This window comes from Vitis vinifera, chromosome 12, assembly GCF_030704535.1.
Source record: "Vitis vinifera cultivar Pinot Noir 40024 chromosome 12, ASM3070453v1".
In the NCBI taxonomy this organism is placed as follows: Eukaryota; Viridiplantae; Streptophyta; class Magnoliopsida; order Vitales; family Vitaceae; genus Vitis; species Vitis vinifera.
In genome coordinates, this window is record NC_081816.1 from 21,542,737 (window position 1) to 21,614,825 (window position 72,089).

Genomic DNA, 72,089 nt, shown 5'->3' on the forward strand with positions numbered 1-72,089 from the left:
ATATCTGAAAGTTAGTGGGAGCAAGTTTATATTTCTGATACTGTATGTGGATGACATTTTGCTTGCTAGCAGTTATCTTGGTTTATTACGTGAAACCAAGGAATATCTCTCTAAAAACTTTCATATGGTTGATATGGGTGAGGCAAACTATGTTATTGGCATTGAGATCTTTAGGGATCGATCTCGAGGAGTGCTAGGTTTATCTCAGAAATGATATATTGATCGGGTTTTAGAGAGATTTAATATGCAGTCATGTTCAACGGGTATTGCACCTATATTGAAAGGTGACAAATTAAGTAAAATGCAGTGCCCAAGGAATAACATGGAAGGGGAGCAAATGAAGAAAATTCCTTATGCATCAGCTGTGGGGAGTTTGATGTACGCTCAAACATGTACAAGACCGGATATTAGCTTTGTTGTAGGCATGTTAGGAAGATACCAAAGTGATCCAGGATTCGAACACTGGAAAGCTGCAAAGAAGGTGATGAGGTACTTATAAGGGACAAAGGATTATATGCTCACATATAAAAGATCAGAACAATTAGAGGTTGTCGGTTACTCGGATTCTGATTATGGTGGTTGTCTCGATAGCTTAAAGTCAACTTCAGGATTTGTCTTTATGCTAGCAAATGGGGCAATCTCGTGGAAGAGGGAAAAACAATCAATTACTGCTTCATCCACGTGGAGGCCGAGTTTGTTGCTTGTTTTGAAGCTTCAAGTCATGCTTTATGGTTGCGGAATTTTATCTCAGGGCTTGGTGTTGTCGACTCTATTGCTAAACCTTTGAGAATATATTGTGATAACACCGCAACTGTTTTCTTCTCTAAGAATGACAAATTTTCTAGTGGATCAAAACACATGGATTTAAAGTATTTAGTTGTTAAAGAAAGAGTCCAGAAACAACAAGTGTCAATTGAAAATATTAGGACCACACTTATGGTTGCTGATCCATTAACTAAAGGATTACCTCCAAAGGCATATTTGGAACATGTTATGAGGATGGGTCTTTTGAGTAATCCATAATATGTATGATAATGAATGGTGGTTATGTAATTGACAATTTGCGCATTAAAATTGTTTCTGTTTATTCTTGTTTTCAATTATGGGTGCACGTTTTATTGTTTGATAAACAAGAATTGTCCTGACAAGACAAATTACAGGGGCTATTTGGCATTAAGGACTGGGTTAGTAAGGGTTATTGATGTGTGGTGCATGGAAGGAAACATGACATTATGGTCATGTGACCGCCATGACTCGCATTTATGATCTAAATTGATTCAGTATTATGGTATATGATTTTGGATGTATTGGCTAAGTTTATTGAAATCGTGATCACGTGTCAAATTTATTTTCCAGTATATATTTTATATATAAACTAAATATATTATAGTTTTCATAATCGGTTTAGTGGGCCAAATGGGAGAATGTTATTTCCACATTAAAAATTAAGTGGGTGGCCCACTAACCTAGTATTTAGCCAATTAAAAGAATAACCAATATCTTTAAACTGTTATAAAGATATTAACTGATTACTACCAAAAAGTGCTATTTTGTAGACCTAATTATAATGGTTTTAAGCACCTTTGAGTAGTAATCATATTCATTTAACCCAATTAATTCATTAAGGTCCTTAGTAATTGGTTTTAACCATTTTGTGGCAAGTTTACATGTTTTTATCAGCTTATGAATCAATTCAAGCATGCCAAATGATGGAGGAGCTACTTGGACAAGTTATGGCAAAGCTTTTGGAAGCTCAAATTCATGAAGAACCAAGCTTTGGAGCTCCATAGCCCTTTGCCAAAGTCGTTCAAAGTATGCAAGGAAGGAACAATGGAGAAGAGGAAAATAGAGGACAGCAGCTGCAGTCTTCTTTCGCACTTTTGGAGCACTTCCCGAAGTCCATTTTCTACATGCTATATACCATTTCAAAGACCAGGAAGTCAAGAATCCAACGCTTCAAACCGTGTACGATTTGGATCTGAAATGAGGAAGATATGGCTTTCAGAAGACAACTGCTCCAGGCTTGTGCGAAAATTTCGCACAACACCTTCCAAATTCGCACACCCCCTTGCGTGGTGCGAATTTTCCCCTGTTTCTGCCGACTCCACACGAGATCTTTTATTTTGGATATTTTTGTATAAATTTCCATTCTTCTCCTTGTAATCCACCAATCATAAGATTTATTAGCTAGGAAGGTTGGAAAAACTTCTCTATTTATATCTCCTTGCATCCGTTGTAACAAATATTGATATATAGATATAGAATACATATTACGTTTGACACTTAGAATATCTACAGAGCTCTCCCGTTTCTATTTTCTTAGTAGCCAAACAGCCTCTGAGGGTTTTTCCTCAAAGGATGATTGGCTAAAACTTTTAGTTTCTCAAAGTATGGATGTTATGTGATGACTTGGATGCAATCCCATGGAAATTTCTCGCACCCGGAAGGTAAGGTAGTCGTTTTTCATTAAAGGTTTATTAATGCAAAGTTTGGTTTTTATTTCCTTTGGACAACTTCCAACGGCCAATACTTGATAAGCTTTTGGATTTCTATCCATTAGTTATCTCCTACGAGCTATTGGAAGGTGAGGTTTTCAATTCCAAGTTTTGTATTAATCCGTTAGAACCAATTTCAATGGCCATTGAAAGGTGAGTTTATCACTTGGAATGACTTTGAGTTGTCAATATTTGGTAAGCTTTTGGCTTTAGACCATTAGTTATCTCTTACGAGCCATTCAAAGGAAGTCTAAGGTGAATAACCATTGATGAAATTCACTACCATCTGTTTTGCCATTTTAAAGGATTAAAACTTGATTTGCTAAATCCATACCGGTTCGGGAAGCAAGCATCACCATAGTTGCAACCCCAACGCGAGGAGCCTATCCTGAGATTTCCAATTTGCATAAGAGCCAGAGCATAGCTATCCTATCTTTGAGAAACTTGTTTTTACACCCTTTCATTTTAGTCTTTAATGTTAGCTTAGATTAGTTTAAATCTTTCTAACACATTTACATCTTCTTTTAAAGCTAACATCCATAAGAAAATCGCCTATTTTCCTAATTTGAATATCACTTGTGTTTGCGAAAACCCTTCCCAGTGAACGATCCTAGAACCACTATGCTATAGTAGCTTGGCTACTTTAGTAATAGTATTCAAGGTATAAATTTTGTTGATACGCCTTTAAAGCTAAACTACCATGAGTCGAATCAAATGGCGCCGTTGCCGGGGAAGGTGCCACAAGCACAGTGAAACAACCATTAAGGGTAACTTGTGATCTTCATCACAAGTTTGGTGAGTTTTCTTATAACTTTTTTTTTTAGTTTAGTTTTTATTTAGTTAAATTTTTTTTTTATTCTCTTTTCTTTTATTTTTGTTTTAATTTCAATTTGTGCATTCCTTGTTGGATTCGAGACCAAGAGGGAACCCTGGTACAAGTTGAAGAAAAGAGCCTTAGTTGAATATCATTTTTTTTTTATAAATGGACATTCCACATGAAGATCAAAGCTCTCATTATGATCATGAGAAGGACAAATTTGCATACTTATCCATGAGGGATCGGATTGAATTAGGGAAAAGACAAGTTCAACAAAGCCAATGGGGTAGTAAGTATGCTTTGAATGGAGATGATTCATATGAGCATACGGTAGGGGAGTGCCCTACCATTCCAACTATGAGAGACATGTACGGTTACCAAAGCTCCTACACCTCAAGTTGGAATAACCATCCCAACCTTACAACCCACCCTCAACCTCAACCATCAATGAGTACATCTTCATTGGAGCAAGCCATTTTAAAGATAACCAAAGTCATGGAGGACTTTGTAGGTGAGCAACAAAAGATCAACTCTCAGCTTAATGAAAAGATTGATAATATGGAGAGTTCAATAAATGTAAGAATGGAGGGGGTTTATAATGATCTATCACTAAGGATAGAAAAAGTTCAAGACTCCATTGAGAAGCTCACCAATCTCGACATAGCAGGGGGAAAAGGAAGCTTCCTCCTCAACCCTACCATAACCTTCAAGGAACCAATGCAAAAAGATCAAGGAAAGTGTTGAAGATCGACACTTTGGTGGGGGATTGCTATGACAACTCTATGGACCAACTTTCCATTGAAAATCATAAGGTTCAAGATGATAAGGGGTTACCTGAACCCTTTAAAGCATCCACTTCTCCAGGGAAGAGAAGAGAAACGAATTCCCTTGGACCAAATGGGAAGGATGCCAATTTTGTTTGGGATCCAGGGGGAATTCAGCATGAAGTGAGTGTGTGAGTGAGGATGAGCTAAATAATTCATCTTCTTTTTGGGGTACATGCTATCAGCTTCATTTAAATTCTATGCTTTCTTTAAATTTATGCATGTTTTAGTTTGAATTCTTAGCTTTAATTTAGTTTTAATATGTTTTTAAGATGAGTTTTGAAGTGTTCATGCAGGTATGATGCTTGCAAAAATCGAAGTTATGATGATCAACACAGGGGAAGCCAAAAATAGGGGAAAACAGGGGAGAAAAGCCAAAACAGAGCAATTCGCACCACCCCATTTTGGCAACTGTTGGGCCCATTTCGATTACTTCCTGAACTCCATTTTCTACATACTATATACCGTTTCGAAGATCGGGAAGTCAGGAATCCAACGCTTCAAACGGTGTCCAAATCGGAGTTGAAACGAAAAAGTTATGGTCATTGCAAGAAAACTGGACCGAGCTAAGCGGGAATTTCGCACACCTCAATCCAAGGTGCGAAAAATTTAATGCGGTTGATTTATTAACAAGTCAAAGTAATAGTAAAAAATAATTTTAAAATCAAATAGTTAACCAATTAATACCATAAATTTTTGGATAAAAATTGATCTATTCTATTATTTATTTATGAACATAGTTATATTATTATAATTTCTTTAACTAGAAAAATAGACTTGAAATCAAACAATATTTTTTGTTGAATTTATTTATTTTAAATAATACTATTAATCATTCTTATTTTTAAAATATTATTATTAATTTTTAATAATAAAAAATCAATTATTATTTTACAAAGATGTCAATATCCATATTTCTATAATGAAGAGGAAAATAGTATAATAAATTCATTTTAAATAATATTATTAATAATTATTATTTTTATAACATTGTTATTCTTGTTTAATAAAAAAATCAATTATATCCATATTTCCATAATAAAGGGTAAAATGGTATAATTTTTTTTTTAAAAAAAAATATAAATTTGTGATTGTAATATAATATTACCATTCCTATTTTACTAAAAACTATTTATTGTTTAAATACAAAACTAATTTTATTTTCAATAAGAATTTTATTAAATTTAATTAATATTATTTATCGAATTATGTTTAAATTTTAATTAATATTATATAAATTTAATTTACAATGTTTTTACAATTAATTTGATCATAATATAAGAAAGAATGAATTACTTTAATATAATCTATTATAAAAATGAAAAGATTTTATTAATGGTTTAGAATCTTGTCTTTGCCTTCTCATCATTTGGAAATAAATATACACAGCTTTGACCGACTTTTACAAGTGAATACTATGTCCAAATTAATGCTTCAAACTCTGGTTTATTCTATTGATAATACTACTATTGTATGTAGGCCATTTCATACATGTTCTTGATGGTGCTACTCAGTGCAATGAATCCTGGGTGTGTCTGTATTTCCACCTTAATGGGCTGGAACCAACAATTTTCCCTTTCTTCTCTGTTATCCCTGAAAGAAGTTTGAAGCATTTCATCATTTGGTCCACTGTAACTTCATTTCCACATATGTTTGGTTTATGCTGATGCTAATGTTTCTGATATTTGTGATTGCTGCCCTTGGAAGCTGTGCCACCTACCTGACAAAGAAGCGGAGTAACAGTAGTAGAACTCGGAGCTTTGATGTCGGCTGTCTGAATTTGCCCTTTTGTTCAATCTATGGATATGCACTTCTGGTGGCAGTGGCATTTTACTTCTTACTTCAGTATCTGGGTTCAAATGCTAGTCTTGTATGCTACTGGTGCCTGTGGGATATTCTGCCTTCATTTTAATTCTCAGTTCTGTAGGCATCCAACATTTTGGCTGTCTCTTTGTTTTATCTTTTGTTTTTCCCATGAAGTAGCTCAAGTCAAAAATATGAAAAGAGAGGAGAAAACAGGCACACACAGTGAAACAAGGACATCCTTGAACCCCATTACATACTGAACATGAAAAGACAATTCTGCTTGAATTCAGAAGAAACATAAGGAGCTATAGAACTAAACAAATACTTCCACTACAGAACTTGGAACTTAATCAAGTACTTAAGCTGATTACGAACATGTTGTAGGCATACAATTTAAACAAGTAACTACACCAGAACTTAGAACTTTCCAACTTGTAATCAATCTCCATAGATGGTATTAATAACCTTTATTCATATACTGAAAATTATTTCCAGCATTTTTTTGAAAAAAAAAAATAATATTAGCTTGAAAATCTTTGTGCAATAACTAAAACAAAGTATGTAAAAAAAAGGTACACTTAGTACATTTCCACCAATTGAAGTTGCACAAATTGTTGCGGCTTTGAGACCCAAAAATGAGAAAAATTTTAGAAACCAAAACAAATTTAATTTTTAGGAACTTTTGAAAAACTAGTGTTTACTTTCCAAAATAGTCAGCCCATTGTGCATTTCATAGTTTGAATACCCTAAAAAAATCACAATTGAAGGGGGATGATTTCCAGTGTAATGTTACATAATATATCATAAGTATAGGATATATATGGCATTACTCTAGATTCTCTCCATGTAGATACACCAGGTCGCCTAATCTAGAGTGTTAGCCTAAGAGCTATTCTAATTAGGTTTTGATTATTACAAAATAACGTTAAGGTTACTAATGATTTAAATCAAGTTTTTAGTTTTGATTGTGAAAATCTAAAGAAAGCTCAAGTATTCGAGGAAGAAAGTCAATACCATGATGTGTTGAAACTCTTAATAGACTTGAAGTGGCCTAGGACAATTTGTAACATGACATTGTTTTGATGTACTAGGTTTAAATTATTTTTCATGCACTTAAAAGTTTATTTTTCATTTTTCCTTAAGCTTAAAACATCTTTTTTATTTATTTTTATTTTTTTATCAAGGAAGTGGATGAATCCTTGTTTTAATTAAAAAAATTGAGCCAAATTCTTTCTAAACTTATTCTATAAGGTTTTAAGAAGATTTACACAAGTTACTAGAAGTTTCAAACCTCAAGTTGAGTCGGTTTAAGTACTTTATTGTGCAATTGGTTGAGAAGGTTAGGCACTAGTTGAATCGATTGGTAACTACCTCAACTGGTTGGGCTTGACTAGTCAAGGGTCGAATAATGGTGCTCCTTATTTTCTCTCTCTTGCAAAAGTTGGGGTGACACCAATTAAGACATAACCTCGACAAGTTGAGAACCAGCCAACGATCATTCACACCTTCGATTGAGCTTAGAAACCCTAAAAATCACATGCAAAGCACTTAATGGCTAATGAATAGTTAATCGATCAAATTGGTGTCTAATCAGTCTTGATATTTTTATGGCATTTTGGCTTCTAGAGTTAGAAACTTATAAATTGAAGGGTTTTAGAGTATTTATTTACAAGAGAACAATTGTATATATTCAATTGAAAAAAAATATTATTTCTCACATTCAAAACTCTTCTTCAAAGTATATTGATTTCCCACTTACAAATTCCCTTAGTGGACCTTCAAATCCATCCTAACTTTCCCTTGTATTATGTTAAACTTGTTCTAGGATTGTGAAAGTTAATTAGAATTTAAGAAATCAAAGTGAAAGATTGGCTTCCAATGTCTTGGAGATAGTGAAACAATACTCACTCGGTTAGAAACTTGAGGAGAGTGGATGTAGGTAGGGTACCAAACCACTATAAACTACTCTGCATATATCTTCTCTCAATCTCTTCAATTATTATTGCTTTACTCATTTTCTCATTGTTTTTGTTATTGGTTGATTAGTTGGAAAAGTTTTTAATACCCAATTCACTGTCATTCTCGTTGTATTTCAATTCCAACAAGAACAAAAATATGATTTGTTATCCATCGTGTCCATCTAACATGGCATGCAAATATATGATCTAGATGGTAGAAGATTCATGGCTAACTATTTATTATGCTAGGATGACCAAAGGTACCCAACTTCACATTACCAAATTAACAAATGTTCAGAGCAGATATTTCATTCCAATACTTATTCCCGTGTAGCACGGTAAGTTCATTAATTTAGTGCTGCGGAAACTGGGTCATGGATGCTTGTATTTCTTCTAGCGTCCGCCCCTTGGTTTCTGGAACCAATTTTGCCGTGAATAGAATAGTTGCACCGCTGAAGATCAAGAATAAGAAGAATGTTCCTGAAATGGTTTAACCAAAGTATTTATGTTTATAAACAAAAATAAACATGAACACAAGCCTTTATATATATATAGAGAAAGAGAGAGAGAGAGATAGAGAGAGGTAGAGAAAGTTTCATTCAAATATGAAGTTAAAACAATACATAGTAACCGTAGAAGAGAACCAGACAACGAATGTTACTAGGCTTCCAGCTGAGCCCTTTATGTTTATCGGATATATCTGAAATAGAAGCTCTCATCAGTAGACATATGCCATCAATACGAACCTTGGTGTAATGTTATACTTCTATTAATACAAATTTCTACTAAATGATGTAGAATTCTTGCCCAACAAAGTTCACACTACCTCTGAAATGATAAGCCATGGTAGTCCTCTCAAGCTTAATGAGTAAAATGATAAATATGCCTGATTGTAGATCAGCTGAGAACAAACAATATTTACTAATATGTAAAGGCTATAACTAACAAAAAAATAAAAAATAATCCAAAGACTGATCCTTCTAAACTAGGAATGATACAAATGAAAGTAAAACAAGAATTCAGTTTCGGCCATATAAGCCACTACCCATTGGCTAATGCAATGGGTTTCAACCATAAGAAGATTATGGAGAATAAAGAGCCCCAGACAAGGACATTCCAAATTCAATAAGCTCACAACTTATGAGACATGATACCCTCCGAGAACTCTCATCTTAATGGTTGGGCAAACCCAAATAACAAAAAAAAGAGGACAAAATTTAGATGAACATTTCTCTTTATGTTATGTTGCATTACCACTATGCCAATAAGCACCATCCTTCCACTTGTGAAGGTCATGCTTGTAAAACTCAGGTTTTTCATTAATGGTCATCTAAATAAATGAAGAAGAAAACTGGAAAGAAAGAAAACATAGAACTGTTTAAATTTGGATTTGGAAGAGACCTGTAATAAGAATGACAATCCTACAATCAAGAACCTCAAGCACATTCCACCAGCAGAAACCTGCATAAATTGATAAAATAATTGCAAACTTGCTGATCAATTAATCATGAACTTAAAAACAAATTCCTCCTCATCCTAACCATTAGAAGTGGTCTTCTTCCAGATCTATCTGCTAAGAGTCGACCAAGGACAACTGCTGGAATCTGCAGAGGAATGTTTACATTTCTTTTAAATAATGAAAAGAAAAAAAAAATGATAAAAAAAAAAGAAAGAAAGAGCATGAAGCAGATTTCCAAATCAAATTACAATTAAATAAGGGTAAAACCTGGATGATAGCAATTGCTCGTCCCGAATGTACTTGAAAAATCTGTCATAAACCCCAAAGTCATATCTCCATTCATCATTATTCTTTTTGATCCCCTATAAATAATATAAAGTGAAAATGAAGATCCTTCCTTACCAGCTGATTCAAAGATGGAACATGCATAACTAGAAATTGCACTGGACCCTACAAGTTGTTGCAGCAATATCAACCCAATCCCAACCTGAACATAATGAAATTATATGTAAAAAGAAAAAATCAGGCAAACCATGTGAAAGAAACATGCCAATGATTAATTTGTGACACTAACTATAAGTGAATGAGCATATTTCAGCTGAAACAAGTCTAGAATTCTAGCTTCTGATTGCTGTTGACAGATTTCTGCATAGTCCACAAAAAAGAAGGAAGCCATCTCATTTCTTGTTCCAAACAAATAATAATGGCAATATCAACCACACAACAAACATTCATTCATGAGCATAAGAATATAAAATGCTACTTTGATTTCAGCTGACTCTTGAGAAATATCTGTGTTCTTTCTCCTTAGCCTCTGTAAAGCAGCTTCCAACTCTTTTTCTCACCCAGTCTTTGCCTGCAGATAATTGCACAAATCATTTGGATGCTTGCCTTTTGCTTTGCATCATTCATTTAATTTACAAAATGGTGATCTGCTTAAATTTCCTCTTGCACTCAGCTTGACATGATTTTGGATAAAAATATTATCCACGAAAAGACATAGAAAATTAACTAAGATTGATTCAATTTTTTGTTTGTACTATACTCTAAAACCATGTAAATTAAGAACCTCTAAAAAATTTGAATTGGGCTCACTAGTCATCTAGGGGACTCTGGAATGAAGAATATACCAATAATATGTAATATACATGGAGCAGTTCTTGAAAACGAAATGAAAGATAATTACCTTTTAATCTACCCTTGAATTAAATAAATGCGGAGAACAGTTCCCAAGAGAAATGTCTAGAAAAGCCGTAACATAACACCAACTGTAAAGTTTAACAATATATAGTTAAACACTTCATTGGTTTTTTAGTCGAAGTCTATAATGTTTACGTTTTACCGTATGGGCTGATGCAAATCCTCCTCTAATATTCTTGGGTGTGATTTCCGATATGTATATGGGTACCTGATTTGTGCCCAGTTGGGTGTTTATCAAAACATTTATAAAATCTACAACACCTTATACTAGGGTAGCAAAGACAAAACTACTATAGTATAGTGGCTCTAGGATCGTCCACATGGATGAGTTTCTTTGTACACTTAACATTAATGAAAGAATAAATGGTGATTTCCTTTTTTCGAAAATTAGTTTTTAAATGAAAATAAGATTGATTGGAAAGGTTGATTTTAAGTTAAGCAAACATAAACAACTGAAGTTACTATAAAGAGAAAGTCTATTGGAGCTATAGGTTACTAGGATCAGGTTCCTGTTGCAAAGTGGGAAATTCTGGATCTTCTCATCGCATTAGGGACAATAACATAAAGGACGATTATCTCCCGAATCGGATTTGTATTTAGTAAATAAGTTTTGATCCAAAGGGTTCTTGAAAAATGGTAGTTGCTTCCCATTAATGGCTTCAAACACTAAAGACCCTCATCTTGAACCACCTTCCAATGGCTCGTACTTGATAACTAATGGACATCCATGGATCTAGCAATAAGCATCCATAGAATCCTAAAAGCTTACCAAGTATTGGGCATTCAAGGTGATTCTAAACTTGAAATACAAACCATTAATGATACACAACTACCTTCATTTAAAGCAAGGAAAACTCCCACCTTTGCATCCGGGTCTTTTACCTAGCTTCCATCACTCCAAGAAACGTGAAACTTAGCCACTCATCCCCTGAGAAATCATCCTCATAGGGTGTTTGGCTAGAGAGAATGTGAAGAGAAAATGAGAAGGAAACGCAGAGAAAAACTCGTCTTTCCAAAAATCTAAAACATAACATAATATCCTCTGAGAGGTTTTCCAACCCCTATTTATAGTTCCTAAACAAACCCTAATGTCTTTTATCTATTACAAAAGGAGTAAAAAGGAAAAATTACAATTCTGGAGAAAAATCTCGAAGGTCAGTGCGCATAAAGCACACACCTTGTGAAAGTTTGGCACACCTTGCCAAATTTTGGCACACCCTACCAAATTTTGGCACACCTTGCGAAATTGATGTTTTTGCCTTGCAAAATGCTTTGTTTTCCTCCATCTTACTACTGATAGCTTAGCCAACCCCTTTTCAAGTTTGGCAAGGGGTTTTGAAGTGCTCCAAAGCTTGGATTCTTCATGTGATTGATCTTCAACTTGCCTTGCCAAAGCTTGCACACAACTCTCCCTCAATCTTGACCTGTTTCAGTGGTAAAAAAGCTGCCAAAAACACTAAAACTTATCAGAAATTGGTTAGTAACATTTGCTAGGTTCTTAACATGCCAAATGGGATATAAAGGTCTAACTACTACTCAAAAGTGCTTAGTACAATTAAGTTTAAGCTTATAAAAATGCACTTTTTGAGTAGTAATTAGTACCTGTTTGATATTAGGAATGTTGAATATTGTTACAGACGAGGATGGATAAAGTAAATACACACTGCAAACTTTGGTGCAATTACCATATAAGAAATAATTCCAACTCCAAATCCATTTATCAATCTTCCCAAGTCAAGCCACCAATAGTCCTTCCAACAAGCAGTGCAATTTCATATTAGCCATCCACAAAAAATGTCTATATTAGTCGACTTGGTTTAGACAGGAAAGTATAATTAGTAAACTTTTTGATGATCCATTTATCTTATGAAAATTCAGAATGCATTACTATTCAATATGCATTGACAGGAAGCAATCAGATTCAAAGGAGAATCAAACTTTTTTTGACAGTAATCTTCAGTTTTCTATTTCAGACATCATTTAAAGTAAAAATGAGTGAAATGGAGCCTAAACATGTGACTTCAACAGATAAAATTTTGATGTAAAATATATCAGAGGATGTTCTTAATGTTCAATAAAATCATTCTTCTAGTTCACTAGATCTGACAACACCCGTCAATGTCCCTGGTTTGTTCTTAGTTGTTCAAAATGAGACTACCATTTGAAGGATAGATTATTCTTCTAAGCAATCAATTGAACGGGAAGTGAATTAGAGAAATAAAAGATAAGAAACTTTGGCGCAAATGCTATTGCAAGCCACCCTATGAAGCAGAATATATATTTCTGACAACCACATTGCTTGTTTACAAGAACAATCAAAATTAACATGAACCGAAAGGTTGGTAAGCCTTCTGGCATTGAACAATTACTTCATGTAGACCTAGAGGTGATTGAAGGGTCATAAAACCTACACCTCTCGGACCCATAAGATCAGTTGTCCTCCCACTTATTACACCACTTATTGTTGCTCCTAGTGTCAATATTGAACTAAAAACTGAGTATTGCAAAGTGAGATTAAAAAAAAAAAAAAACAAAAAATCAATAAATGTGAGAAAGTTAAACTTGATTTAAAAACTTTTTAAATGTTAGAATTAGTCTCTAAAAGTCAATCAGAATATTGTTTTTGTGTTGTTATTTTAGTTTCTATTTTTTAGTAGTCTTGGATGATTTCTATACGTTATTATTCCGAGCTTCCATTTAGTTAAATGTGAGATCTATAAATATGAAATTATGTAATATTTAAATAAGAGAGTAGTTGAAGACAATAAAGTTTTTAATTTTCCCCAATATTATCTTTCTTTTTCTAATTTTTTGTATTTCTCTTTCAACCCTATTCTCTTTCAAGATTATAACTTTATTGCTCTCATAAGCATGCTCTCTACATAAAGTTGAATGAAAAATGTGATATATTATTTGTGTGCTTGTATGTGGATGACTTGATCTTCATTGTGAACAATCTAACCATATTTAATGAGTTCAAAGAAGTAATGCCTTGTGAGATTGAGATGATCAACATTAGTTTCATGTCATACTATCTTGCCATAGAAGTGAAACAAACCAAAAATGATATTTTATTTCTCAAGAAGGTTATACCAAAGAAATTCTCAAGAAGTTTGAAATGAATGTGTAATCTGGTGAACATACCAATAGAATGTGGAGTTAAATTGTCAAGATATGAAGAAGAAAAGGAGACTCTAACACAATACAAAAGCTTAGTTTGAAACTTATGCTCTTTGACTTGTACAAGACTAGACATTCTTTTTGGAGTTGGACTTATAAGTTCTTTTTATGGAAGCATCAACAATGATTCACATGAAGATTGGCAAACAAATTTTTTGCTACATCAAAGGTACATTTGATTATGGTTTATATTTTTCACCTTTTAACAATTTTAAGCATGTTGGATATAGTGGTAGTGATTGGGGTAGAGACATGAGAAAGTTTATCTACATTGTTTTACCATATGTGAGGTAGAACTGTAATAAAAAAAATAAATGATTGATCTTTTGAGTTGAGTCATTCATGGTAAGAGTAACAAGATCTTGTAATCAAACCTATACCAACAGTTGATAGCAAGATGATTTGGCTTTCCACATATTCGATAAGTTACTTCAATACCATTATTTGAGCTAGTAGGATATTGTTGTTTATATCTTTCTTTTGGTTGAGTTGTGTTGTTATTTAACCATTTGGAATGTTGTCACTTCTTTGAGGATTATGGTTCCCATTATAGCTCCTAGGAGATGCAAATCCTCTTCCATTCGAGTTGAAATTTCCTTTGCCCCTTCAACCATTTCAACAAAGACCTCGTTGTCCAAAGAAAACTTGTGCATGCTTTAGGAACATTCTCTCCTCCTTTTAGGCATTGATCGATTTTTTATATCCTTGAAGAGCTAGCATAAAGTAGTTAAAGGAAAGATAAGATGGTTTAGTAAGTATAGCAAGTTAAAATTGTTGTAACTTTGTCCTAACCTATGAACAAATAAAAAAACTTTGTCTCAATCTAAAAATGGCATTTTTGTTGTGCCAAGATTATCATATATATTTTTGAAGTCTCTTAAATATTTTTCAAGAGACTATGATTTCTACTTAACTCTTGTACATAGAAAATGAGACTCAATCCTTTTTACTGTAAATTTATAAGTTGTTTTATTAAGAGATAATGAAGAACATCAAGGCAATGAACTAAGGGAGTGATTTGGTTTCACCATAATAGGAAATTAGTGTTCCTTAACTTGATAGATATGAAATTGGATCATTGGTGAAATGACCAAATACTAAGGTTACATTCTTTGTTTGGGAAAAAGGAAAAGGATTAAGAAGAGACATATTTTGGCTTACAAGTTTCTAGCTTTAATACCATGCAAAGTTTGGTGTATTTTGGTAATGAAAGTTTTAATTTCAATCACTTCCTATGAAACATCATACAAAAATATAAGTGAGTTATAAAAAGAAATAAAGAATATTTTTAACAAAATAATACACACACACACACTAAAATTAAGAGAATCAAATATTGTTAATATCTTATTTCTCTAGATTTTAAAAAATATTGATGGGAGTGTATTCCTACCCTTTATGTGTTTGATTTTGTGTATATCCTTGATGGAAGTGTGTTCCTACTCTTTATGTGCTCAAATTTGTGTATCTCCTTTAATATTTCCTTTAAGATATATATACTTGATTATTTCCTTTTACACATTTTTCCTCCATAGTCATTTCACCTCTGTGGGCATTTTGCCTTTGTGAGTATTTCCCTTTAAGTCAGTCTTTGCTGGCCAGACGAGAATGCTTTGCATAATAAAGCATCATTACCACTTTCAACTGTTATTACATGTCTAAAGTGCATGAGTTGGTCGAAGGGGCCTCTCCTGCCATAGTACATATTGAATTTTGGCATCAAAAAATGTTGTGGAGCCTCCTGTCTCAGAATCCAAGAAGCAAATGGTGTTGCAACTATGTTTGATCATCATTATACTACATGTTTGATCATCTCGATCAATCTATTAATCAACTGGTGATCCAAGATGTGCAAGATGGTTTGTGTAATATTGTCCCTGGGTTATTGCTTGAATATGAATTTGAGTCACTTAGTGGTGGAAGTGACTGCTTGGATATAAAATCTTGTTTAGGTGTACCGATAGTCTTGGTTGTTCTCATGTGTCTTTGATGGGTCCAGGTGGCTAGATGGAAGATTAGGGGTCCACAAATTTGATGGGAATCGACGTCTATTTTAAGGCTCTTGTCGTAGCTACCGCCTCGAGAATACTTCAATTTGCTTCTTATGTTCCTCTTGTTACTTGTCCAATTAATATTCTCTCGACTTGCAACAAGTTTTCTTCCACCATTACCAAAATATTCTTTAATTGTTCTTCTGAAATTATTATTTCAACAGGCTTTTACTTCCTGATTCCTTCACATGACACTAAGTTCTGTGTCTCTAAAAAAAGTTTAGTTCTATATTCAGTTACTTATATAGGGTTTTATAATGCATTGTTTAATGTTTTTATGGAGAATCCATAACAAAAAAAAAAAATATTTTGCACGTTTTTCATAAACTAGGTTTCGTATTACTTGTAGATGAAATTTATCTTTAGAAGACACTAAGACTCGTGTTTCGAAGAAGATGAATCCTATGGTAAAGTCCCTAGCTCAAATAGCTCGCATTATCTAATTTATGAGTTTTTGAGAGCCACTTCAATGATTACTTTTATATTATTATTATTATTATTATTATTATTATTATTATTATTATTATTTATTTTTAATAAAAATTCATTATTCCACTAATACAAAAACAAATTATGTGGTCACTATTTATGGTATTGCAATCAAAGTAATGACAACATAGGGATTAAAATTCAAAAAGGTGATTACACATCACATAAAATATCTTTATTTGGGGTATTTAGGGGATACTATTTTTATATTTATGGTGTCATTATTAAGAAGATGACACTATAAAACATTAAAAATTATAAATATAACACAAAATGCTCTTTTAAAAAGTTACAAGATTAAAGTAGAATGATTTATAAAAAGCCTTTAAGCATAAAAGCTTTTTTTGCCTCTCCACATTGCACCTTTCTTTTGATACCCTAGCACCAGCACTCCTATGGAACAAGACTGTTTAGGAAGTGCTCCAAGGGAAGCATTAGTGGTCTCTTCTCTTCTTCATATCAATAATTGTTGTTGCTTCAATCAACTACACTCTATCAAGCACCACAAACCTTCCTTGCAAGTCCATAAAGACTCAACCTTGGAAAATTTAGCACCCTGGTTTGTTTTGTTGTTGAAGATGATGTGAGGAATAAATAACATCAACTCGGTCGTGGGGTTGCCTCAATTGTTGAGGAGAGGGTAGTAAGAAAGGATTGTAAGGACACATCTAATTTATTTTCGTTTTTTGAAAAAATTTCAAATGGGGAAACCTTTAATTAGGCTATTAATTAGGTTGTGTTTGTTTGTTTGTTTTTTCTTAATTTTAAATATAACTTAAAACTAAATAATGTTTAATAGTGTTAAATATTAGATTGTTTGTTTTTGTAATATTTTATTTCTATTAAATATTAAAAAGTAAAGAAAAACCAACATATTACTTATTCTATTTAGAAAAAGTTAAATATTATAACTTTTTTTTTATTCAGCAAAAATTTTATAATAAGTTTTAAAAAAGTAGAAAAACAAACAATTTAAAGTTTGAAAACAAATTTAGTTAAGCAAAAAGCTAAAAAACTAACACTCTCTTAGTATTTTTTTTTTTTGAATTTTTTAATGCTTTTTTTATTTTTATTTTTATTTTTGTTGGTTGTTGTTGGTTTCAATAGCTAAAATGGGTTATGTGCTTTCTATAGCTTTCAAATCATATTATGTATCAAGCAGGCAGTATATTATTATTGGCCTTTTTTGTGCAAATTTTGTATTTCAATTTAGAAATTTTTTATTTTCTAAATTAGAATTTATTGTATGAAACATGTTTGGTAGATTTAAGCATGTATTGCGGATTTACTCATTCGGATTTATCAATTGTATTCCTCTAATATAGTTTCTTAAATATAATTTGATTCATTATAACTTTACAATATTTTGTTGCCATTAAGCAAATCAATCATGATAACTAGTAGCTTAGTTTAGCAGTTGTGCATTTCATAGTATGGATTCCCTCCAAACCTTTCAACTGAAGGGGGATGACTGCCAATGAAATGTTAATTAATATGTCGCAAGCATGGAATATGACATAACTCCATATCCTCTCAATGTAGAAACGCCAGCCCCAATATAGAGCATTTCATCCTCATTATAGATAAATTCCAATAAGCATCCGTCTAACTTGACATGAAAATATGTGAACCAGATGGTATAAGATCCATAACAAACTATTTATTATGCTAGGATGACCAAAAGTACCCAACTTCGCACCACCAGATTAACAAATTAATGTTCAGAGAAAATTCTTAATTCCAATACTTATGTAGCACAATAAGTTTATGTTAGTGCTGCAGAAAATGGGTCATAGATGCTTGTATTTCTTCTAGCGTTCGCCCCTTGGTTTCTGGTACGAGTTTTATGGTGAATAGAACAGTTGCAGCACTAAAGACTGAGAATATGAAGAATGTTCCTGAAATGGTTTAATGAAAATACCTGTTTTTATAAATAAAAATACACATGAACACAAGCCTATATATATACATGTAAGGAGAGACATAAGAGAGAGGTAGAGAAAGGTATCACCTGCTGAGTTCCATTCAAAGATGAAGTTAAAAACATACACAACAATAGTAGAAGAGGACCAGAGAATGAAAGTCACTAGACTTCCAGCTGAACCCTTTATGTTTACTGGATATATCTGAAATAGAAGCTCTAATTAGTAAAAATATGCAAGCAATATCAGCCGTAGTGCAATGTTATAGTTCTAAATTTCTACTAAATAATGTAGAATTCCTGTCCAACAAAGTTCTCTACCTCTGAAATGATAACCCATGGTAGTCCTCTGAAGCCTAGTGAGTACCATGCCAAATATGCCTGATTGTAGATCAGCAGAGACAAACAAAATTACCAAGGGATGATCCTCGTAACCAATGAAGGATTGAAATGAAAGTGAAAAGAATTCAGTTTCGCTCATATATTGCAACTATCCATTCGCTAATGTAATGGTGGTTTCAACTATAAGAAGATTATGGAGAATAAAGAGCCTCACATAAAGACCTTCCAAACTCTAATAAGCTCATAACTTAGACATGATACCCTCTGGACTTCCATCCTAGTGGATGGACAAACCCAAGTAAAGAAGAAAGAAAAAACAAAAACGAGGACAATTTTAGATAAACATTTATTTCTATGCTATGTTGCCTTACCACCATGCCAATAAGAACCATAATAGGAGTGAGCTCCTTCCACTTGTGAAGATCCTGCTTGTAAAATCAGGTCTTTCAGAAATGGTCATCTAAATAAATGAAGAGGAAAACTGGAAAGAAAAGAAAACATAGAAGTGTTTAAATTTGTATTTAGAAAAGACCTGTAATAAGAATGATATTCCTATAATCAAGCAACTCAAGCACATTCCAGCTGCAGAAACCTACAAACATTGGTAAAATAACTACAAACTTGCTGATCAACTAGTCACAAGCTTAAAAACAGATTCCTCCTGGTCCTTACAATTAGCAGTGGCCGTCTTCCAGATCTATCGGCTAAGAGTACACCAATAACAACTACTGGAATCTGATAAAGAATGTCTACATTTCTTTAAAGAATGAAAAAACAAAATAAAAAGAGAAAAAAAAAGGAAAAAGAAAGAAAGAGCATGAAGCAGATTTCCAAATCAAAGTACACTTGAATAAGAGTGAAACCTGGATAATAGCAGTTGCTGTTGTCCCGAATGTACTTGAAAAATCTGTCATAAACCTCAAATTCATATTTCCATTCGTCTTTGTTCCTTTTTATACCCTAATACATAATATAAAGAGACAATGAAAAGCCTTGATTACCAGCTGATTCAAATATGGAATCTGCATAACTAGGAATGGCAACGGACCCTGCAAGTTGTTGCAGCAACATCAACCCAACCCCAACCTGAACATATTGCAATTATATGTAAAATGAAAAAAAAAAAAACAAAGAATCAGGAAAACCATGAGAAAGAAACATGCCAAGTATTAATTTGAGACACTCACTACAAGTGAATGAGCATATTTCCACTGAAACAAGTCTAGAATTCTATCTTCTGAGAGTCGTTGACAGATTTCTGTATAGTCCTGAAAAAACAAGTGAAACCATCTTATTTCATGTTCAAACCAATAATAATGGCAATGTCAACAACACAACAAATTTTCATTAATGAACACAAGAATTTAAATGCTACTTTGATTTCAGCTAACTCTTGAGAAATGTCTGTGTTCTCTCCCCTGAGCCTCTGTAAAGCAACTTCCAACTCTTTCTCTCTCCCAGTCTTTGCCTGTAGACATTTACTCCAATCATTAGGTTGTCCTATTTTGTTTAGGATGCTTGATTTTTTCCTTTGCATCATTCATTTAATTTACAAAATGGTTATCGGGTGCTCTTGATGATGTGGTCGGTGTCGGAAAATATCGTCAGAAAAAAAAGTCTCCGAAAAATATCGCCGAAAAAATGTTGACGGTGATGAGGGTTTTCTGATCACGATATGGCTGATCGGAAAACTTTGGGAGATGGAAAATGTGATTGGAATGAAACACGGTCACTAAACGGATTCCCAGAATTAATTACACGGGTAAACCAGAAAGAATAAAGTTTTCTCCCTTAACTCTGATACCATGTTGAAAAAGAGAGAGAGAGAGAGAGAAAACCTTAATTCTCATTCATATTCATAACTTCTTACAATAGAGAAATATATATACAAGGTTAGGTTGAACTAACTACCATATATGTGACCTATATTAAGATAGGAAAGAAAGATTGTACACTATAAATACATTATATTCAACATAACCTATAATTCAGCTGAGAGCACTTGATATCACCAACAAGAAGATAGTTAAAGAATTTTTATTTATTTATTATTATTATTTTTTTTTTTGTGAGAGTACTTAATATCACTAAAGAAAATTTTAGCACAAAAAAATATATTATAATAATAAGATACTTACATTTTTCTTTGAATCAGACACTGATTTGTATCTCAATGCAATCAAAGTATAGATACATTATGAAGATGGTAGCTTGCTGAGTTGGTAAATTGGATTGTCCATCTACCACTGGCCACAATAAGACATTTTAATTTTAATCCGCCGATGACTTGTCAACTTCTGATCATCAGTGCCCAACTCAACACTAATGTTTACAATAGCCAACCTCTGAATTGAGTGTAGACAAACTGTCCAACATGGAATAGATCTCTCTAACCTGAGGATGGGATTTATCTCTAACAAAGAACTTGTGAACATTCCCCTCAAGTTCAATCTGACTGCAACCTGGAATTTTCTTTAGATCCCTTTGTTTCATCATCATCCTAATTCGGTGAACATCATTCCATATGCCAAAACCAGCATATATGTTAGACAGGAGCACATAAGAACTTAGATTATAAGAATCCACACTAATTAAATGCTTAGCTACTGGTTCTCCAATTGTGAAGTTTTCATGATTCCTACAAGCACTAAGCAAGGTCCTCCAAACCACATCATTTGGCTCAATGGACATTTTTTCTACAAATTTCTTGGTTTCTTCCACATGGCCTGCTTGGCCTAGGATGTCAACCATGCATACATAATGTTGGAGTTTTGGCTCCACTTTGTCAACTCTTTTCATAAGCTCAAAACACATCAGACCTTCCTTCACCAAGCCAGCATGGTTACAAGCATTTAACACTCCAATGAATGTGATATCATTTGGTTTTACAAAAAGTTTCTCCATCTCCATGAACAATTCAAAAGCCACTTCGCCCAAGCCATGAATAGCCAAACCACTAAGTATAGCATTCCAATGATCAATACTTTTATTATCTATATCCTCAAATACTGACAAAGCATTGTCAATGCTACCACACTTGGCATACGTGTCTATGAGGGCAACGCCAAGTTTTTCACTCAAAGAAAATCCATTGTCTTCTATATAGCAATGTAGTGCTACCCCTTCATCAAAGTGTCCTAATTGGGCAATTGCAGAAAGAGTGATCAACAAAGTGGCATTATCAAGAAATAACTCCTTGCTTAGCATATCATGAAAATTTTTTAATGATTCCATAAGATACCCATTTTGAACATATCTAGCCATCATTGCATTGCAAGAAATCACATCCATCTCTGGCATTTCAACAAACAAACCTCTGGCAATATCAATTTCACCTAATTTTGCATGCCCATTTACCATATTGGCTCAACTGACCACACTCTTTTTGGCATCCGATTAAACAAGTGGTGATCATTTTCCATTTTCCCACACTTGACACACCCATTAATCATAGAGTTCCAAGAAATCAAATCTTTCTTAGGCATTTCCTCAAACAACTCCCAAGCAACCTTGAGCCTTTCTTCCGATCGTGCATACTCACTGATCATTGAATTCCAAGAAATCAAAATTTTTTGTTCCATTGGCATAACATCAAACAACTCCCATGCTGATTTCACCATCCCATGCTTCACATACCCATCAATCATCGAATTAAAAGATACCGAGTCTTTCTTCATCATTCTATCAAACAGCTGGCGGACAATTCCAAGACATCCACATCGCAAATACAAACACATCAAACAATTCTGTAGAAACACATCCGACCCAATTTCCATCTTCCCCAACAACCCATGAATTTGCATTCCTTCTTTAATCAAGCCCAAGCGCGAACACGCCTTAAGCACAAGTGAAAATGAGAACTTATCTACACAAACCCCACTTTCAAGCATTAGATTAAATATAACAAAAACCTCTCTTGGGTCTTCCTTATGTGAGAAAGATTTGATTATCGCATTCCAAATAAAAGAGTTGTCTTGCTTTCGATATTTTCGGCCGAAATGCCGCGACATGAAGAGGTAGCGAGCAAATTCAACAAGGGGCTTATGGGAAGAAGATGAAAAATTTAGAAATGGGGAATTTCCTGAGACGGGGTTAGGGCAAAATGACCAGAAGTGAGAGAGAGATTCCCTACTTTTGGTTCTCGGGTCGGGTTTCTTTTGTGTTTCAGCTTTGAGAATGAGTTCAAGTTTCAAATTGTTCTATTGACATGAGAAGAATTTGCTGATGACATGAAGAAATTTAGGGGCAATTTGGGAAGAGGAAAAGTAAACAGGACATAGTACACGTTTTGGATATTATTTTACCTATTAATAGTTGAATCTCATATTTTATATATTTGGGTTTTCAAAACCATATATTTTCCACGTCACTAGCCTAATACCTAACTTTCCCGAATGTTTTTCACCCCACTCATATCAAGGCCATTGTTTCAAAGAAAATAAATGTACAAATAATTAGAGTTGCTTTTGGCGATGTTTATATTCCAACCGTTTTTCTTTGTAATAGTCTATCAAGTGCTTCACAAAAAAAAAAAAAAAAATATACTAAATGCAATTTTTCATTATTTTTCAGGTTTTTAAAAATGTTTTTTTAATCTTATCAAACACCTAATCATTTTTTATAACCATTTTTTAGATTAAAAATATTTTTTACAATCATTGTCAAACTGTTCTTTGGGTTTGACAATGTTTTTATTCAAAGAGTTTTTAATGAAAGTTTTTTTTTTTTAAGTATTTGTAATGTAATCACCTCTCAAATATTTCTCAAATAAACATTATAAGTGATTTTTCATTTTTTTTTAAGTATTTCTTAAATTTTGTTAAAAACTTTATAGTGTTTTATAACATTTCTAATACTTGAAAATTTTTATCTTTCAAGAGTTAGAAGGGTTAAAAATGTTTCCTACAATCACTGCCAAACAGGCTTTTAGAGTGCATTTGACAGTGATTGTATGAACTATTTCTCACATTTTAAATTCTTGAATGATGAAAAATTTAAAGTGTTATAAATGCTAGAAACAATTCTTTAAATCACCATCGAACGCATTCTTAGTATGTTTGATAGAGATTTTAGGAAGTCTTTTTTAGTTTAAAAAGTGTTTTTGAAAGAAAAAAAAATTAGGTGTTTGGCAAAATTTAGAAAACACCTTAATTTTTTTTTTAAAAAAAATAAACACTTTGAGTAGAAATATTGTTAAACACACTCTTAATTTGAAAAAAAAAAACTTTTTACGTTAAAAATACTTTATAAAATCACTATTAAATAGACTCCAATATACAAAATAACATAACTTAACAACAATAGTCAATAATATATAAATAGAATCAGTTTATGTGAAATTTGAAATCAAATACTTATAACTTGATTTCAATTTCCGGTTAGTTTGATTTCTACCCAATCGAGAATTGAATTACCTTGATCGGTTTTAATAAAATCGGAATTAAATATAACAATTTATTATTTATCGATCCAAATTACTACAATTTAACATTGGTTGGATATGGTTTAGTTTGGTTCCATTCATTCAATTTGGACAAAAATTGAGTTCGTATTAGTTTTACTTTTATATTTATCATGAAAGTCAATTGGTCAATATTTAAAAAATAATCTATAAGTGGGTTAGTGGGTTATAAACCATTGGAAGGTCATTGACCACTCACAAGTGGCATTGTCATAGTGGGTTGATTCGATTTCCATCCAACTAAAATATTGACTACATTGAAATCCTACCAAAATTTCATGTCATTTTCCTTTGAACCAAATAGCTCCAACAATCCTCTATCACCATTCAACCACCATCCACCGTTATAAACATGATTTCCCCTATCCTTTTTTGTCGTATTTTATTTTTTTGCCAAACAAAATTTGAATAGTTTTGCCAACTCCAAAGTTGATTTTTTTAAGCATCAAATCATTTTTTAAAACTATGTTTGTTCTTGGAAAAATTGAAAAAAAAAAATGTGAGGGTATAAAATAAAAAAGAAAAGTGGAAATAAAGAAAAAACGAAGAAAAATATAAAATAAATTTGATATCACTAAATTTTTTTTATATTAATTCAAATTTATTTTACTTATTTTAAATTTTAGGTATAAAAATAAAAATATTAAAAATGTATGATTTTTTTTTAACTAATTTTAAATATATTTGTTGTTATTTTTTAACTAATTTTATTTGAGTTTCCTTCTTAATTCTCAAATTTACAATATTTTTATCAATATTTTTATTTATTTGAATAATTATTTTTAATTGCCAAAAATATGTAATTTCTTATTGATTACATTCTCTTCCTCTCATTTGAGGTTGATGTGTCATGCGTTAGAATTTTGGTTGAAGAAATCATTGTCATGGAGCAACTTTAATTTTATCATGTGTGTCACGCATTATATGTTTTTTTTTTTTTTCATGTATGGTTGGTTTTGACTTGACAAGAATTGACACATCATCTTATGACTTGTAAATTAATATTTGTAATTATACTTGAAAAATACTTTTATTATATACAAGGATAATTATGATATTTTAAAAAAATTTAATTAACTAAAAATCTTATTTTTGTATCAGGTTCGTATTGAAAAATATTTTTATTTGGTATTTAATATCAAATTTTAAAAATAACATTGAGGATATGAAGATGAAAAAAAATACTTTGATTCATACTTATAACTTCAATATGATATGAAGTTCTTTATATAACCGTTTTGAACTCTTTCACACTTGATTTTCACTCCCCTAATCTTCCTTTTTATGTTCTCCTTAGTGATGGGTATGAAAATGCTTTCATTGAGTTGTGTGAGTAGAAAGAGGGACCACGAGGTCTCCTATTTATAGGTACATTTTCGTTCTTCCCACCAATGAAATCATTTACCAAATATTTTGAACTTTTCTTTAATTAGTAATAATAATAATAATTGAAACATGAACTTAATAAGTATTATGAATTTCAAAATGAATCTAATTTGATTTCACCAAAATTCATGAAAGAGAAAATGAATCAAAACATTTTAAGAAAATAAAACTTAATTTTTAAGGGAGAAAAAAAACGACTTAATGTGGTCATTTAGACCACTTTAGTTTCTAACTATAACAATAACCCAAAGTTTTCTTTTACTAGATTCATTCAATGGTCGTCTCGTATCACAATTACTTTAAATTTCAAAATTCTATAACTTGAATAAATAAACTACTCATATGGATCATGACGATCTTATATTACTCTTTTAATGTAATTTCAAACATGCATCACAATATTAGTAATTTTTTGTTCAAGTAACCTTTCATGAAGAATTTGGGTTAAAATAATTCTATTATGCTCACAAGCTTTATTGTCAAATACATGACAATCGTGTTTTAAACATTATTCCATCAAATTGTGCACATAATGGAAAAAGATAGAGTAGAATCATTATAAACAATAAAGAGATCACATAGTGTCTCAATTAAAAAATCATTTGACAAAATATGGAAACCCATGTTATAAACATGTTCCTTAAAGATCTTTAGTGTTAATGCTTTAATCAAAAGGTCCACAATTATCAAGTTTGTACCAATGTGTTCAATTGGCACTATCTAATTTTGTACTCTTTCTCTTATAACAAAATATTTTATGTCAATAGTCTTAATGCACTTAAAATCTTATTGTCTTTAGAAAAGAAAACTACAACAGAATTATCATATAAAAGTTTTAGTGGTTTTGAAATAGAATTTAAAATTCAAAGTTCCGAGATGAAGTTTCTCAACCAAAGTATATGAGAAGTGGCATCATAGCATGCCACAAATTCTACTTCCATAGTGGATGATGCAATTAATGATTGTTATAAACTTTTCTACGAGACAACTCCACCAACAAGCAAAAAAAAAAAAAAAAATATTCATATGTTGATTTCCTACTATCAAGACATCCAACATAATATGAATTTGAATATCTAATTACCTCAAGATTTCCAATATGCCTATATATATAAGCATGTACCCTTAGTTTCTCGAAGATATCACATTATTTTCTTAGTAGCAACCTAATGATCTCATTCTCGATTGCTTTGAAATCTTTTGAACATTCCAATAGCGAAGCTATTATTAAAGTGAGTGCAAGTTGGAGAGTACATTAAACTTCTCACAACATAAGCATATGAAATCTCTTTTATTTGGTTCTTCTCAACTTCATTTTTTGGACATTGATTATAATTGATTTTTTTTCTCCTTTAAATATGGGCATTGCTCCAATTGAGAATTTTGCATGTTATATCTTTTAAGAACTTTATTAAAATATATTTTAATTGGATAGTCCGAGAAGTTGTTTTAGCCTATCTTGAAAGATTTCAATTGCAGACATGAAGAATCCTTCACCTAAGTCTTCATATTAAAGTTCTTAAAAAAAATTCTTTTGTTTCTTTAAGCAAATTTATATCATTACTAGCAAGGAAGATATCAACCACATAAAGGTTTAAGAATATGAACCTTCATATATATATGTTGATCAATAGTACTTTCTATAAATCTTAAACATGTAATGACATAAACAAACTTTAAATACCATTGTTGGGAAGCTTGTCTTAACCCATATATGGACTTTTTTAATTTGCATACTAGATTTTCCTTTATTTTTCTTCAAAACTTTCAAGTTGATTTATGTAGATATTTTCTCCCAGATTTCCATTCAAGAAAGTCATTTTTACATCCATTTGATGTAACTCTAAATCAAAATGAGTTACTAGAGCCATGAGGATTTTAAATGAGTCATTCTAATATATAAGATAGAATGTTTGTCTATATTAATTTCTTTGCTTTTTTAGTAAATCCTTTTGCAACAAGTCTAATTTTATCTTATTCTATCTTTCCTTTGAAGTCTCTTTTGGTTTTGAAAATCCATTTACAATCAATTGGTTTAGACCATTTAGGTAATTCAAATAAATCCTAAACTTCATTTTTTGCATGGATTCTAGCTCATCCTTCATGACATTAATCTATTGAATGTTATCTTATCCATAAATCCAAATGATTTATTTGGACAACCTTATTAGAAGCCCGATTTAATATGTATATTGTAGTTTTTAATGCTTCTTCCCACAAAAGTAAAGGCAAGGATGTATTAATTATCTTACTTCTAACTATATTCATAAGTATATAATTACACTCTCAATTGTACCATCTCTTAAAGTGTATCAAGTAATGAATATTGTACAATAGTTTCATTTTGTTATAAAAATCTAGCAAATGGTCTAGGATTACAACCAATCTCATCATATCTACAATAGTATCCTCCACCTCTACCAAGTCTCATAACTTTTATTTCTCTATCTAACTAATTTTCAACTTCAGCTTTGAAAGAAAATTTTAAAATATTACAAAACCATAACTTTATCTTTTAATAGATAGACATATCCATATCTTGAAAAATCATTTATAAATGTGATAAAATATTTTTCACCGCCTTACAAGGATTTGGAAAGGGCCCACACATATCGATATGTATCACTTCTAATAATTTCAAGCTTCTAGTTGCACATTATTTTTGATACTTTTAAATTAATTTTCTTTAATGCAATCAATACAAATGTCGAAATTAGAAAAGTCTAAAGATTTTAAAACTTCATCTTTTACTAACCTCTCAAGTCTTTGTTTAAAAATGTGTTCTAACTTCTTTTATTTAAGATGTCATGTTTCACACCAACATAAATATGCAAAGTTAAAAAAAAAAAGAGTGAGCGAACAAAAGATTAACATTAATTTTAATAACCCATCACATAAAATCTAGAACCAATCAAGAAGGAATTTTTGTAAAGGCAAAGAAATTGATTTCCAAAATTGAAAACATATCCTTCAAAATCACGTGTAGACCAAGAAATGAGGTTTTTGGAAGTAGAAGGAATATTATCATGTAGGTACAAAATATGTGAGATACCCAAAACAAGTTTGTAAATTTCAGTAGTTACGACTTCAAATTTTAGTTGATTTCTCATTTCTATATACTTTTCTCCCCCAATTAGACTCCTAGTTGTAAGAAATCCCTTCATGAAATTTACAACATGAATTATGACACCTAAATCTAACCACCATGTATTAGAAGGAACATGAACTAAATTAATTTCAAAACATACAAGGGATAAGTTATTACTTTTTTTTTTCAAACCAATTCTTTCTTTTGGTGCAATCTATCTTGAAATAACACCTTAGATGGTCTTCTTTCTCTTTATCATCTAAATCTCTAAACTTCTTATCATTTTTTATTGTTGATTTGTGCCCAATTGGTGTATCAGCTGATTCATGTCCAGTTGGTGCTCCTTGATTGAGGGAGTAATCAACAAAATTTATAACCTATTACACCATGAACTAGGGTAGCAAAGACAAAGCTACTATAGCATAGTGGCTCTAGGATCGTTCATTGGGATGAGTTTTCACTCCACAATTGATATTACTTCAAAGATGAATTGGTGCTTTTTCATTTCAAGGTTAGCTTTAAAAGAAAACATAAAGATATTTGATTGAAAAAGGTTTGGTTTTAAACTAACCAAAAATAGTAATTGATTTTACTTACAAAGAAAAGCGTTTCTTGGAGTTTAAATCACTGGGTTTAGATTCCTTGTACAAAAAGGGAGTTCCGGTCACTTGTTTCTTTTCCTTGCATTGGGGATTTAACATATAGTTATTTCCTGAACCGGTTTTGTACAGATGCTTCCCATTAATGGGTTCAAACAATAATTCCCTCTCACTAATGCACCTTGCAATGGCTCATGCCTCTCACCTAGCACTTGCCATTCAAGGTGATCCTTAACCTTGGATTACCCATCAAAAGCTCGCAAGAGATAACTAATGGATGTCTCCGTGAAGTCCAAAAGCTTATCAAGTGTTGGCTATTCTAGAAAATCCTACCTTCAAACCACCTCCCAAAAGCTCACAAGAGATAAACTAGTGCATCTCAATGGATGGAGATCACTTGCCTTATCAAGTGTTGACCTAGGTGATTTAAAGGCGTTTTAAGTTAACTAAAAAGATAAAAACTATTAATGGGTTACACTTTCTCTTCATTAAAAACTAAAACAACAAAACTTCCAATTTATGCATGTGGAAACTTACCCAGCTTTCTTCACTCCAAGAGACAAAGAGCCTAGCCTCTCATCCTCTGAGGAAAAATCCTCAGAGTTTGATTAGCTAGAAAGAAAAATAACAAGAAAACAAAAATATATATGAAAAGTAGAGCAAGTGCTCTGTATTTTATATATCTTCCTCCCGTCGGATTACATTCTGATATATGATCGATCTATCATCGATCTATTATCGATCTATGATTGATCTATCATCGATATCTTCTGTAAAGGAAATTACAAACTATTTATAAGAGGTTATTCACCCTTTGTTTTTACTTAAAGACTAAGAAATCCTATGATAGGTGGGTTACAAGGAGACTTTGGGGATTTAGACATCAAATATCTAAAGAAAAATATCTCAAAATATCTAAAGAAAAATATCTCAAAATGTCGGTCGCACATATCGGGAAGCTTCAGGAGAACACCGCGGCACTGTGCAAAATGGCTGCGAAACTCTCCGGGTAAGCGCTATCAGCAGATCCGGATATGTCTGACAGGAGAAGTTGAAACGCCCACCTTTCCCATCCGGCGTCAGGCGCCAGATGTGAAATATCCGGAGAAGGTGGAACGTCACCCGGCCAGAATTCCGGATGTGGGATATCCGGAGAAGATGGAACGTCGCAAGGGTGACCGTCCGTGTGTGCATGGTGTAGGGACCCATCCGGAGCAACTCCATCCGGATTTCCCAAAAGGATACGCGGCGCGCTCCCCTATCCGGACTCCCTCAGGGAGAAGTACACGGCACTTGCGAACATCACATACCCGGACGATAGCATATCCTATCTGGTTATGTTGTCCGGATCATTGACTAAAGTGCACAAGTCTTGCTACGTCATTCCGACAACCTGCCCATACTCCTTGCATTCCATATTTGCTTATGGCAAAGGACTTCAAAGCTTCAGATCTTCATTTTTCTGAGCTTTCCATTGCTTTGCCATGGATTCCAAAGAACTCTCCTCAATCTCGGATTGCTTTGGTGATAAAAAAAGCTATCAAAACACCAAAACTTAACACAATTTGATTAGAATTGATTGCAAGGGTCCTTAATATGTTAATTGGGTTAAAAGGTGATAACTACTACTCAAAAGTGTTTACAAGAGTTAATTACAAGCTATGAAATAACACTTTTTGAGTAGTAATCAATTGTTTTTCTCCTTTTATGAGACTGATTTCCGGTATGTGATACCATGTGAATCGTTTTCAAATTGTTCCTATTTCAATATCTTTTCTTTTTGCACACATATATCAATTCGTTAATAAATGATCAATTTCTTCTTATACGTGTTAAATGAAATTTTGAACAAACCATACTACAAAGGGAGAGAGTTGAAGATGAATTATATGAGAAAAAGTTTTGAAATGTTCACTTTCAGAGCATTATGTTGATTGGTCACATTCCTCATTTTCATTATGTGTTATTTAATATCACTTACTCTGTTGTACTTCATAGTAGTTAATTTGGACATTAATGTGTCTACCAATGTCTTTCTCTATTGTACTTCATATAGTAGTTAATTTGGACATTAATGTGTCTGCCAATGTCTTACTCTATTGTACTTCATAGTAGTTAATTTGGACATTAATGTGTCTGCCAATGTCTTATCTAATGCTACAAATTGTTGTTTCATAAAGGTAAGAAATTCTTTAGTTTATGTGGAAGTAGAAATTAAGGCTTTAATATTTTTGATAATTTTACTTTTCATAATCATAAAATTCATTTGATTAAAATGTTCTCATTTTTCATAAAGTGTCTTTGCATTAGACATATTGTCATTAAATGACATAAGAGGTTCGTCAACTTGAAAAGTCAAATATAAGTTAAGGCAACTCAAGGTAATAAGAATTTGTCCATTTAAATCTGAAAAAGTTAGAACCACTCAATTCTAGGATCACAAACAAATGCTTGAAGAGTGAAGTTGATGTTATTAATTAAAATAAAAAACATGCTCACTTAATCAATTATACAATGAGTTAATTATAAAACCCAATCCATCACCATATTTCAATAAGTGAACATTGCATCATTACATTCCCTCTTTTGGATCGGGTTCATAACATGCTATTGATTTACTAAGTGAGAAAAGTCACTTATAAATTAATGTAACTAATTAATATTATTCTCTATCATTGAGTATGAGTCCAATATTAATAAGTTGCATTAACTTATCATTCCATCATGTTTTGTTTGTCAAACAATAATCATCCTCTAGGCCTCATATTTTACATATGTAACAAACAAGTGGCCCTCAACATAGTGACATGTTACCCACATTGGAAAATATAAAAAATCATTCAAGCAAAGAACTTGTAGCATAAGCTTGACAAAATAAAGTACTAAGATTATTATATTAAATTGATGGTTAGTAGATTAATTATAGCTTTTGGATTTAATTTTTCAATTGAATGATCTTTAAATGAGTCCTATATGGAGAATGGTTTCAACCCAACATGAATAGTTCTAGTCATTGATTTGGACCATCTACATTGATTCATTGCATCAATTCAAAAATCACAAATATAAAATACAATTTAATATTTAATATCTTATCATATTTATCATGATGGTATGTTGAGATGTTGAATGCATTGTTGAAATGTCAAAATCATATGATTTAAGAAGATGGTAGTTGCATGAACATGAGGACCACTTTATGATCACCTTGTCATTTTGTTGAGATAATTTGGAAAAAAGGAAATTAAACTTGATATATTAAATTGATTTTCACTTCACTACTTTGGACCAAGAATTCTATTAATAAACTCACTTTTGCCTTTAATGGAGGTACAAGGAAAAACCATTTTGAGTGTTTGGTGTATTATAGTTTTAGGTGCTATGATTTTCAAGATTGATATTTAAGTATTTGTAAATTAGGTTATGTTAGGCAAGTGTTTTTGAAGACGGTTCTGAAAAATGGTTTTCGAAAATTGTTTTATGATGTTTTGTATGATAAAAGTCTATTTAAAAAATTGAAATGTTCTTAACACGTTTTCTATATTTTTAAATATGTTTTTTTTAAAAACTTTTATTTGTAGTTTTTTATTTCTAATTATCCTCTATATTTTAATAATTATTCTTAAAATAACATTTAGAAAAAAACTAAAAACAATAAAAAAAAAATGATACATCTTTTAGTTCTTTTTTAAAGACTATTTAAAAAAATAATTATAAAAATACAAAGAATGATTAAAAATAAAGAATTATGGATAAAAATTATTTTCAAAAAATATTTTGAAACATTTTAAATTCCTAAATATACCTTTATTTTATAAAACATTATAAAAAATTTTCAAAAAATTGTTTTCAATTTTTTTTTTAAAATTATTTTTGAACAAAACATTATTTATGATTTTTAAGAAACATGTTTTGTATTTCTCTTACTGTTAAATATGTTTTTTTTTTTTTTTTTTGTGTAAACAAAACTGTTTTTTAGAATAGTTAACAGACGTACCACTGGATTCTTAAATATTAGAAGTATGTATGATAGTCAATGAAATTTTCATTTTTTAAAATTTAATATTAAAATCAATTTAAAATTTAAAAAATTAATATATTATTCAAAAACAATTTTAAAATGTTAATTTTCACTTCAAAATTTTTAAAAAGCAATACTTTCATTTTTTAAATAAATACTTTGATTATAATAGTTTTGTTTCATTGGAAAATTATTAAACTTAAATAACGTGTCTTTGGGATAGTGATTTTTGCGATGATATTTCTTAAAATCACTTTTTTGAAAAATTAAATTATATTTAAATGTAATTAAAAAAATATTTTTGAAAATATTTTTACTAATGAATATATTATAATAATGATTTTTTTTAGAAAAAAGCTTCTATAAGGTAAAATTAATTTAATTTTAAAAATTTTATTCAATGTATAATTTTTCCTTAAAAGGAAGCCAAGCATGTGAGTGGGGTCCACATTATATATATTCATTTGGAACATATTAAAACCTACCCTTGAACACAGACATTCTCTAGGGCGCAACCACGTGCCCCCATTTGCCCCACACACACCTTTCTATCCTATCCTTTTTATTTTTTATATTTTTTTTTTATATCTTTTTTAAGGATAAGTTTAGTTCCATAATCCAAGGCGCAAAGGGCAAAGGGTAAAATTTTAATGGCTTCTTAGAAATTAATTTAAGGCTTTTTTTTTAAACTAAAAATTAAAACCGAAGTCAAAGTCCTAATTTTTAAAGGATAATATGTACCAATATTATTAAATTTTTTTATCAAAAATAAAAACACTTCTTGAATAAGTCGAAATAAAAACTCTATTAAAAGCAATATTTTCCTAATTTTTACATTTTTTTAAAGTTAAGTTATTTAAATAAAATTAGCCAATCTGATATATAAATTCTTATTAAGATTAAACAATGGTTTTTGGTCTTTTCAAAGATCAAACCAAACATAACCTAAATAAAGGATTCAATTTATAAAAAATGTTGTTTCATATTTAATGAAACTTTTTTTTTCCCAATTTTATCTAAAATTTAGGTATTTATAACAAAGAAAAAAAAACATGAATTTAGTGTTCAGAAATAATAAATCTATGGAAGATGGGATAGTTTTTAATAATTTAATCATTTATTATCAAAAAAATAATTTATGAAATTTCAAAATTTATACTAATTTTTTTAGACCTAAAACAACTTTCCTTTATAAATTTTATAAAAATTTCTTAAGAAACAACATTTTTTTTTTGTAAATTTATTGTTGAAATCTTTTTAAAATTCAAAATTAAATACAATTAAAAGCTATTATTAAATTAAAGAAAATAGTTTTTAACTTTCCAAAAAAGGAATTCAAATAAAATTTAAAGTAAATGAATGTTTGGTAAAACTTAATAGTTAATAATTTAATTTTAAATTAAATTAAATTTAAATTATTAATTTAAATTTTATTAGTTAATATTTACTTTAATATTAAAATTGTGTAATGAAATTAACTTAAAACATATTTTAAATTATCAAATTAATATATTTATTCTTATAAATTACAATTAAGGTGGTTAAGGTCACCAAATAATAAAGGAGATTTAAAAAATAATTAAGATAAATAAAGATAAAAATATAAAATAAAGATGTGGACTTGAAAATAAGTTAATTTTTTTATTTATTACTTAAAATTATTTTTTATTTTAAGTCATCAAGTTATTTTAACAGATATGCTTAATTTATTTAATGATTTTAATTAAAATTTTAAATTGATTTGTAAAACACACCGGTGTAAATAAATAAAAACTTTAGAAAAATTATAATTTAATCCATTATTAATAATATAAGTGAAAAAGTTAGAATTTTGCAAAATAATAAAAATAAATTAATAATGGAATATGATACATTCCTTAATGGAAAAGGATCAATTATTTTGTTTCCTCTTTATTCTTCTTCAAACATAGTCAATTTTCTCAAAATTTTCCTAGAAAAAGACTTATTATCACAATTTAATAAAATCAATTATTTTTTTTTATAATTTTCTTTAATTTATTTATTTTTTGGCATTGGATAAATTAAAATAAACAAGTCAACAACTTTTTCTTTCTCATTAAATTCAAAATTATTATTATTATTTTTTATAGATTGTGAACAATACAATGTTTTCAGAATCGGATATTAAATTGAAAAAGTTATCAATTCATGGTTCATGGGTCAAATTGGTAGTCGAACCGGTCATATTATAAATATATATTATTATAAGAAATTAAAAATATATATATAATTAAAAATTTTAATAATATTTCATTTTTTATATTTATATATCAAATTGAATTGTAAAGATAAACATAAATGTATTAATATACTAAATTTTACTAAATAAAATAGGTATAATATTTAAATATGAAGGTGAAAAGAAAATTATAATTATATATCTATGTATTTTGTTATTTAAAAATTATTATATTAATTTCATATTTATTATTAATAATTATTATAAATATAAAATACTCAGCTTTTAATGGATTATCGTAGCTTGTGGAATCATCAGACTCTGCATAACAATTTTCTTGGGAGAAGCTTGAGCTTCCTTCATCAAGGATTTTATATATATATATATATATATATATATATATAGAATAAATGTAGATATAAACATTTATATTTATATATAAATTTAAATTATTTTATATTTGTTTCTGCTTGGGGGAGAAAGAAACTTTTTATATTCAACAAAACAGTGTCATTTTCATGGGATAAAAAAAATAAAAAAATAAAATGATTGAACCGTCCGGTTCTCTTGTTCGATCGAACCAGAATCATGTCGGCCAGCGGTCGGACCGGTCGAGATCCAGTCCAGAATTTAAAACCATTTACGCTCTAAATATACAGAAATTACAGTATGATTCTTTCTCCACTTTCTCTCTCTAGAAAATTACAGTGAGATTCTCTTTCTATAAAGTTTGTAGTGAGACATATTCCTTGTCTCCTCACAAACCCATTTCTGATACTTCGCCCTAAGGCTTCTGCATCTTCTCACTACAAAACCCTTCTCATTTTCTTCAAAAATCACACCCTTCCACTCCCAATCGTATTTCTTTCTCCGCTTTTTCTCTCTCTAGAAACTGTAAAGTTTTCACCTTTCAATATCCAGAACATGAAACCCTAATTTTCCAATCATCCATTGCCACCTTTTCTTGAAAATCCAATCTTTGTGTGTGTGTGTGTGTTTTTTTTTTATATACCTAGATTTAAGGTTTGGGGAGTGGGGAGATTTCACGCCCTGTTGCTTGGGCCTCAAGGCATGAATTGAAGTTGAATAGTTGAAGATTTGCAGGTGTTCAGAGATTAAGAAAAAGAGGAAAAAAAATGGAGAAGTATGAGCTTGTGAAGGATATAGGATCTGGGAATTTTGGTGTGGCTAGGCTTATGAGGAACAAGGAAACCAAAGAGCTTGTTGCCATGAAGTACATTGAAAGAGGTCAAAAGGTCTGCAAACCCAACATTTTTTTACTTGAATGATTCATATATGTGTGTGTGTATGGATTGAGTTGTAGTTATGTGAAATTAAAAATTGAATTCGTGGGTATTAGAGCTGAATTATAACTAATGAACATATACATGTCTGTGTAGGGATAGAGTTGTAGATTTGTGAAATTGAAGATTGAATTCAAGGATATTAGAGCTGAAATATGATTGAATCAGAACATATGTGTGGATAGGGTTGTAGCTATATGAAATTGAAGATTGAATCCATGGAGTTTGAGCTGAATTCTAATGTTTTTGGGTGCAGATTGATGAGAATGTGGCCAGGGAGATCATAAATCACCGTTCCCTTCGGCATCCAAACATAATTCGATTCAAGGAGGTAGCATATGGTTGTTTGTGATTTTGGGTTTCTGAGATTGAATTTTAGTTTGCATAATCTTTTGAGGCTTTTTTCTAAAATAAAATAGGGAGAAGGGGCCAGTTGCTAGCTGGTGCTCAACTAGTTTGAGCACAAGACTCTTATCCCTGCACCTTTGCCTTGCTCTTGTATTCATTACGCTTTTGCACTCACTACGAATTTGGTGAATAGATAGCTCAATTTCTGAAATCTAATGTTGTTATTATGCTCAAGAAAGAGTATGCTAATCAGTTATGAATTAGACATTTAGCATCATGTATTAGGTGTTCTTTGAGGATGGTACATTGGAAGGAATGGAATTTCAGTCTTTGAAATGAGGAAGAGGGGGATGTCCTATGACTAATGTCTCTGGGAGATAGGTGTAAGAGGTATTCATGGGGGTGAAGTATGTAGGCCTCGATTTTACACTCTCTCGAGAAAGTTGATATCAAGTGTCATGATGCATCCTGTTGCCATACATGATGTTTATTTAGATACTATTTGACAGCTTAGTTTTGGCTTGAAAATTATAATTTTTTATTTACAATCACAGGTGGTTTTGACTCCCACACATCTTGCTATTGTTATGGAGTATGCTGCAGGAGGGGAGCTCTTTGAGCGAATCTGCAATGCTGGGAGGTTTAGCGAAGATGAGGTTTGAAGCAGTTGTTAACTATGTGGGGACCTCCAGCTTCAAACTCGGGGTTCCCTAATCAGTGATTTTGTGCTAAAGCTTGGTTTGGTTGGGGAGAAAATGTTGGAAAAGAATTTGAATATAAAATTCTCATTAAGAACAGCTCTACTCAAACAAAAGAGCCGAGAAAAGAAAAAAAAATTGTTTTCTTTCTTTTTTTATTCTTTTCCTCTGTTTTTCATCAATCATATAGAGGCTAAAGTATTTGTTAAGTTTCCTCTATTCATGTTCCTTTTCTTCTTTATTTTCAGGCTAGGTATTTTTTTCAGCAGCTTATCTCTGGGGTCAGCTATTGCCATTCCATGGTAGAATAAGTTAAACAATGTCAAATATAATGAGTTCATAATTGATTAAGAATCTGCTTCCATTTATCAAATTGAACCTTTTTTTTTTTGTTATCTTCCTGGTCTGCAGCAAATATGCCATAGGGATTTGAAGCTGGAAAATACCTTGTTGGATGGAAGCCCTGCTCCACGCCTGAAAATCTGTGACTTTGGCTACTCTAAGGTCTGCATTACAAATGTTTATTACCAATATGAAGAGATTTATTGTAATTCTAATCTGCATCCTGGAAATTTGTGGACTTGGTGTCTTCTCTTATCTGTGTAGTCATCTTTGCTGCATTCAAGACCCAAATCAACAGTTGGTACTCCAGCTTATATTGCACCAGAGGTTCTTTCTCGAAGAGAATATGATGGCAAGGTATCTCATTCTTTCTATTGAACATGTGTATAGTGTGTCCTGACTAATGGTTATGAATTGGAGTTGCTAGGTAATTGTTATTCATTATTGTTTTTTTTTTTTTTTTTACGAGTGTAATTGTTATTTGTTATTGTATGAACCTATGAGTAATATTTGGTGATTGGGATCTTTTATAATTGAATGTGTTGATTTCTAGCTATTACTTTCTCTAACTTTAGATGCAATAGGGAACTAAGAGCATTCATATAGGTGTTATCGAACCCACATATGGTACTTTCATTATTGATACAATAAATTTTTTAATCAAAGCAAGATGGTACTATTTCTCTCTTTATTTTGAGAATCAAGGTGTTTGAGTATACTGAAAAATTTCAACCAAAATTTTCCTGGTTATTTTATTTTATTTTATTTTTTTATTTCAGTTCTCTATGGTATAAATTGTAATATTTTCTTCTGCTGATGTATATAAGTTTTTGCATGTGAATTGAATTTCAGAATTTTCTATATTTAGTTCATATTCATTTTAACTTTAGCAAATTTTCCAACAATTTTCACAAAATTGACATATGATTTAGTGGTCATCTAACCTGACCCAGTTTTCATAAGGTTATAACATGCTTTGGCATGAATTTCTCACAACTTTCCCCTCTATTTGCAATGTGGGCCTGGCCTAGAGTGGTGGTGATTTCATCAGAACTATCCTAGACAATGATGCTGCCTAACCAAGTTTATATTCTTTGATTATTCTACTAAAATCATTCAAAACCAACCCATGTCTTTTGTCTTGCTCCTCCTGGTCACAGAACAACAGCAGACTCAGGAGCCATGTCTTGAGTGTTTATGACTTTTGATGATCTTTCTTGATTTTGGCTTGCTTTTTTTAGTTGGCAGATGTGTGGTCCTGTGGAGTAACTCTTTATGTTATGCTGGTGGGAGCGTACCCTTTTGAGGACCAAGAAGACCCAAAGAATTTTAGGAAAACCATCAGTGTAAGTTTACCTTCTTTTCAGTTGCCTAGTTATTTTTGAGTTTCAATATTTTTTGTCATCTATAATTTCTTATAATGTTGCACTTTTACAGCGTATAATGGCTGTTCAATACAAGATTCCCGATTATGTTCACATATCTCAAGATTGTAGGCATCTCCTTGCTCGCATATTTGTGGCAAATCCATCCAGGGTATGTATTATTTCCAAATTACTGGAATTTGTTTGTAGAATTACAATCAGCTTATATCATGAAGATGTGAGAAACATAAACTAACATATCTCTTGTTATTACATCAGTTATGCATCGATAAATTATAGGTTTTGAGAGACATTTTCTTTTCCTGTATTGTTCTTGTTCTAGAACAAAAGGAATACAAGTCTCATGATTGTATCTACTGATTTTATTTCTATACAGTCTGCACAAAAGCTTTTGAGAAATTGCCCACCTACATTAGCTAAACCTGTTGTTACAAATCACAATTTTTTTAAAACCATTTTCTAATTTTATTGGTATTCAGGGTTTTGATTTGTATCTTCACCTGAAACTGGGATAATATTTTTTTTTTAAAATGTGTTTTTTTTTTTCTTTTGTTTGGGTATTTGCTTTTAGAAAGCATAAGTGCTGATTGTGAGAAGCAGGCAGTTGATGGACCATATACATTGGCTCTGGTGTTCATTAGAAAAGGAGATGATGCATGCAAATGATAGAATTGTCTGATCATAGTGGAAGAAGTTCTTTTGAGAATATGTCCCATAGCTTTAAGGAATTTGGGGCTTGCAAACAAAGAGCATTGGTTCCATTTAATTTTTTACTGTTTGTCTTTTTTTGGCTTACCCCTTAACCCTAAACCGTGATAGGTGCCCAGGGCAGTGTGTAATAATGGCTTAAGCTAGTGTTTAGTTAGGTTATTCTATTTTCTACCTTCTATATAGAGATTGGCCAAATTGATTCATGTGAGGATAGGTCAAATCAGAATTTACATAAAAGAGTCAAGTTAGCTGAGTCCATTTGTTGGTTCAGTTGTTTAAGTTGGGAGAAGGAAATCATGTCACAATTAGCTTTGCCATCTATGCTGTAACATTCTCATTCCATTTCTGTATTCTGTAATTGTTTCAGTATTTTGAGGCGTCATCTTGCTTTTGATGAATTTAAACTGAAGTAAATAGAAGTGTTAAGGATAGAGGATTGTGTAATGGCTCAGGTTAGGCTGAGTGACAATGACAAGATACTGCTGCAGCTTGAGAGTGAACCCAACAAATTTGACAAGTAGCATCTGAGGATTCTCAAAGTTAGTTGCCTCTCAGGATAGTACCATAAAAGATGGAGCAGAAAAAGAAAGTAGGGAAGAAAAGGAGGCTAATCTTACAAGAAAAAGTAGGCACTTCATGTTTAAAACATGCAGGCCACTAAATTTTGTTGATTCTCTTTCGAAATTATCCCCAAATTAAGTTGCAGTACTGGTTGGTGGCATATCACATTTAACGTATAAAATGCATTGCAATTTTTTGACAACTACGATTATAAGATGCATGATATTTTTCCTTATTCAAGGATTGTATTCATTAATTTTAGTTTTCTTTTGTTTTTCCTAAGAAAAAGCATAAAAGTAGGCAACACTCTTATCAGGACAAGGGTTAATGGATAATCTTCCCAACCAGTCTTCTCTTACGCTTAAAGGTAGATAGGGAAGTTCTATCTTGGTATTTGGGACTTTCACCTAACCTGGCTGAAATTTTTGTGGCTTGATTAGGTTCTAATTTCATGCCTAATTTTGATTCAAGTGCTAGCATCCTGGGTCACATCCCACTCAATATGTTGAATAGTCTGAGAGCTCGATTTGGGCCTTTCTATAACTTTTCATGTTCTTTGTGAGAAAGCTTTGGTCTTTCTGTTTGGTAGAAATGTTGGGTGAATGAACATAGCATATGAATTCTGAGTTAAAACAGGATATAGAACTTCAAGGCATGTATCCATGTTCTGAATTACATATTTGCTCTAGTCCAAGTCTTACCACCCATTTTTTTTATCGTTCAGTGTTCTACTTTCACTATCATTCTCCTTCATCACTTTGAACTGCTTTATCAGGAAATTGCAGTCTTAAGTCATTCTTATTTTGCAGAGAGTCACTATCAAAGACATCAAGAATCACCCATGGTTTCTAAAGAACTTGCCCCGGGAACTCACAGAAGCAGCTCAAGCTCTCTATTACAGGAGAGAAAACCCTACCTTTTCCCTTCAAAGTATAGAGGACATCATGAAAATTGTGGATGAGGCCAAAACCCCTCCTCCAGTTTCCCGGTCAATTGGAGGCTTTGGCTGGGGAGGCGAAGAAGAAGAAGAAGAAGAAGAAGAAAAGGAAGAAGAGGTGGAGACCGAGGAAGAAGAAGAGGACGAGTATGAGAAGCAAGTCAAAGAAGCCCATGCAAGTGGAGAAGTTCATGTCAGTTAAGGATTGACTTACCCCTTTCAGTAAGTAGAGACATGAGCTTAAATTTTGAAATTTCAACAACTTTTGGGAGTGCTTTCATGTTTGTATAAAGTGTCACTTTATAACTTAGGACATGGGGTGATTAAAATGTTTGTAAATTATTGTTTAATTGGCAAGAGGTCTGTGAATTTCAATTGTATGTGAACATTAGAGTGTTTTGCTACCGTGATCTTTGAAGTTTTAGGATTTGAAAATGGCTGTTGGGAGTGAATTGGTCTGGTTTTCCTTCTAAGGGTAGGGATTTAAACCTTTATTAATAAAGGGTTTCGTGTGGTCTTTGGTCATGGTCGTATGTATGGATTTCAGCCCCTTCATAGGGGCCTTATTAATAAATATCTATTAGTTACATTCTTGTTTGTTCCAGGTTGGTATAGCATATTCTCTGAGTATGTAGGCAGAAAAGTATATTGATGCTTGATGAATTCAAGTCCAGTTCATCATCGTTGTCGCAATCTTTGAAAAGTTAATATAGCTTTTCTGAGCTGTGGATGTGCCTCGTTTGGTTACGAAGAAAGTAAAAGAAGAAAGCCAAGGGAAAAGCTCTGGTTTCCCATTTTTTAGACAATTGGTGTTAGAAGGGCCACAAAAAGTGATGGGGTTGCTGTATATTTCCTTCTATTGCTCCTTATCTTCCCTATACAATTTTCTCTCAAGCCCCAGACCCAGAAGAAAGGATTTGCTTTATGACACTCGGCTTTTCTTTTTGGGTCTTGTGTTGGTTATTTTATTCATCTTCGATATTAGTCACTACTACATTCCCCATTACTTTTGATAAAGTGAATAGGAAGGCACTAGGGCAAGTTGTTAAAGGTCATTGCCTTTTTTCTCTTTCCATTTTCTAACTGCCAAACAAGGACTCATTTCTCACAGAAGTATTGTCTATATTCTCTCTTGAAACCACCCAGAAATTCATTATCCTTGAGTTTGAATCTTAAAATTTTCACGCCATGCAATGTGGAAATTTGGGGTGATGGATGGGTTTGATTGATGGCAACGTGTATATATACCCAACCCACTGCCAGCCATGAGTTGTCACATCTCCCTCACCGTCCCTCCAAAAGTGAAAAAGAGAAGAAAAAATCATGCTTTACTCAATTGGATTTCCCCCCAGCCAATCAAGTAAAGAAATCAAACAAGCATGTAACGAGGTTAGATCCACTGAATCCAACTGATAATGTCAAATTAATGATACAGGAAGTGAAGATGAAGACATTGTAATAGGCCTGTTTTTCTGAAGTATGATGTTGACTGGCATGCAAAAGCAAAATCAGTGCTTTATGGGCAATTGGGTGGTGACACGGCATAGTCTAAAACCCATGCCTGAAAAGCTCTGCCGGGCAAATCTGGTACTCTCCTCTACTACTAGCCAAAAACCAAAAGCCAGAAACAATGACCTTCACAAGTCGACTAGATTTTCAGAATGAGAATATGGAATATGCTGGTGTACTACCACATTTAAGAGTTGTGGATGAAACCCGGATTGCTTATCAGAAATATCCGATTAGGCCAAGGGGGGCCATGGTGCCTTCTTTGGCTTGTCAATTTGTGCTTACGTTTCATTCAATTACAGGAAGGACAAGAACATAATAATCATGGAGGTGCAACTAAGGATGAAAACATTAGTTTTGGTAAAAATATCAGTAATTCGATTTTACGGATATATAGAGAAATGTTGATAGATATTTTGACACAAAATATAAGTGAGGTAAAAATTGATCGAAACTTATGGAGGTGTTGGAAAAAAACTCTAAAAAATGATTTAAGAAGTAATAATAGTCATTTCGAAGTTGTTTTGTTGAAGAAATTGATATATGTATGATATAATTTGTTATATTTGATAATAATATTGTGTTTAACAATAATATTGTATGTGTCGATAAAAAATATGAATTTTGTAAGTGTATATTCATTATTAAACTACATTAAATATTTGAATTCATTAAATGTCAATAATTTGTATGTATTACATTGTAATGGTCCTTTAGCACTAAAAGGGAGATTGATGTGGTTCAATGAACTTGTTTGATCAAGGAATGTCATCTCATTGGAGGCAACATTGATACCAGTCACGAAGTTTCGATAATATTGATTGTAAATACGAACATGTCATGTATAGATATTTTGAGTCTTGCCCACTACCTCTCCATAAAAAACTCAAGGTTCACCCATGTGCTTGTTTTAAATCCTCTTTACATATGATATAGAATGTGGTATGACATTTGTACAAGAGGAAAATAATTAGACATACCATAGTTTTCATCAATTAAATTTGAACTCATTGCATAATTTTGAGGAGGCTGACCATAACTCATCATATAAAGAGGATAAACATTAGACACTTAGTGAGTCATTGAATTGAGTCCCTATACTCTAACTTAAAATTGACCGAAAATGAGTCCTCCTTAAATGATGTCATCCTTCATTCTCTTGCTCTATATAGCTTTCCAAAAGCTCAATGGATTTTGACTTTGTTGTTATTGCTTAACATCCCCTCTATCATTTCTAACATTATCATTACATCTATCATCGTCCCGTCATTGGTTCCATCTCCTCTTGAAGCATCATAATTGAGAGTAGAAGTACTAATAGAGCTAGGTCTACTACTGTTTCCTATACTTGTGGAGTCAATAGAAGGTTGGGAATTGAATCCCTCTTGAAGTGAATCTCTTGTGTCTTTATTAAAACTCTTAATATGAACTTCTTCGGACAATACTCATTCAACATCAATACCTAATTTTCAAGCATGAGCAGCAATTCGCAAATCAAAATTTCCTATGTCATCATCTAAGTATAAAGGCCTAACCTATTGGAACAATTGATTCTCTTCTTCTTCATCACTTACCTTTGCTAAAAGGTCAAGTAGAGACAATCTTTCTTAGCAACTTTATTATTTTTTGCTTTCATATTGCGTAACATTAGTTGCATGTTATAATAACAAAAAACTAATTATTGGAGCCTCAGAAAGATGATTTCACTGTTTTATGTATATTAGAGCGAATGTACTCCAATTTCTCTCACATTTAAAAGATGATGTAGTTTGTGTAGAACTTTGATAGCTAGCTTCCTTAATATAGGCATATGATTCCATACAAGAACCACCATTTAATTGTAACCAAATTCATGAGTGCATGAATACTTGCATTGTAAATCTATAATGATAATGAAATTAGTTTTCTATTAAGAATTAGTACTCATCGGGGACCATTTGTGACCTTGTTGTGATTGCCACTTGATCATCAAATCCTCTTTTTTCATCTCAAAAGAGTATAAACTACATATTCAATATGTCAATATCAAATTTTTACTAAATGTTGAGATAAAATGATGAATGAAATTATTGTTTGAATTAATCGTCTAAAATAAAACTTATAATTTACCTTATTTCCAAATTGACCAAGGGCTTTGGTCATTGAGTTTAATTTGGTAGAAGACTTATGGACATGTTGAAGTAGCTTGGTAGAAGACTTATGGACATGTTGAAGTAGCTTGGGATCACTACCAACTCCAACCTTGTATTGAAACTTTTGATTTAGGAAGTATGTTCCAACAATTAAGTATTTTGTAATGGAAAATATTATTCAAAAGTAACAACTAATGAAGATGGATAGTTTACTTACTTGTTGTATGAAGTAGATGTTTGAGTGTTTTCTCCTAATGACCTTTGATTATTTGAAACATCTAATCTTTAGCATACATGGAAATAAGGTTCTCTTTCATCACTTGCATTAACTCGTATCTAAAGGACACTATGAGAACAACTTTTAAATCGATGAGTTGAAGAACCGCATACAATGGCTTATATAATGAAACTACTTTTGTGAATTTGTCTCAATAAAATGGTCGAACATTAATTTCTCTACTTCTTATTCGATTTTTGTGCGACTTAGCTTTTGTTTGCCTATTCATCACTCATAAACAATTTCTTCCAATTTGCCTTTTTTTTAGAAGAATGTTAAGAGCAATGTAATTGGTTGCAAATCTAGTAGCTTCAAGCTAAACTATGTCTTCAACACAGATCTTTCTCATCTTTGCAAGTAATCAACCATAGTTATAAATGAAGTTAGTTATTTTTCAGGTATTGACTATCACCTCTGCAACACTATGTCTTTTACTGATGTCTTTAAGCATTAATTCAATGCAATGTGCCACACATAGAGTCCAATACATATTATACCTTTTTATCAACAACTTCCTAGCTTTCACAAACGCTGACCCACTATTCGTAACAAGTTAGACCACATTTTCTTACTCAACATCATTGATAACACTCATCAGTAATCCATATATGTATTTGTGATCCTTGATATTGTTAGATGCATCTATAGATTTGAAGAAGATTGTGGTGTCTTTTGAATAAGTAATGAAATTAATTATACTTAATTTTGTCAACCTTATCCATTCATCGAACATTATTGTGCATCCATCTGTTTCCATTTTTCTCTTTGTAGGTTGAAATAAACTTGCATATTTCATATGGAGATGGAGGTCTGATATACATACCTACAATTCATATGTAATAAATAGTGAAAGCATGTAACAATATTGTTAACATACTAAAAGAATATACAAATATTATAATTACCCACTTTTTGTGCATAAACTATTATGTTCTTGAAGTGGTGAGAGCTTACTTTATGTGATGCAATACTCTTCTAAATGAAGAATTTACTAATTAAGCATCTTATCGTTTTTTTATGGAACCACCCTTTAATATATCTTTAACACTTTTTTGTCTTACTATAGAAGGTTTGTAGAGTAAGAAGGTAATAATCGATGATGGACCTGAATTTTGGATACTTTGTGATTTTCACATTTGTCTTGATGCATCACTAAGACCTGAAAGCTCCTTTGTTTTATGCTTTGGTTCCCACAAATGTATCTTGTTGTTATCAATCTCATTCAGTTAACTTTTGAGACTCGAACTAACTAGATAAACATTTCACTCATTAGGGTGCCTATCAACTAAGTACATGCAAAAATCATCATCATCATCAATATCGGCCTCATCTATGACATGTCTTTGACTTCCTCCCAGTATGTCACATAATCGAGCTTGAATTTTATTCATTTTTGTAACTTTCTTTGTTTTGCTTAACTTTTTTTTTTTTTTCATGCAAAAGCTCTTTTATCTCTTGCTTTACTTTGGAATGCACTTTAGAACACTTTTTGGTATTTGAGTTCAAGTTTATATTGTAAATGATATTTAAATATGAGTGATACCTCCATTTTTTAATCATATAACACAATAATTACATATAATAAACTATAATTTAACTTGAATATAAAACTAATATTAAATTTAATTGTAATTGAAAGTGAACTATGCATACACATACACATGAAATTCAATAAACAATTGACTACAATTTAATTTCATTCCTATACTAATTTTAAAAATACTAAAATTAAATCACTAATTTAATTTACTTAAATTTATTGAAAATGTATTAATTAGGTGATTTACATCAAGTCGCATTTTTTTTATATCAAAAGTGGAAGTATGCATATAAATGAAATTAGATATACAATAAACTATAATTTAACGTAAATATAAAACTAATACTAAATTTAATTGTAATTCACTATAACTTAATTTTAATACTAACTTATTTTTAAAATTACTAAAATTAAATCAATATTTGAATTTATTTAGATTTATTGAAAATGTATTAATTAAGAGATTTAAATAAAATAGATATTTAAACTTGGTAATATAATATTAGTAATTGAAATGAAAATTAAAGTATGCATATAAATGAAATTCAATAGACAAATACAAGTGAGTATAATTAAAATTTAATGTTAAATTATTATTAAAATTAATCCAATAATTTCAATTATTTAAATTATTTAATTTCTACTATCATAATTAACAAAACAGACTCCAGAGACTATCATAGTTAGTGTCATAATAAATCAGCCATGTTTCTGATCATCTTTTATTTTACCATTGCTGCTGCCTGTGTCAGATCTCCATGCAGCTTCTGGGTCTCAGTCAAAACACATTCCCTGTCAAACAGAGCAGATACAACTGCAACACCTTTTAAATTTGGGACGCCGATTTCCATCACGGTACGAGCATTTGAAGCATTGATGCCACCAATGGCAACCACGGGTAACTTAGAAGCTAAACAAACAGTTTTCAGACCATCCAAGCCAACAGTAATGTTGTTTGCTTTTGTATTAGTTGGATATACGCCACCACAGCCAATGTAATCAGCACCATCGATCCATGCTTTCTCGGCTTGCTCTGGTGTCTTGCATGATACCCCAATAATCTTTTCGGGCCCAAGAAGTGTGCGGACGACACGAGCAGGGATATCAGACTGGCCAACATGCACACCATCAGCGTCACAGGCAAGGGCAACATCGATTCGGTCATTTATCAATAGAGGTACTCCATGGGAGTGGCAAATTTCTACACATGCTTTGGCTGCTTCCAGAAAGTCTCGTGTTTCAGCATCCTTCTCCCTTCAAAGATGAGGGGAAGTTGTCAAACATTAAAAAACATATATTAGATGTAAAGAAATGATTTTCCACAGGTCTATCACACGGACAAATCAAACTAGGAATGTTCAAACATGCTCATGAACTGGAAACCTCTGGATGACCTTTGCTGTGTAAAAGCTCATAACAAAAGAAATGTGAATGGATATATCTAGAAAGGATAGAAACTTTGGCAACGGATATGGACATCAACAATTATGATAAGAGAGCTGCCTATAATGCAAAGACAAACGTTATCTCTCTTAAACCATATTCACTCTGCAGGCAAAGAGTAACTATAGTTTAGACAGATTTTCCTCCTATCTAATTAAATGCCCATAACCTAGCAATTTATTTCCAGGGTGAAATTACTTCTCCGAATAGTGTCTTGCAGAACCGTTGTCTCCTTCCACTAAGGTAGGGGCAGTAAGCTCCAATACATACACAAAATCACAAAAAACCAAAAGAGAAAAAAGAAAAAGAAAACTAGAGTACTATTGGAACATGTCTGAAACAGGCAAATGAACTTTTGATCACAATGTGGAACATAGATACGAGGAACAACATGACATAGAGAAAGGCTTCTGACAGCATGATGCAAAGAAGCCAGATTCATTTTGCTCACTTCCCAATTATTCAGACCCTTGGTGGAGTTCTAAAAATCAACTGATCTTCTTTCATTTTTTTTTTAAAAATACAAACTAAACAGAGTAACCAACAGGAGAATATAGAGGTGCACACAAGTTCTCCAAAAAGATTTTTATAGAACTTTGTAGGTAAGATACTAAATTAAAACTAAGAATGAAAACAGTTGTCGATTGTTTTCTAAAGGCTATCAGTCATCATATAGAATATGGATATAGGTGCATAAAACCTGATGTGAGCAAACCTTATAATTTATAATTTGTTGTCACTTGCTTTTCTAAATCTGTTGCTGATAACATAAGAAATAGAATAGAATATGGATATGGAAGGCTACAGGGTGAACAAAATATGACTTCAATAAACCTTCTAAATTTATAATTCACAGTGCATAAACCTACTAAATTTATAATTCAGAATGAATGTTATCAACAGCTACAAACCTCAGCTGAACAATGGTAGCACCACCTTCTATGGCAGCTTTAACAGCTTCTGTAATGGAACGACCCCACTTCTTATTCATCCCTGAATCTGTAACAGCATACAAGAATAGGTTGGCTGGATTGAATGCCTGCTTCCTGAAGGAATTGCGGATATTACTCTTAAGCTTCAGTAGGTGGTCGAAAGGGCCTTGAAACCCATTTCCTATAGCAATGTCTTTGCTGTAATCCAAGGCAGTTTCAATATAGTGTTTAGCTGCCTGCCAAAACTCAGACCAGATAAGAATCAATAAAATACTGATGGCCCAGTTTGAAAATAAATAACCAGCTTCAGGAACATGGTTCAGAAGAATTCTAAGCCAACCAGCACTGAGCAAATGACCAGAAAAGGTCTTACATATGTCAGACTATTGAGCTCACAAACACAGGAGCAAACTAGGACAAGACATTAGGACTTAGTCCCACCAGATTCTTAATATAGAAGCCAAGATGTGAACTTGAAGTGTCCTCCCTCTTTTTAAATCAAAGAAAAAAAGTGGTACTGCATTTCTCCTTGATAATTTTGATAGTGTTCTACATATTAATGAAGGATCATATCCATTTAACTCCTGCTGATCTCCCCAAATGCCTACTACTTTGTGAGTGAATGCTATTAATAAATTTTAGTCCACTAGACCATTCTTTGTCTTTCATTATTGTTTGTTTCTTTGTTGTCTTTTATCCTATGGAAAGACAGAGAACAAAGACACATAAGGAATGGATTGTCTGATTTGTGCTAGATGTTTGAATTCTTTTTGTACAGATAAATGCTTGCTTTCTTAAGAAGTTTGATTTTCAGACAACTCTTGAAAAGTTCAAGGGATTTATGTTCACCATATCACTATGTCAAACCCATGTTCATCTACCAGTTTTTTCATTCTCAATGAAGTCAGAGGCATTCTTTTAGCAGTAAACTTTAATCCCTAGGCCCACGGCCTCCAGAAACCAAGAAAGCTAACTGAAAGAAATGGAAAACCAGCAGAAGTTCAAGGCATAAATTCAGCTTTTCCAAAATATCATGGTGGGCATCAAGAAAATTTGCCACTATATAGAAGTCTAAAATTTTCAACAGCTCTGCCCAGGCTTATGCACACTGACAAGTTTTTAGTCTTCTGGGGTCTAATCCAGGCAGTTGTGGTAAGCAATGAGCATCAGGTTCTAACATAAAGATATCTAAATTCATGTTGCTAGTCAAAGCATGAATATTCACTCTAAGTCCCTATTCTTTTTGGTCTTCCCTTTCTGCTTGTTAACCTACTCCAGGACCTTAAATTTGCTCTCTCCCACTCCTTGTCAATCCCTTCATTGCTTTATATTTAATGTGAGAAATACCTCAATTTACAGTTTCTATTTTATCCCCCTTTGGAGCAATACCTACATTTTCCCGAATGCACCCATTCCCATACCCTCTTTATGTTTCATCTCATCTTATTATATCCCCATAGCTAATTAATAGGCCTATGTTATGAACATTAACATTTTTCAGCTACCCTTATAGAGTACCTGTGGAATTAGTTCTTAAAATCCATCAGTGATTAATTGGCAAAACATGTGCAGGATCATCATTAGAACCAGCACACTGGTCCTTGGAACCTAAATCCATTTAGATGGAAGGTTGGTCATAGGTCAACAAGATAATTCAAGTTTGAAGCTGGTGCCTTTCATCCTTGGATAGCTCTTGGGATGGAACAATGAGTTTACAGCTTTCTTTGGGCGATTTCTGAATCTCAACCAAGGGCCAATCTGATACTGGAGGAGTCTGCCCAGTATTTGGCAAATATAAAAAACTGCAGTGATCATGTTACACTTGCTTTTTTTTTTTTCTGATAGGTATGTTACACTTGCTTGTTACAAATTGTAGTCTTGGCTTGCAGTTAGTAATTATATTTGACTTATTACACATTCAATTTTTTAGTTGGTATATTACAAAAATCTCACTCTAAAACCAAAAAAAGAGACATTTGGTATTAAATATTCAAATTCCACAGCAAAAGACTAAGTTCTTTGGACACCAGAAACATAAGCATATGAAAAATTACCTTGACAGCTGATAGTATTTGAGAACCCTTTGCTAGCTCAGCTGCTATACAAGATGCCAAAGTGCAGCCAGTACCATGGGTATTCCGAGTTTTTATGCGTGATGAACGCAGCTCATAGAAATCATCACCTAAAAGATCATTTCATGAGACCAAGTAAGTGACTGGTAAAACCAACACCCAATGTGTAAACATGCACACCCCTCTAAGCATGGGATGCAGGGACACTGTTCTTGCTCAAGGATTCCAGAATAGACATTAAAGCATACCATCAAAGAAAATATCAACAGCATCTAATGAAGAAGGGAGATCACCGCCTTTAACAAGTACATTTCTGAAAAGCAAATCAACAGTTTGTTTCAGCAGAACACTTTTTCCAAATTCCTCTTCAATAAATTAATAGCATTTGCATTAAGAAAGGCCTTAAGTGCACATCGAAAATACAAAGAAAAACAAATACATAAAAAGCAGTACAAAACTCATGGACAAATTATGTAAAGGCAAAAGGATCCAGAAATACCTCATAAAATCTAAATGTAATTTATCCTTGAAGACCAAAAAATAGTAATTTGTAGAGGAAATACTACACTTTGTACTGGCTAATTCTTACTTCTTGAGATTTCCTTCTTCCTTTCCTTCTAATGCACCAAATTATGCAATTCAGAGCAACCCAAATAATCAAAATTCAAGTGGTCACCTTTCAAACCACAAACTTCAAAAATGTTCCAGTGAAAGATGCATAATCAAAAACACTACATAAAAATTAGCAAACAATACTCCATATTTCTCCTTCTACAGTGCAGTGGATTAAGAGGTAATCTATTTGGGATCACCCACTTCCTAAGTAATGTTCAATTGTCATGTTTTGTCATAAATAGCAGTACAAGTAGATTAATAGGGCTGAAATTCCTAGTCCACTTCACAGCTCTAGTTGGAGAATTTGAAATGTGTAAAACCTCAATCTGAAGCATAAAATAAAAAATGCTACTGACATCTGATGGAATCCAATGTCAAGCTTCCACTCCATTGTTATGATTCAGACCATTAAGCATTCACTCATCTGTACGGTCAAAAAATTCCTTCAAGCATAGGATATATTGTATTGTTTATATATCATGTACAAAGAAAGATGTGATATATGTTGTAATGTAAATGTTGCCCTAATTCTTATAGATGAGCGAATTCAAAAATCCTTAACCCAACTATTTTGATTCAGCTATGAGAGCAACATTCATGCTTTTTTGAATAATTAGATAATTCTAGGTAGGTTTTTTTTTTTAAAAAAAATAAAATATATATTAATGCATGACTTGTTTTCCTACAGTTCTGGTGATCGATTGATATAGCTCGTTTATATAATATTTAGTTCCTTCATGACCAAATATTCACCAGATAATATCCCTTGAATTGTTTTGGAAAAATAAATCAACACTCTCGCAATGTCAAGCCTCATGGAGTTAAATAAATTTGTTACCTAATTTTCAAGCTTCATTTACAACATGTTTATAGATTGTTTCTAGTTGTTTTTGCATAATCCTGTTCTTATAACATTTTCAAAGGGTTGCACTAAAAGAGTTGACTGTTTCACCGATGTTCTCAATCTTCTTTGCCATGTGGAACATCCAGAGACACATCCTATGATAAACATTTTGAACTAGATAGCACAGGCTCTTGTTCTAACTAGGTAGAAATTTGCTACTTATGCAACAAGGCTCTACTTAGCAAAACACCATGAAATGAATCCAAAAGAAACATGCATCCAGTAAGTTTAAGCACAAATCTAGATATGAACATTGAGGAAAGATCATGTGTTTACTCCCTGAGCTGTGAAGTAAATTTCTCTCTAACCCCCAAATTTCTCTATGTTACATTTCTAGTCGGGAAAAACACACAAACCCATAAGAGGGCAATTGGACCCTTCTGAAAGTTCATAGGGGTTAAAGCACCTCAAACCTCAAAAATCAATTTGTCTCTTCTATGCTTAATATCACAATTATTGAATGGACAATAGTTTGTTTAGATGACTTAGAAAAGAATCAAAGTGACATATTTCCCAAGAACTAACCGTGGGCCCATATCATGTATCAATTTTGCAGCAGTACACATATCAGAAACAGTCTCCAGTTGTAGACCACCAAGTAAAGCAGATGCCTCTTTCAAATTTGGGGTTACAATGTCAGCCATGGGAAGAAGTTCCTCTCTGTAGTCAGAAACCATTAAAATATAATTACATGGGACACTAGAAGGTTAAAGGACTCAAATCATCAAATTATTACTTAAATGTGCACATAGAACTGACATACCGAAATGCAGCAAGAATGGAAGGACCAGCCAGTACATCTCCACTTGTAGACACCATGACGGGATCGACCACTAAAGCTGACTTCAATTCATTGACTATGTCAACTTAATGGCCACTGAAAGTACAACCTGAAAAACAGTCTTTTGTAATGATACTGCATACCTTGAACTGGGAACTCCTTGAGACTGTGATGAAGAACCTTGACTATGCCAATAGTTGGAAGCATGCCTGTTTTCACCTAAGAAATTTCAGTACCAAAAATTAAAATTAATATATTATTAAATAATGTTCACAAAATCGAATTTAACAAGAGCCAAAATGAAAGTACTAAAAGAAACAAAGTAACTAATCAGTAGTGTATTAAATCCAATGTCTCATTCAGCCTAAAAGCAAAAAAAAAGCACCAAAAAAAGAACAAAACAAAACAAAAGGAACTTTCCCTGAAACATTACCCATATTTGATTTCCATGACATTAAATAATAAATGCAATGTATTCTTATATTTCCAAAAGATTAGGTTTCAGACAATTCTCTGATTTCCTTTCCTTTTATTAAAAACAAACTATTCATCGATATGAAAACACAATCTAAGGATGAGAAGTCCTTCCAAAATGCAAAGGATTTTCTCCCATATCTTAAAAAAAAAGTGATGCATCAACAAACTCATTCTAGTCTACTGGGTCCAAGTATTAGTCCTTCCACTTTATTGATTTTTTCTCTCCTCCACTAACGGTTCTGCCACTTTAAACCCTATAAATCAAAACCATAAGTTTCAGCATAGGGACGTTTTCCCAACCCCATCGCCAAGAGTTCACTTGGATGGAAACCTCCATAAAAATTTTAAAATAAAAAGGGCTTGCCGCAACCTACCCCAATTGAATGACTGGTAAAGGTAATCTGGTAATCTCACCATTGTAGGTAATATTTCATCCTTGAAAGAATTTTGAAGATGTCCCAAATTATGCCAACTACTGTTATAAACTGAACAGAGGGTTATTTGGTTATTTCATCAATCATAAGTGATCTTTTATCATTGCATGGAATTTTAAAGATGTTCCAAATTATACGTACTACTTCAGAACCAAGAATAACCTGATGCTATCACCCAATAGAGGAACTGTTCATAGGCATTCCCAATGTTGAGAAAAATTCCAGAATAATTTGCAAAATTCTGGAACTACTCCAAATAAATCCCTGATAAGAAAAAATGCTTCCTTTTTGGATAATTGGATAATTTGCATTGCTTGTCCCTGCTCAAATTAATTCTTGAACTTTTGAAACTTATTCACATTAGTTTCCCAATTAATTCTTGAATTCTGAATTATTCAAGGCAAGGATAATTGCTTAGCCTGAAAATTTTTCACCAGAACAGCCATATTTCCACAACTAGGATACATCTTGAAAACAACAACCTCCACGAGAACCCCACCATGAAGAAAAATAATCTCCATATAAAAAATTCACACCATCACACTAAATTTAAGATGGTAACATCATCAAAATTCTTTTACTTCAAGATCATTCCATGAAAACCAAGGATTACTTGAAATACTACGCCCGACCAAATTAGTTGACTGACAATAAAAATATTACCAGCTTGAATTTGATACTGGAGACACTCTAATAAGTTACACATAAGAGTAGACTTCCATAAGAATCATTGGCTCTTTTATACTTGGAAGGAAAGAAGGATCACTACTTCAGAATTAGTACTACTCTCTAGACATAGGAGCACAATCCAAGTCCAAAATTCTCAAATGTTCACAGAAAGTTCCTAGCTTCTTCCAAAGAGCCCAATGATGTTGTTAAAATTATGTACAGAAAATTTCAAAAGAATCAAAAGATTGAAAACAATGAAAACACTAATGGAAAAACTGAAACAGGTAAGACATGTGATTGTGCTACATAAAATATGATACAGGAACCAGTGTTATCAAAGGCAATTGCTTGGGTCGCCTAGGCCATCAAGCCAAGCAGAGCAGATAAAAGTCGCCTCTTGAAGATCCAAGCAAGGCAGCTTAAAAAAGGCAATGCCTAGGCAATCGCCTTGGGATAAGGCACAAGGCCTTTGACCATGAGTTAAGATTAAACATACTTAGATTATAATTTCATTCAATCTAACATTGGATTAAATAAAGTATAAGATAAAATATTATATAATCAATCATAGAGATAATAAGATGGAGGGCTATCAATCTAGTCTTAATGGAAGTGATGACAATTTTAATTTCAATGATGCCTAAAGCTTCTCTAGAATGTTCAATCTCTTATTTTGTTTTTTATTTTGCATTTTAAATGTTTGAAAAATTAGACTATGCATTTAGACAAGATGAATATCTTTAAACAATATAATGTTTCTTATGATATAGGGTATAATATATAACATTTTGAATAATTATAACTATTTTGTTAATTTTATAGGACATCATCAACGATAAAAAATTAATAGTGTTGATTGTTGAAGACAATGCTTATATTGGTTGAGTATTGAATAGGTAAATATGTATATTTTTTATCGCCTTACTATAATCAGGCTATCGTTTTTTTTTTCGTTTTATTGCCTTGACATTGCCTTTTGTTTTTGACAACACTGATAGGAGCTCAGTTCATGTCCTATTATGTTGGGCTATCAGATAACTCCATTCAACAGGATGCTGAGTATGTTATACAATTCTACAAGTGTTTCATAACAACACAAAAAAAATCTTAACTGTATCTTCCCATTTGACACCACAAATTTCTCTTGTTAATTATTCATTCAACTTTGCGCAAGAAAATTAATCATCTAAAAGGCTGATTTTCAGTTCTCAAAGAACCTAATGTCATTTTCTTTTCCTTTTCATTCTTCAGGACTGACAGAATCTTGGTATTATTGGAATATAAACAAGTTAGAAAACAGAGCATGTCATACAAACTAATTGGGAGTAAAGGTAATACACATAGTAACTACAAATTTTGACTTACCACATCAACATGCATGTCAGAGAGCACAGATTTCAATTGCTCTGCAACAAAATCCTCAGGCACAATGTTTACACCCTGATAAATCAAAATTATATTTTTTTATTAAAAAATTTGAAATTATATTTTGAATAAGATTGGAAACAGCTGGATATAACTGCCAGATTTCCAGTTGAATTAAATATGATTTATGTCTGGTGACACAAATCTGAATGGATTTAAACCTCAACACAGTATCAGACTCACAATTGTCTTTTTAATTTTCCTTGGTTTTCTTAGCAACCAATGGAGCATAAAGCCACCAAAAAATAGAGATGCAATTGCAGTTTCCAGTTCCATCTCTAAGATCCAGTTGCATGAAACTAGCCAAATAGAGAGTTAGCCTTGAGGAATAATATCAATACACAACCTGAACCCCAACAGTATTTTGTGCTGTAACAGCAGTAATCACTGTGGAACAGTAAACTCCACGTGCTGCACAAGCCTTAAGATCAGCTTGTATTCCAGCCCCAGCTCCTGAATCAGAGCCAGCAACAGTCAAAACATGTGGAATTTTCATCTTAGAGTCATCTTTCACTGTTGAAGGCCTATCTTCCTGCATCACTGTGAAAATCTTTGTTCGGAAGCTTCTATTGCTTCTTGAATTTGCAAAATGTAGTCTTGAAATCCTATATTGTGCAAACCCTTGTGAAGCAACTGGGATCGGGCTGCATGGAAAAACATTCTGAGAAAATTTTCAAATCATATTCAGAATTTATTTGATGAATCGAAAGGAGGGAAAAAAAACACCTTCTTTTGGTTGCTGAGAAAATAGAGGTGAAGATAAGAAAATAACATTTTCAATAGTTTTATATTCTTTTTAGTTTCTTAATAATGAAAAACCCAATTCAACAAGGCCAAGTAGCTACTTTGTCATTCTGTTTAGTTACTTCAGGAGAGCAAATCTTTGTCATTCTGAAGTAACAAGTTTAAGATTCAAAATTGTGATTTTCCCTTCCTTTGTTACATTTTATCATTAACCAAATAAAGTGTCACAAGCAAAACTCAAGAAAGAGCCTAGATAGCTAAAACCCAAGTTGGGTAGCTTGAGGTGCAAAACTCTAAGAAGATTTTCAATTCAGATTCTGGAAATGGCTTCAAACTAAAGGAGAAGTAACTACCTTCTGTTTTCTTACTAAGAAAATGAAGTAAAATAAAGGAAATTTTTTTAACTCAAACAAGTAATCTAATTGAATTCGGCCTAGTTGACAAGATTTCTTTGTTTTCCTTGGGTCACAAATAATGATGAATTATTTAATGTTCAAAGTTCCACTTTTCTTTTTATTTTATATTAGATTTGCTCAGCAATCAAACAGAATTGTGGCAAAAATATAAACACAGAACAATGTCAATTGTGACCGTACCTTGTTGAAGAAGGAACTAGAAAGGATTTCTGAAGCCATGTAAAATCACACAAGCATTTGTTGACCTCAAAAGTGGCAATCTTTGAAGCTTAGATGTTTTGCTTTAATAACTCAAGTTCCCTGAGAAGATCCTGTGGTTTTGGAAGCAAACCCAAAAAATAAAAAAGTAAAACAATCAACAAATTAAAGATGAAACCCAAGTAAAACAGCTATTCATTAAAAAAATTGTTCTGCCCTCAACTAACAGCTATTCATGAAAAAATCGTTCTGCCCTCAACTAACAGCCATGCGCAAAAATTTTGAACCCCTGTGGAAAAATTGAATTTCAATTTCTAAAACTTGAATTATGTTTGAAACCAAATCAACAAAAACCAAAATACTGAAATGTCAATGTAATCCAAAACCACATATTCCAAATGTAATTTGAAATTCAAAAGTCGGAATTCTCCAAATGGAGCTTTAATTGCTTGTCAAGAGGAGCTTGCAGTTATAATTGAAATTACAACCACACCCTCCAATAAGAACAACAAAAAGGCCTTGCACCCAGAAAAAGGCACCAGAAAAGGAGATAATAGAAGACAAACTTGCTTGCAAACCCAAACTAGAACCTCACATCCAAATTTTAGTCTAACCCAAGAAGGTAGAAATGTCAAATTTCACCTGGAAATCAGGACAACATGAAGGTTATTGATGATGACCTACAATTTGTGCACTGAACCAAGAGAAAGCACAAAATTGTCTTTCTGTGGCAAAGCATTTCCTTTTGTATTGAATCCCATAACTATCATGTTGCAAAGTTTGCGTGCACATTGTTAAATTACCAATTAACTCAAAAGCATAAGCTTTTGGATAGGAACAGTGTTTACTGGCTAATACAAATCATAGATTACTAAATACGGTTTATGTTAAACCACCAATCAAGTAGAAAGCTTAAGCAACGGCCTTAACAGGGCAACTTACATGGGACCTTTCATAACCTCCTAACAACTTAGGGTCTGATACCATCTCAATCCACCAATTGACCTAAAAGCCTAAACTATAAGGTCATGGCCAACGATGATGTATTATGTATATCAAACCGATACACTTAGTTTACAGCCTTAACAGAATGAAGTTAGTGAAGTTGCTTCAACTAGTATGATCACCAGTGAACTTCCTCATAGCATATGAATCTCCATCATTTTTAAGTACTGAGATTCTCGGAGTATGGGTTTAGCACATGTAAAAACAGAAACGTTCATAGAATGCTGGAAAATTCCAGATGTAAAACCGCAGTAATGTAGCAAGGTCTCGCCAAAACCGCTTCTAAAACCCTTTCAACTGTTTGGTTGCTGGGAAATTTAAGGAAGAAAAAAAAAAAAAGAAAATTGAAAGAAAATGTACATTAACATTTTGTGTTCCCAGCTCTCGTTGAACACTAGACGCCAAAATTCAAGCCACTGAATTCACCCAAAACCCCCTAGGGCTTGGTTGCCGAGAAAAATGACGAAAAAAAATAAAAATAAATAAAAAAATAAATAAAACGGAGAATCCTTTGGACAAACTACAGAGAGAGCACACCTGGAGTAGCGTTTGGAGAAATTTCTTGGGATTTTCTATCGCTTTTCCCCCTTTTTTTTTCTCTCTCTGATGTAGCTCGACCTGTATATAGGTAGTATTAGGTTATATTTGGTTGTTGGAATGAAATAAAAATACGAAGAAAAATGATTTATTTATTAATTTTTAAATTTAGATTTATTTTTTAAAAATAAAAAATAATATAATTAAAATTAATTTAAAAATCATGAAATTTTGAATTATTTAATATTTATTTTTAAAAACGAACTATTTTCATATATAAAATTATGGTTGGAAACTTAAATATGGAGAAAAAAAATTGAACTTTTTTTAATTATTTGATTTTTATATAAAAGAGAAAAAATAAATTATTTTTAGAAATAAAATTATAATTGGAAATTAAATATGAAAAACATTTCTTTGAATTGTTTTCTATAAATGTATTCTAAATTTAGTATAGAATAAAAATACCAATTCCCTAAAAATATTCTTTTATCTCTTCAATTCTAGTAGTATAAAATGTAATTGCATGTTTTAAAAATAAATTCTTTGAAAAATTGTCTTTGAGTCATTTCTCTTTCCTCTTTGAAAATTTCATTCATCTTACCTCACTTATTTTGATTTGGTACCAAAGCATCTTCAATCTAAATGGGTTCTTCTCCTTCAACCCTTACTTTCGCTCAACAAAACTCTCAAAACCTTACCCAACAACCAAAAACCCAATTAATGTTCTTCCTCTAGTGTTTCTACATCAAGCTAACCTCTAGATTCAAACCAATTTCCTCTTCCATATTTCTAACAACCCCTTCCAAATCTTACTCAACCTTCCTATATTAAGTTAGATGGAGAGAACTACTTGCTCTAGAAGAGTCAACTTTTGAATGTTATAATCACCAATGTGCATGAAGATTTCATTGATGGAACCAATGTTCCTATTTCTCAATTCACTGATCCATAAAAGCAGATCATCAATCCCTAATTTTGGATGTGGTGTCGTCTAACCTAACTTCTAATGAGCTAGTTCTATTCCTCAGTCATAGAAAAGTGATAGAGATAACTTTGGTAATAGTAGTAGCAACATTTTTGAAAGATATTATTTAGATGCATAATAAGGGAGATTCCAAAGAAAATTTTGGTGCAATAAGAATCCCTCAAATCAAGGCTTGATCATTGTATAAATCTTTTGTAATTATCGTAGACTAAAATTTTCTATGAAAACATTTTTGTTGTTGCCATATACACCAAAGTCAACACTCATGTATATTTAAACATGGTATCAATAAGATTTTTTTGTCTGTCTTTCCTGTTAGCTCTCTGCATCTCTTCTTCTTATGGTAATGGAGCTTTCTTGCTAACACACCAAAAACCATGGTTAGTTTATTAGTTTCTTCTCCCATCAATTCAACAACTTATCCCCCATTTGATTCTCAAAATCAAATCATCACCATCAATGTTGCCTTTCAAACCCCTATAAAACTTACATCCAACAACTATACTACCTGGAGAGCAAAATTCAACTCATTGCTTGTTGGTCTTAATCCCAAAGGTTATATTGATGGATCAATCCCTTGTCCATCAAAAACCATAACTTAGAATAATACTGAAATTCCCAATCTTGTCTACCTATTTTGGATTTGTCAAGACCAGCTCATTTTTAATGCAATTTTGGGTTTTATTTTTGTAGATATTTCTCTCTTCATTGCACTGTTTGAATCATCCTAAGTAGTCTGGAAAAAACTTGCCTCTACATATGCCAAACCATCCTATACTCGGATCTATCATCTAAAGGAAAATCTTACTCATCTTTCACAAGCCACTCTCACTATTACTTAATTTATGCTACAAGCAAAAAGGTTATGCTAATGCTCTAGCACTTGTTGATGCTTCGATTGGTGAAATCTTCCTCAATATTCACATTCTTGGTAGTCTCAATAGTGAATTTAGGGAGATTGTTGCTACTGAGAACATGTGAGACCCCTATTACCATTGAGAAACTTCATGAAAAACTACTTGCTCATGAAGGTTATCTCAGAAGAGAAGACTTGAAACAAAACAATAATAGTATCATTGCAAATATGGCAACCAAACAAAATCTCAACAAATGAAACAATTACAACACCTACAAGCAGAGCACATTTTACAACACTAGTGGTAACAACAACATTAAACAAGGTCAGAAACCAAATTGAAACTTTAACCCAAAGCCCTATAAAGGGTATTGTCAGCTATGTGATGAATAGGGTCATACAACTAAGCGTTGCTTGATGTTTCGTGTCTCTCCATTGTCATTGCAACTACAATCATAATAATTTTTTCAATTGTATTCACAACCTCCACTCAACTATCAACCATCTTCATTTTCTTCCCAACCAAGAGCTTACTTTGCAGCACAATCAAATGACTCTAATATGGGTGGTTGATGGATTTTGGGGCGTCTAATTATGTCACTTGTGACTTGAAAAATATGTTTCTTCACTTAGAATATGATGGTAATGACGACATAGTGATCGATAATGGTATTGGTTTGCACATAACTCATATTGGTTTTACCACACTTTCCTCTCCATCTTCTCGATTTTCTCAATCTTTTACTCTTTCTAATGTCCTTTGTGTTCCATCAATGGAAAAGAATTTGGTATTTGTTTCTAAATTTTGTCAATCTAACCATATCTTAGTTAAGTTTCTACCTTTTTATTTTGTGGTGAAGGATTTTTGAATGAGGGCACCATTACTGAAAATGGGTAATCAAGATGGAGCTTATGAATGGTCATCACATATGACTTCATCAACACATATCCTTGCATTTGCTAGTCTCAAAACCTCTCTCGAGCATTGACATAATCATCTTGGTCATCTTTCCATCAAAATTCTCCAACGGATTATCTCCTCTAATAAGTTGCTTTTGTCATCTTCTTTGCATGGTGAAGTTGCTTGTAATACTTGCAAATGTAATAAGATGCATAAACTTCATTTTTTTTATTTCTACTTTGACAATTCATGCACCTCTTGAATTAACATATTCAGATATTTGGGGGTCATCTTCTATTGAATCATTTGATGGTTTTCGCTATTATGTTGTGTTCATTCACCATTTCATAAAATATTTGTAGTTATTTCCAATTAAATGCAAATCAAATGTTCCTACCGTGTTCAAAAAGTTTAAATTGTTAGTTGAAAAATATTTTCAAAAACTAATCATTTCCTTTTATTTTGATGGTGGGGTGAGTTCATTGCTTTTTTAAAAAAATTTGAATCTCAAGGTGTAAGTCATTTTTTCACGCCTTCACATACGCCTTAACACAATGAATTCTCTAAACGTCATCATCGCCACATAAAGAAACCAGTCTCACACTCCTAACACAAGCCTCTCTTTCTTTTCAATTTTGATCTTATGCATTCATGATTGTGGCATTCATTATCAATCGAATGCTCACTTTCACACTTCTTTTGCAAAATTGTTTGATCGCTTCCCAAATTATTCAAAGTTGAGGATTTTTGGGTGCCTTTGTTATCCTTAGTTGAAGTCATACATCAAACATAAACTTGAACCAAGATCGAAACCATGTGCTTTTCTTGGTTACTCAAAGAATCAAAGTGCTTACTATTGTCTTGATACTTCCATAACGTTTTTACATATCTTGATATGTTGATTTTCTTGAAAATATCTTTACATACCTTTCCTTATTATTTTCTTGACCAAAACTTGTCCAGATTAGCATCGAACAATATCAAAATTGGTCCCACCCGGTCACCCACACACCTTTATTTTCTGTCGTGCCTCTTAATCTCTCTCAACCCTTATCTTCTCAACCTTTCCACATTGATTGCTCTTCTTCCCTTATTTGCAAACTCCTTAGGTCATTCTCTCCATTGACTATAGGTTCCTAAGTTCCCTCTAACCCAACTCCCTTTGTCTCCATCACCATCGTTAACTTCTAGTCCTTTTTCATAGTCACAAACGTCCTGTTCAGCTTCCAACGATCCCCAAACACCTCTCCAAAATATCTCTTCTCTCCCAGCAATGGAAATCCACACCAGAAAAATATCTTCCCTCTTAGAAAATATCTCATTCTCAGTATCTTCCCACAACCTCCTCTTTACTGGAAAGAAAATCTTCATCCCTCAAAAGCCAGGAAAAACACTTCGCCTCAAAAAGAAAACTCTCCTACAAATATCTTCCTTGCGACCCGAAGGGCATAGTCTCCCTAACCAGCCAAAAACTCTCCTCGATGTCTCTCTCAGCTCTCCTTCTCAAAAGAGATGAACTTCCCTCTCCAAAATCCTCTCTGCCCAATCTCCTCAAAGCTCTCCTCCCTGCAGCTGCTCTATCAAAAAGCACCCCAAAAAAATGTCCTCTCCCGGCAGCCCTAGATGCCTCGCTCAGCTGAAAGTATCCCCCTATCCAAACGGCTAGCAAGCTCTCCTTCTACTCCTCTACCAGCCTTTCTTTACATCTCTCCTCAGACCCCCTTTTTGTGCAAAACAGAAACCGCTCCTATCTAACGGTCCTTAGATCCACTTTTCTCTTTGGTGTCGAGCTCCTATTGGTTCCTCAAAAGCATTACCTGATTTCCTCTTTACAGGTGTCGCATGCTGATAGCTCTCCTGATGACCAGTCTTCAAGCTCCACGTGGCTCTCCGAAATCTGGACACTTGGCAAAATCAGCTGCAAGAGATGTGAGAAAATATCAGCCCCAAAATGGGGGTCTACAAATATGCCCCTCTTCGGTAGAGTTCACGAGTGTAAAGAAAATGAACACTGGAGTGAAAAGTAAGTGTGAATAGTGAGTGTAATGAAGTGAACTCTACCGAAGAACCAAGGAGACCCCCATAGGGACACTAGTGAAACGCAAAGTCACTCAGGCCAACAAACGAACATAAAGGCTCTGATCCTAAAAGAAAATGATGTTTCAAAACGCCTCTGAAGCTATACTAAGGATCTAGGCTCCCTCTAAGATATCTCCAAAAGTGACTCGAAAAAACAAATGCTAGAGGTGAGTAACGGTCGAACCACCTTGGAGTATGGACAAGAACGCGTCTAAAGGAGACTGCCCTATGTGGACTACGCGATGAATACGCGATAAGCACAAGGTAACGAAGTGGGGAAAAGTAAGGACGAATGCAAAACCATGAAGGTAAGATGTGTAATGCCAGTGAATATGAACGTCAGGAGCTGTGACTCTGAATGAAAAGATTGACTCTAAACACTAAACTAAGAAAAATAATGGCTCTGGAAGCCAAACAAAAAAAACTAAACCTAAACACTAAACTAGAAGGCCCATAGGTGATGACCTACGGTGGTGATACAATAAAAATACCCATAGATGCCAATCTATGGTGGTGAAATAACTGATATGCCCATAGATAGCTAATCCATGGTGGTGATAATCTCGAAAGCCCAAGGATGAAAATCCATGGTGGTGAAATAACTAAAATGCCCATAGATAGCTAATCCATGGTGGTGATAAACCTTAAAGCCCAAGGATGAAAATCCATGGTGGTGATAGATCTGAGATGCCCATAGATGTCCGATCTATGGTGGTGATATAACTAATCAAAGCCCACAGATGAAAATCTATGGTGGTGAAAACTGATCAAAGCCCATAGATGTCTGATCTATGGTGGTGATATAACTGAAATGCCCATAGATGTCCGATCTATGGTGGTGATATAACTGATCAAAGCCCACAGATGAAAATCTATGGTGATGAAAACTAATCAAAGCCCATAGATGTCTGATCTATGGTGGTGAAACCGAAAGAAGGGGGATGCCCTAAACAAGATGACAATAGGATGATGCCTTAAACAAGCTGATGGTAGGGGGATGTCCTAAACAAGGTGACAATAGGGGGATGCCCTAAACAATATGACAATAGGGGGATGCCCTAAACAAGCTGACGGTAAGAAGATGCCCTAGGTGATAACTCGCAAAGATCGACAAATGCGTCTGACAATCATGAAATCAGCACGAGACATGGCAAACCCAAAGAGAGGGGTGTATGACCCAGTAGGAAAAGCGCTAAAGGGGGTATGCCCCGGTATGATGACTCACAAAGATCAAGAAATAGATCGAGTAGTGAGAAAAATCGCAAAAGATCTAATAACCTTAAGGATGGGGGTATGCCCTATTGTGAAGACCCACAAAGATCAAGAAATAGATCAAGCAGTGAGAAAGTCAACAAAATATCTAATGAATTGAAGGATGGAGGTACGCCCCAGTGTAAGATAGTAACCAACATAAGACATAGAATGTCACCAAACAAGATACTCTGGGATATGCTCAATGATGATGTGATGAAAAAACACATACAGAGCCTTAATGAACAAATGCTAAAACAAGTCCAAGCATCACCGAAACTATGCTGACGAAGCAAAACTAAAATAACAGATCAAACAAATGCTAACCGAAACCCTAGGTCTGAAATATAAGCAAATCAAGACACGACGTGTCAACTATCAATTGAGAACATCATCACAAATACATCAACAATCTAACAGGCCCTACCATCACGGAAGATGTTGAACCTAATGTCCAAAGGCGTGTGAAAACTCAACTAGAAAGCTCAAGACTAGTCCATATCTTCCTCTGATCAAGACAAGAGGATAAGGTCATGTAAGATGGTGAAATATGCGGGCTCAAAAGATGTAAGGCTCTGATAAGACGGGTGCAGGTATAACAGAGTCCAATGTAGGATGTATAGGTGTGTAACAAAGGAAAGTGGGTACCCAAGTCGGACCAAGTACGTCGAGAAGATTGAACCCAGGGTGCCAACAACTCTATGATCCATCGAAAGCAACAATCATAAACAGGAGGTGGAATCTCAATGTCAAAATCAGCAAGGTGGGTATGCCCCAATGTGAATGCATCATCTCGAAATGGATAAGCTCTCAGTACAAGATAATCTCTGGAAAGTAAGCGTCTGGTATAAACTGTCATCTCACAAAATCATCATCAAGACGAGTGGGCTATGCCCCAGTGTAAGCGTCTCCAAAACAAACATCCATGAGAAGAGTACAACCAATCATACATCATCTGATCAAAATGAATCTCCGCTCCTCAAAGTCATCGTAATAATGTGAAGAAAGTATCTGACCTCCTCTAAAGAAAGAGCATGTCTCACTGTGAACTGGTATCTGTAAGATCAACCACCAATGAAAGGGTTATGCCCCAGTATAGGGCAAACCCTGAAATAACTAAACTCCGTCGCATGCTCTCATAAGTGCTCGTGTCCTGATCCAATCATCTCAAAAATATGTCAATAATGATGAGAAGGCTATGCTCCTGTGATAACATCAAAGAAATCACCCAATCATATCTCGTACTCCAATGTGAAATGAATCTAATCGCCTCCAAGGAACAACTATGCCTAAAAACCATCATGGACCAAAAGGGGTATGCCCTTGTGTAAAGTACACCAAATGAAATGTACTGATCATGTCTCATGCTCCAATGTGAAAAAGGACATTTGATATCCTTCGAGGAATGGACATGGCTCAAAAATCCGTCATCAACTGAGAAGAGTATGCCTCGGCATAATGGTCATCCGATAATAAAACTCTCTGAGATGGCTATGCCCCAGTGTAGGGTCATACCATAACTCCTGGTCCATCACGAATAGAATGCTCCCGAATCAATCCCAAGTATCGCTCACATAAGAGCATATCAAACACAATGTGTGATGTCATGGCCTCAAGGTGGTCTTAAGACTCAGGACGTAACGAAGGCTAGGGTGATAGGGTGATAGAAATGAAGGGAAACTAGGCCCAAATACCCAATGATCAAACCCATGCCCTCAGTTATAAAATGCAACATGTATAGAAAATTTCGTGAGCCATGGACCTGAAGATGCCTACTATGAACATGGTAACAATGATGATGCAATGAAGAAAAAAAACGAACTGATGACGAGATGTATAATGATGGTGCGAAGAGAGTATCAAACCCGAAAATGAGGTTACTGTAAGAACGGAATAAGAGGTGAAATGAAAATGATGAATCAAAAGTGAAAACGAGGATGATGATGAAGCATAGAATACGAGAATGAGTGATGATCCGCTCAAATCAAATATGAAAGGGGGTCAAGTCAATAACGAACACAATGATGGAATGGACAATGACTCAGAGTTCCTAAGAGAAGGCCACTCATCTCGCTCTCAAAACATACAACAAAATGAATACGAAGAATGAAAGGTCTCGGGGAGCTCACATACGAACTCCCATCAATAGACATATCCAACAAAGCGACCCTTGAACACTGATATACACACTCAATGATAGAAAATATCATACACCCATGCACCTATTTATTTTTCATTCATTTTTTTTTAATCACTTTTTTTTTTTTTTTTTTACATATATACAAATATACATGCTCTGGACGCAAACCAAAAAACCACAAAGATGAGGTCAAAAATGGATAAACATGCTCTCAAATGTCAATGCAACATAAACTCTCTCTGATGATGTGACCTTTTCAAACTAAGGATCCCTGGATCAACATCCGTAGGATAGATAGTGGAACATGACATGACTACCCTCCATGTAATGAACTGAGGAGGATTACCACTCAGGGTGGAAGAAGATGAAGCGGAACAAACGATAGATATAATAACGAAGAGGATGAAGAACCAACGAGATGTGACGAAATGCAATGACGCGATGATAGGAAAAAATAATGAGAAAGATGTGCCCCTCGGTCCAAGGCTCATGAAACTCCTAAACAATGCATGCATACACTGAAGGGCCCCTATCCCGGTGTAGAAGGTGAGCAAGGCTATAAGAAATAAAAGGCTATGATGCTCATGCGAGGCTCAAAGGGCTAGCAATGGTCTAGATGTCAATAAAGGTAATAGGGTGTGAGCTAACCGAAATGAAGGCCACCCATCCTGCGACCACGGTCTCAAACATCGTGCTCTCAGGCCCTCAAATGATCAATACTAAAGATCGATGTCTATATGATATAACCACGTCAACCCTCTAGAATCATGCATCAAACCGTAGTCTGAATGCTCCATAACAATCTCAAAGATGATCATCTCAAAACGGTGATCTCATCAAGCACCACTGCCCATCACAAGCCAACTCTCATCATACAAGATCAATCTCTATACTCACGACAAAATAAGTGACAGTCTCATCAAGCAATCGACCAATCCACTCATCGTAAGCCACCCAAAGATCATAAGATATCTCTCGCCATGCAAGAACAACCATGGGCTCAAACTCCTCACACTCTACTTGGTCGAATCAGAGAGGGGATGCAAAGCTAGAATAGCCGAGGATGGAAAGGTCATATAATGGTCTTAAAGGTGATGCTGTGCAAAGCTCACAATGGATGGATGTAGGTCAAAGCAAAGTCAAAGTGCGGGAAGTGAGCAAGGTACTGCTCTGATCATAAGAAGATGTGTCACAGTCTCGAACTCCCTAAGTCAAATCTCTGATCCTAGGCTAATAGGCTCAATATTCCCCATGACAAGTCAAGCCTTAAGACCACAATGTGCAAGTGAAGAGATGCCTCAAGTAAAAAGAACAACACATCATACCACAAAACACAAGCATATGTCTATAAAGAAAAAGACATCCAATGGGATAACCGATGAGTACATCATGCAAAAGAAGGATAACAAAGACAATACTCAAGAATCAAGTTATAGTCTCTAAAAGTCAAAAGCAAAACATGACTAAACAAACAAAAACAAAAACAGTGACTGGTCCTGTCATCACATCTCTGGTCGTAGAAGGAACAAAAACTGAGCACCATTGTACCAAGGTAAGCCAATCATGAGTCAATCGCCCAAATCAATAAGATCAGGGACTGCTGGTGAAGGGAAGTCTGCATGCATGGCCTGAGCTGAGGTAGAAATAGGAAACATATCGAATTGAGGATGCCCAAATGTCCCAGAATCAACAATGTCCTGTATGACATGTCGTAGAGCAGTGCAACGATCAGTGTGATGACCTGCTGACTGATGGTACATACAATATAAATCAAGCCGAAACTGTGAAGGCACATGATCCAGAAGTGCCCTAGGAGCCAGAGGAGCCAAAAGTCCCATGGCCTGGTACATCTCAAAAACTCTGCTCAGGGGTGTGCTCAAATCTGAAAAGTGTCTCCGACATCGTCGACGAGGGTGAAGTCGCTCATGAGGAACTGTAATAACTAGAGGGCCCCGAAGCCGGGATGGAGGTCGTGTCGACGTAGCCAATGAAATGGATGAGGAATGCTGCTGGAGCACTGCATACGGGTGAGGTCGTGGATGCAAGGCACCCAAAGTAGCAAACATCAATGGAGTCAAATGTGGCAATGAAGGCATCGCTATTCCTGGAGCTCCTCTCGATGACGATGGATGCTCTTACAAAATAAACTCAATCCTCTCAACCCTTCGTGTCAAATCCACCATCATCTCGTAAAGAGTAGTAAGAGTAATGGGTACGATCTCGTCCGACATGGTGAACCTCAACTGAAGAAGTCTAATCTCAAGGTGCTCTGTATTATAATCATCATACTGTCAATCTCTGCTTAGGGACCAGTCACGACACTAAAACTGTCCAAGACTCTAAGACAAACACATGCACGAGACAAAAACAAAGCAACACATGATGCTACTCAAAATAACAACACATAAAATACATGATACGAAATAATGATAATAATAAAAAGAAGATGGAAACAGATACCCAAGAAAGCAACAATATCACTAAGTGAAATGAGAGTACATCATGCAAAATAATAAGACAATAAGGTCTACTCTTGAAACACAAGGTACGAACACGAACCACTAACTACAAAACAAGACTCAAATACAAAGTAAAGGAGAACAAAAACTCAAACGACCAACTAACAATGTAGTCCCAAAATACACCAACAAGGTCTGCAATATCAAAGTGTCCTGTGAGTAGCAGTGCCCTGGGTGTCTAAAACATGATGGTATAAGCCCGAATGAGGAGGAACTGCATGTGTGGAATAGGCTGGAAAGGAATCAGAAGTCATATTTGGATCAAGATCAGTATCTGTGGTCGATACAGGAAAGCTAACCGCACCACTGTCAATAAGATCCTGTATGGTATGACGTAGAGAAGCACAATAATCAGTACAGTGGCCTGCCATTTGGTGAAATGCGCAGAACTTGTGAGCACGAAAACGCGGAGGTAAGGTACTCGGGGGTGGCCTAGGGGCCAATGGTACTAAAAAACCAGTGGCTTTGAGTCGCTCAAAAGCTCTATCCAGAGGCATCCCCAAATCAGAATAAGTCCTCTGATGTCGCCGATGAGGACGAGATTGCTCATGTCGTGGGATACTAGTCTGTGGACGCTGAAACTGAAATGAAGGTCGTGCCATGACAGTATGAGGATGCTGAGAACGATACCGCTGAACTGAATGAGGATGATGATGATGTAAGGGTGGGAAATCACTCCTGGGTATCTGCAGTGATCTCGCATAGGGATGATAACTAGGCCGTCGATGCTGAAAGTATGCAAAACATACATCTCCATAGCTCTCAGATGATCCACCAACTTTCTTCTCCTCAGTATCTAGAGAAGGAATAATATCTAGCCATAATCCTCTAGAGATGCCATCATCTACATCGAACAAAGCCTGAACCAATGATCTGAAATCCTGGAATGGGACTCCTGTCATATGTCGAGCAAACCTAGGATGCAAACTCCTCAAAAACATGCTCATCTGATCTCTATCGATAGGTCGCTTAATCATCTCCGCGGCCTTCTCCCTCCAGTGGGAGATAAAAGAAGAAACAAACTCATCTGATCCCTGTTTAAGAAACTCAAGCTCTCTACGTGTAACGCTTGTATCACCACTGAAGGAATACTATCTCAGAAACTCCTGTGCTAAGTCCTCCCAAGTTCTCCGACGAGATGTCTCTAATGAAGCGTACCATCTCTGTGTCATGCCGCTCAATGACGATGGGAACAAAGTGAGCAACTATGCCTCATCTAGACCAAGGGCCCTCATAATTGTGCTATAAAGTCTGAGATGAATACGAGGACATCTAACACCCGTATATCTCTCTATATCAGGCATCTTGAAACCGAATGGCAAAGTGGCCACTGACACATCATCAGGGTCATCCCACGAAATCATCTCATCAGGATCTCTCATATGTCCAATCCTCCGCTCGAGTCTGTCCATACGAGAACGAGGATCCTCAACAATGGTAACTGGTGTGACAATGGGTGGAACGACAGCAGCCTGATCATGTGAAGTAGCATGCAAAGTTTGTGTAGCTGGCATCTGAACAGGTAGAACAGGTGGTGTCACTATATCAGATGGCATGTCCTCTTAATCGAAACCACATAAGCGATAAGCTAACCAATCGAAACTGACTATGAATCCGTTTATAGCAGCTCAGAGATATGAATCAACCTCTATCCCACTCAAC

At 33.4% G+C, this 72,089-nt stretch overlaps 5 protein-coding genes across 11 annotated transcripts; 1 reads left to right on the top strand and 4 right to left on the bottom strand.

The window, feature by feature from the left end:
- Positions 1–7,333: 7,333 nt before the first annotated feature.
- On the bottom strand, positions 7,334–11,615 carry LOC100854551 (sugar transporter ERD6-like 5). Its single transcript, XM_059741369.1, is given in 10 exon segments — positions 7,334–8,380; positions 8,524–8,600; positions 8,727–8,801; positions 9,302–9,361; positions 9,442–9,504; positions 9,627–9,645; positions 9,647–9,668; positions 9,762–9,846; positions 9,934–10,627; positions 10,702–11,615. Coding segments are annotated over 9 exon segments (636 nt in total). The 5' UTR covers positions 10,036–10,627; positions 10,702–11,615; the 3' UTR covers positions 7,334–8,247.
- Positions 11,616–17,919: 6,304 nt separating this feature from the next.
- LOC100244045 (sugar transporter ERD6-like 5) lies at positions 17,920–20,540 on the bottom strand. Of its 4 annotated transcripts, none has more exons than XM_019223262.2 (10): positions 19,918–20,540; positions 19,730–19,810; positions 19,544–19,628; positions 19,406–19,449; positions 19,215–19,277; positions 19,075–19,134; positions 18,914–18,967; positions 18,522–18,581; positions 18,291–18,405; positions 17,920–18,177 (listed from the first exon to the last, which is right to left on the bottom strand). In XM_019223262.2, exons 1-10 carry the CDS (start codon positions 20,080–20,082, stop codon positions 18,050–18,052), a joined length of 855 nt encoding a protein of 284 aa, XP_019078807.1. In that variant the 5' UTR covers positions 20,083–20,540; the 3' UTR covers positions 17,920–18,049. The 4 variants fall into 4 exon arrangements, with proteins under 4 accessions (XP_019078807.1, XP_019078809.1, XP_019078806.1 ...); XM_019223264.2 differs by having other exon boundaries at positions 17,920–18,200; XM_019223261.2 differs by having other exon boundaries at positions 17,920–18,405.
- A 99-nt stretch (positions 20,541–20,639) lies between these two features.
- Positions 20,640–22,753, bottom strand: LOC104877388 (pentatricopeptide repeat-containing protein At2g45350, chloroplastic-like). Its single transcript, XM_059741283.1, has one exon. It carries the CDS (start codon positions 21,900–21,902, stop codon positions 20,865–20,867), a length of 1,038 nt encoding a protein of 345 aa, XP_059597266.1. The 5' UTR covers positions 21,903–22,753; the 3' UTR covers positions 20,640–20,864.
- A 13,201-nt stretch (positions 22,754–35,954) lies between these two features.
- On the top strand, positions 35,955–42,170 carry LOC100259302 (serine/threonine-protein kinase SRK2A). The gene is made up of 9 exons (XM_002269185.4): positions 35,955–36,553; positions 36,858–36,932; positions 37,504–37,605; positions 37,896–37,949; positions 38,059–38,151; positions 38,254–38,346; positions 39,231–39,335; positions 39,427–39,525; positions 41,456–42,170. The coding sequence occupies exons 1-9, from the start codon at positions 36,434–36,436 to the stop codon at positions 41,783–41,785; spliced, it is 1,071 nt and encodes a 356-aa protein (XP_002269221.1). The 5' UTR covers positions 35,955–36,433; the 3' UTR covers positions 41,786–42,170.
- Positions 42,171–47,604: 5,434 nt separating this feature from the next.
- Positions 47,605–59,790, bottom strand: LOC100249214 (thiamine biosynthetic bifunctional enzyme TH1, chloroplastic). 4 transcript variants are annotated; one of them, XM_019223825.2, is made up of 12 exons: positions 59,694–59,769; positions 58,379–58,440; positions 58,134–58,264; positions 57,140–57,437; positions 56,734–56,808; positions 53,932–54,007; positions 53,771–53,846; positions 53,533–53,667; positions 51,737–51,801; positions 51,471–51,598; positions 49,396–49,652; positions 47,605–48,295 (listed from the first exon to the last, which is right to left on the bottom strand). In XM_019223825.2, exons 4-12 carry the CDS (start codon positions 57,329–57,331, stop codon positions 47,764–47,766), a joined length of 1,536 nt encoding a protein of 511 aa, XP_019079370.1. In that variant the 5' UTR covers positions 57,332–57,437; positions 58,134–58,264; positions 58,379–58,440; positions 59,694–59,769; the 3' UTR covers positions 47,605–47,763. The 4 variants fall into 4 exon arrangements, with proteins under 4 accessions (XP_019079370.1, XP_019079369.1, XP_010658056.1 ...); XM_019223824.2 differs by having other exon boundaries at positions 57,140–57,454; XM_010659754.2 differs by lacking the exon at positions 58,379–58,440 and having other exon boundaries at positions 57,140–57,454; positions 59,694–59,790.
- Positions 59,791–72,089: the final 12,299 nt, after the last annotated feature.

Coding starts and splice junctions, on each gene's coding strand:
- LOC100244045 (XM_019223261.2), bottom strand. CDS start 20,082: ATGATGCAAAGGAAAAAATCAAGCATCCTAAACAAAATAGGACAACCT. Junction 18,582..18,913: donor TGGTTCTTATTGGCATGGTG/GTAAGGCAACAT, acceptor ATCTACAATCAG/GCATATTTGGCATGGTACTC. Junction 18,406..18,521: donor CATGGGTTATCATTTCAGAG/GTAGAGAACTTT, acceptor CTTCTATTTCAG/ATATATCCAGTAAACATAAA.
- LOC104877388 (XM_059741283.1), bottom strand. CDS start 21,902: ATGGTAAATGGGCATGCAAAATTAGGTGAAATTGATATTGCCAGAGGT.
- LOC100259302 (XM_002269185.4), top strand. CDS start 36,434: ATGGAGAAGTATGAGCTTGTGAAGGATATAGGATCTGGGAATTTTGGT. Junction 36,933..37,503: donor ACATAATTCGATTCAAGGAG/GTAGCATATGGT, acceptor TTACAATCACAG/GTGGTTTTGACTCCCACACA. Junction 38,152..38,253: donor GTGACTTTGGCTACTCTAAG/GTCTGCATTACA, acceptor TTATCTGTGTAG/TCATCTTTGCTGCATTCAAG.
- LOC100249214 (XM_010659754.2), bottom strand. CDS start 58,172: ATGGCTTCAGAAATCCTTTCTAGTTCCTTCTTCAACAAG. Junction 54,008..56,733: donor CTGACATGCATGTTGATGTG/GTAAGTCAAAAT, acceptor GAAATTTCTTAG/GTGAAAACAGGCATGCTTCC. Junction 48,296..49,395: donor GCTACCATTGTTCAGCTGAG/GTTTGTAGCTGT, acceptor TCATCTTTGAAG/GGAGAAGGATGCTGAAACAC.